At 56.3% G+C, this 51,205-nt stretch overlaps 3 protein-coding genes across 13 annotated transcripts; 1 reads left to right on the forward strand and 2 right to left on the reverse strand.

Moving 5' to 3' along the window:
• Window positions 1–371: 371 nt before the first annotated feature.
• Window positions 372–17,034, forward strand: CDK11B (cyclin dependent kinase 11B). 5 transcript variants are annotated; one of them, XM_061185142.1, is made up of 20 exons: window positions 372–467; window positions 4,439–4,562; window positions 5,369–5,484; window positions 6,467–6,594; window positions 7,384–7,522; window positions 11,255–11,391; window positions 11,783–11,905; window positions 12,219–12,314; window positions 12,393–12,557; window positions 12,791–12,856; window positions 13,489–13,664; window positions 14,427–14,517; window positions 14,971–15,092; window positions 15,281–15,386; window positions 15,601–15,722; window positions 15,802–15,909; window positions 15,984–16,100; window positions 16,189–16,337; window positions 16,419–16,608; window positions 16,693–17,034. In XM_061185142.1, the coding sequence occupies exons 2-20, from the start codon at window positions 4,452–4,454 to the stop codon at window positions 16,783–16,785; spliced, it is 2,355 nt and encodes a 784-aa protein (XP_061041125.1). In that variant the 5' UTR covers window positions 372–467; window positions 4,439–4,451; the 3' UTR covers window positions 16,786–17,034. The 5 variants fall into 5 exon arrangements, with proteins under 5 accessions (XP_061041125.1, XP_061041123.1, XP_061041124.1 ...); XM_061185140.1 differs by lacking the exon at window positions 372–467 and adding an exon at window positions 681–829 and having other exon boundaries at window positions 13,495–13,664; XM_061185141.1 differs by lacking the exon at window positions 372–467 and adding an exon at window positions 681–829 and having other exon boundaries at window positions 6,467–6,564.
• An 842-nt stretch (window positions 17,035–17,876) lies between these two features.
• MMP23B (matrix metallopeptidase 23B) lies at window positions 17,877–20,279 on the reverse strand. Its single transcript, XM_061187182.1, has 8 exons — window positions 20,082–20,279; window positions 19,589–19,725; window positions 19,378–19,517; window positions 19,146–19,313; window positions 18,596–18,760; window positions 18,388–18,498; window positions 18,177–18,303; window positions 17,877–18,099 (listed from the first exon to the last, which is right to left on the reverse strand). Exons 1-8 carry the CDS (start codon window positions 20,238–20,240, stop codon window positions 17,925–17,927), a joined length of 1,182 nt encoding a protein of 393 aa, XP_061043165.1. The 5' UTR covers window positions 20,241–20,279; the 3' UTR covers window positions 17,877–17,924.
• Window positions 20,280–21,911: 1,632 nt separating this feature from the next.
• On the reverse strand, window positions 21,912–34,654 carry MIB2 (MIB E3 ubiquitin protein ligase 2). 7 transcript variants are annotated; one of them, XM_061185145.1, is made up of 20 exons: window positions 34,329–34,654; window positions 32,748–32,903; window positions 28,758–29,014; window positions 28,491–28,662; window positions 27,211–27,317; window positions 26,913–27,140; window positions 26,611–26,753; window positions 26,400–26,495; window positions 25,277–25,381; window positions 25,029–25,191; window positions 24,813–24,946; window positions 24,558–24,706; window positions 24,317–24,473; window positions 24,064–24,224; window positions 23,835–23,961; window positions 23,508–23,741; window positions 22,907–23,085; window positions 22,623–22,810; window positions 22,412–22,477; window positions 21,912–22,237 (listed from the first exon to the last, which is right to left on the reverse strand). In XM_061185145.1, the coding sequence occupies exons 3-20, from the start codon at window positions 29,002–29,004 to the stop codon at window positions 21,999–22,001; spliced, it is 2,895 nt and encodes a 964-aa protein (XP_061041128.1). In that variant the 5' UTR covers window positions 29,005–29,014; window positions 32,748–32,903; window positions 34,329–34,654; the 3' UTR covers window positions 21,912–21,998. The 7 variants fall into 7 exon arrangements, with proteins under 7 accessions (XP_061041128.1, XP_061041131.1, XP_061041130.1 ...); XM_061185148.1 differs by having other exon boundaries at window positions 26,913–27,107; window positions 34,329–34,653; XM_061185147.1 differs by having other exon boundaries at window positions 26,400–26,507; window positions 26,913–27,107; window positions 34,329–34,653.
• Window positions 34,655–51,205: the final 16,551 nt, after the last annotated feature.

Genomic DNA, 51,205 nt, shown 5'->3' on the forward strand with positions numbered 1-51,205 from the left:
GCTTAGGCAACCCCGTGGCAACCGCTCTCCCCGCCCCGGTCTGGCGGGAGGTCTTCCGTAGGCAAGATTCGGAGTCCACCGCGCCACCGCCGGGGTCGGGGTCACGGGGACGGGGAGAAAGGGCGCAGCACCGGGCACCCGACCAGGCCAGGCCCGGACTTTCCCCGAACCCGAGCTGCCCGCAGGGACTCGCCCCGCCCCGGCACCCCAGGCGTCGTCAGCAGTCGGCGCCGAGGCCCGTAATGACGCGCTAGCGCGCCCGGCACTCTGCGCAGGTCTGGTGTCGGCGGCGGGGGAGCGGGGGAGCGGGGGGGCGAGGGGGCGGGGGGGTGTGGGACCCGCCCTCGGTCGTCATCAGCCCGCGCCGACGCAGGAAGTGACGACGCTCCTGGCGCGCGCCGGGCGGTTTCTTCTCAGGCTCCGGGTCCGGCGGCGGCGGCGGCGGCGGCGGCGGCGTAGGCGTAGGGGTGAGTGGTGGCGGGCCGGGCCGGGCGGGGCGGGGCGGGGCGGGGCGGGGTGGGGCGCGGCCGGCTCACCTAAACTCTCGGATCCCGGCGGGCCTCGGGCGCGTGGACCGGGGCGGGCGACACTCCCCGCCTCCTCGGCCATCTCGCCCGGCGCGGAACTCGGAGTGGAGGAGGCGGCGGGCCCAGGAGCTCCCCGAGCCAACTTCTGCCGGGCCGAACCCCGGGCTAGCGCGACTGAACCCCAAGAACCGGGAACCCGCGGCCTGGTCTGCGAGCGCGCTCTCGGAGCAACCACCCAGGCCTCCCCGTATCCCATGCTGGGGCTGCAGCCGTCCGATGGGCCAGTGGCCCACGCAGCCCAGGTCGTCTTTCTTTTTTTTTTTTTTAATTTATTTTATTTATTTATTAATTTATTTTTGTCTGTGTTGGGCCTTCGTTGCTGCGTGCGGGCTTTTCTCTAGTTGCGGCGAGCGGGGCTACTCATCTTTGCGGTGCGCTGGCTTCTCACTGCGGTGGCTTCTCTTGTTGCGGAGCAGGGTCTCTAGGCGCGCGGGCTTCAGTAGTTACAGCACACGGGCTCAGTAGTTGTGGCTCGCAGCCTCACTAGTTGTGGCGCACGGGCTTAGTTGCTCCACGGCATGTGGGATCTTCCCGGACCAGGGCTCGAACCCGTGTCCCCTGCATTGGCAGGCGGATTCTTAACCACTGCGCCATCAGGGAAGCCCCCAGGTCGGCTTTCTAATAGATCCTCCTGACGGCAAAAACAGTGCTTGGTGAGTGCCAGGTACTGAGCTACGAGCTTTACCTGGGTGATCTCGTTTAATCCCCATTGATGCTGTCATATAGGTGGTTTTCTTACCGTTTACGGAATGGTAAGCTGAGATGAAGTAACTAGCCCTGGACAGCACAGGAATGACAGCAAAGAGATTGGAATCCAAGTGGTCATGTTCCAGAGCCCATCACTCTTTTTTTTTTTTTAAATCTTTCTTTCTAGTTTTTCAGTTTTTCTAAAATCGAAGTATAGTTGATTTACAATGTTGTGGTAGTTTCTGCTGTACAGCAAAGTGGTTCAGTCATACATGTGTACACGTTCTTTTTTATCTTCTTTTCCGTTACGGGTTTATCACAGGAAATTGTATATAGTGCGCTGTGCTCTGCAGTAGGACCTTGTTGTTTATCCGTCCTGTGTAGAATAGTTTGCTTCTGCTGACCCCAAACTCCCAGTCCTTCCCTCCCCCTCCCACAACCACAAGTCTGTTTTCTATGTCTGTGACTCTGTTTCTGTTTTGTAGATACGTTCATTTGTGTCTTGTCTTTTTTTTTTTTTTTGGCCACACGTGGCTTCTGGGATCTTAGTTCCCTGACAAGGGATTGAACCCAGGCCCCAGCAGTGAAAGCGCCGAGTCCTAACCACTGGACTGCCAGGGAATTCCCATTTGTGTCATATTTTAGATGCCACATATAAGTGATATCACATGGTATTTGTCTTTCTCTTTCTGACTTAGTTTACTTAGTATGACAATCTCTACGTCCATCCAAGTTGCTGCAGATGACATTATTTCATTCTTTTCTTTTAATTTTAATAATACATTTTATTTAACCCAGTATTTCTAAAATATTATTTCACCATATAATAATCAGTATAAAATTACTAATGAGGTATTTTACATTTTTTACACAAAGTCTTTGAAATCCAGTGTGTATTTTATACTTACAGCACAGCTTAATTCAGACTGGCCACAGTTGAAGTGCTCAATAGCTACATGTGGCTAGTGGCTACCATTCTGGACAGCAGTTAATTTAAGGTGTGAATTCTATACACAGTTATAATCTCAGACAAGTAGAGGTCATTTCCAACTGTACCATGGACAAATTGATAGTGAATTCATGTTTGGAATATTAATTGTATAGCATTTGGACATGGAAAATTTATTCTTGAATTATGAATAAGTGGTTTAAGCGAACCCGATTATTGCATATTATTACATGCAGCTACTGAAATAGGCACTTCCACATATTACCACATTTAATCCTTTCAAAAAACACCTGGTAAAGGATCGTTATCGAGATTGAAACAGTAGACCTGTGCCCAATATCCACTTCACCCTTCTTCTAGTTTGCCTTTCTGAAAGGCAGAGAGTGGAACGCTGAATACTGTGTTTCCCAGACTCCCGTGAAACTAGGGTTCTCAATGTGATTTAGATTCAGCCAGTCAGATACAAATACCTGAGATTTGAAGGCTGGAAGTGAGGCAGAGACTGCATTTGTGGGGGGGGGCACATTTTTTGCCATTTCTACAGGCACATGAACTGATTTTTTGGCAGCAGAATTAAAGAGACATGCCATTGTCCAGTCTCTACCTGTGGATATTGAGAAGCAGGGTCCTGGGCATCCATGTTGCTGGGGCAGATCAGAGCAAATACAGCATGGCTCTGGAGTCAGTGGCAGTAGTGGCAGTGTCTTTCTAATTAAGTGGACTTTTGAAAGTTGTGGTTTCCCAAAGATAGCCATAAATTCTGTGCGTTCTAGAACATTCTGCATCCTAATGGGGTGCTCTGGTGGTCTTTGAGCAGTTGTCTTCCGGTTCCAGTCCCATCCTTCCAAACTCTGGGGTGTTGGAGCTGGGGCTGCTCACTGCGTCTCCGCTTCGCCATCTGGCGCCCGCATAGGTTCTACCAATAGGAGGTAATAGAGGCTTGTCTTGGGCGTCCACAAGATGAGTAGATCTCCACACCTGCCCACCAGGGTCTGGAAAGTGTATATAGAGGCCTTAACGGGGTTCATTCGCATATGTAGTCCAAATGGTCTCAGTAACACATTGCTCTCTCCGGGCAGCATCCTTGAAAATGTATTTCGTTCCTTTTTATGGCTGAGTAATAGTCCATTGTATATATGTACCATATCTTTATCCATTCATCTGTCGATGGATACTTAGGTTGCTTCCATATCTTGGCTATTGTAAATAGTGCTGCTATGAACATGGGGAGGGGGGGGTGTATCCTTTTTAATTATAGTTTTGCCTGGATATATGCCTAGGAGTGGGATTGCTGGATCATATGGTAGTTCTATTTTTAGTTTTCTGAGGAACTTCCATACTGTTCTGCGTAGTGGCTGAGCCAACTTACATTCCTACTAACAGTGTAGGAAGTTTCCCTTTCTTCCACACCCTCTCTAGAATTTGTTATTGATGGCCATTCTGACGGGTGTGAGGTGGTACCTTGTTGTAGTTTTGATTTGCATTTCTCTAATAATTATCGATGTTGAGCATCTTTACATGTACCTATTGGCCATTTGTTTTCTTCTTTGGAGAAATGTCTATTTAGGTCTTCTGTCCTTTTTTCAATTGGGTTGTTTGGTTTTTTGCTGTTGAGTTGTATGAGCTGTTTGTATATTTTGCAAATTAAGCCCTGTCAGTCACATCGTTTGCAAATGTTTTCAGCCAGTCCGTAGGTTGTCTTTTTGTTTTGTTTATGGTTTCCTTTGCTGTGTAAAAGCTTGTAAGTTTGATTAGGTTCTCTTTGTTTATTTTTGCTTTATTTCTGTTGCCTTGGGAGACTGACCTAAGAAAACACTGGTGCCATTTATGTCAGAGAATGTTTTGCCTGTGATCTCTTCTAGGAGTTTTAGAGTGTCATGTCTTCTGTTTAAGTCTTTAAGCCATTTTGAGTTTATTTTTGTGTGTGGTGTGAGGGAGTGTTCTAACGTCATTGATTTACATGCGGCTGCCCAGCTTTCCCAGCACCGCTTGCGGAAGAGACTGTCTTTTTCCCATTGTATATTCTTGCCTCTTTTGTCGAAGATTAATTGACCATAGGTGTGTGGGTTTATTTCTGGCAGAGCCCTTCCCTCTTAACAAAGATTTGTACTGAAACGCTCAAAAGCGGCAAGGCAAAAGTGTTCAGAAACAGCATAGCATCAAACCACAGTTTGCTGTGTCCTGACACAGTTTGAATTCTTTGTCTTTTTTGCAGTGTTTTAACTCAAATGGGTGATGAAAAGGACTCTTGGAAAGTGAAAACTTTAGATGAAATTCTTCAGGAAAAGAAACGACGGAAGGAACAAGAGGAGAAAGCAGAGATAAAACGCTTAAAAAACGTAAGCCATGTTTTTTAAGTAAGTGTTTTTTTTAAAGGAGATTTAATTTCTTTGCCCTCATTTTTCCATTAGAACAACGCTTCTTCGGTGAAGTTCTTTTGTACTTCCAAATGTCGCAGGTGAGCCCAAAATCTATTCTAAAAATTAACAAAAACATTCAAATACTCAGTTTACATTGACAGCAGATCGATAACATACTAAAGCTGCATATAGATGACCACAGCTACATGGAAAATAAAGTATTTTGGACCTAAAAGCACTAGTGCGGTTGGACTTGTTTTTCTCATTTCATCATTATATTCATGACACCATTTCCAAGTATTTTTAGTGTAGTAGGAAGCTTCCTTGAAATTAGTATTATTGTTTTACACCTTTCTTGGTTTGCCTAATAACATAGGAAAACTTTAGTAATTGGATAAGGGGCATTGAAAGAAATGCCTCTTCTGATAAGTTTAGCAGCAGACCTTTCTTACGTATTTATGAGTGCTTTTTGAGATACTGTAAAGTATTTGGTGTATAAAATATGCTTTAAGGCTCAGTTCTGGTTAATATAAACAGCTAACATACTTGTCAGAGAGTTTAATGTCCCTTGTCATATACGCTGGTGTTAAATTTCTCAGGTTCTGGGTTACAGAGAGTTATATGAAATTCTAATGTCACGGGATTTGAATGAAAGTTTTTTATATTTTATAACATTGGTCCACTCAAAGTGTGTATGAAAGTTTGTTTTCGGATATTGGTAAGGTTTGAGTATTATTAAAAATAGGCTTATCTGTAAGGAAAATTACTTTCTCCTTGCTTCCTAGTCTGATGACCGGGATTCCAAGCGGGATTCCCTTGAGGAGGGGGAGCTGAGGGACCACCGCATGGAGATAACGATAAGGAACTCGCCGTATAGAAGAGAGGACTCCATGGAAGACAGGTGAGAGAGTGTGGCCCTGGAGGAGCCCACTGGCTGCAGGTACACTCACCTGAGGAGACAGGCTGAGCCCCGTGATAGGGCCGTGGTCCTGGCTGGCCCTTCTCAGTGTTATTTTGAAGGTTTGAGGTCATGACCTGAGGTTTACCTCTAGATTGAAATGACTCTTGTGTGGTGTCAGTTACCAGCTCTCCCCTCTTCTTAGGAAAAGCCTGAGCGTGTGTTCCTTTCTTTGTGATCATTCTGCAGTGAAGTGAACACCATTCACATGGTACATTTAAAGAATTCTGCTGTATGTTTGTGATGATTTGTATAATTACTGTCTAAAATTATCTACAAATAAACCAAAGTAGCTGATGAAAGATACTTGGAGCAAGGCCTTGAAGCAGAAACGGTCCTGCCGAGGTCTGTATGTTCTGACATTTCTTCCCGTGCTGTGCTTTGTCCTCACTTGTTTTCTTCTCATGTCCATCATCAAGCAGTTAAAAACAACATAAGCAGAAATTAAGGCAAAAAGGCATAGGGTGTGAATTCTCCCAAGATTTTGGTTATATAATCAGTTGAAAATATTGTTAAGTGACCTTTTGAGATCATTAAGTTTGATTAAAATTGTGGGACCTTTTTTAACTTTATTATGGTGTAAATGACAAACTGCACAGATTTCAGGTGTGCGGTTTGATACGTTGTTATATACCTGTAAACTATCCCCACGACCAAGATCATGAATACCCTAAGTGTTCCTCAGAGAGGCCTTTTTGTTCCATGTTTCACACTGATTCCCCACTTAACACTTTCCATCTGAATCTGTATTTAATACACAGTTTGGGCTTAGGTTTCATAATGAACATCATCCTTTAGCTGATGGTTGAGATTCACCTGTCTGTTCTGACCTTCATCTCTCTGGGTTGAAGACACTCCACGATACCCCGGTGCTCCTCACATTACTTTCTCGGGCGTGATGTAATGCTGTGGTGTCTTATTTCAGAGGAGAGGAAGATGATTCTTTGGCTATCAAACCACCCCAGCAAATGTCTCGGAAAGAAAAAGCTCATCACAGGAAAGACGAAAAGAGAAAAGAGAAACGTAGGCATCGTAGTCATTCCACAGAAGGGGGTACAGAGCATTTGTTTTCTTTTGTATTGTGTTCAGATGCGGTCTCGTTCCTATTTCATGATCTACTGTCTTCTCCAGAGCACAGTTGAAAGCGAAGAGAATCAAATTTTAGCTAAAAACATAAATTCATTGTAGATCATGCTGAATAGATACTTTGTTTTCCTTCTATGTTTTCTTCTGTGTGTTTCCCCCTCATTGCATTGTTCTGGGGTAGTTTGTCTACCTACAAGACTGTCTTAATTCAACAAGGGAAAACACAGTCTTCAATGCTAAACTGCTTTAACTAAGGAACAGATGCTTGATAAAACTGAAACAATGGGTTTGATCTCATACCAGTATTAAGAGCTTCTTAGGGGTGTTGGGAAAACTGGGCCTGGGGCCTGATATAAATCTCATTGTTAAACTCAGTTGGCTAACATGATGTATAATGTGATGTAGAAACTAAAAGGAGATAAGCTTTGTCCTATATCCTTTACAAATGGTGATTTCTTTTTAAGTCGTGAAACTAATACAGTCTAATCAGTTTATTTAATACAGAAAATTAGAAAGAAAGATGGAGATCACAGTTCTATTCAGTGATAATCACATTATTTTTGTTTTTTTCTTAACTGGAGGCTTACGGCATAGAGTTTTACATTTTCATCCTTTTTTTTTTTTTTTTTTAACAGAAAGTCATGATTGTTTCTCCAAGTCAATGATGAGATATTTTTTCTTTTCTTCACTGGGTATTTTTAAGTTGAGTTTCTGGAAGTTAAGTTTCTTCGTACGACATGTGCTGTTTCCCACTAGGGAAGCATGCCAGAGTGAAGGAGAAGGAGCGAGAGCACGAGCGTCGGAAGCGGCACCGAGAGGAGCAGGACAAGGCCCGCCGCGAGTGGGAGCGACAGAAGAGGAGGGAGCTGGCGCGGGAGCACTCCCGGAGGGAGCGGTGAGGCCGGCAGCCCGAGCGAGCGGGGTCCTGACTGCTGGCGGTGCCCCCGCCTCAGCCTGTGAGACGGGCCTGCAGGGAGGGATGCGGCTGGACGGAGCTGGGGGTCCAAGAGGAATCGAGAGGCGAGGAGCGAAGGTTTGGGCTGGACATAGAGCAGTGGGGGAAGGAGAGAGAGTAGGGAGGGGTGGCGGGTGGCTGGAGGAGGGGAGCGGCTGTCCACACCCGAGCCCGGCGCCCCCGGGGAGGAGGGCGAGGGCTGCTGTCCAGGCCCGGGTGGAGCCATTCTGGGGGCAGCCAGTCCCCGCACATGAGTCCTGAGGCAGAGTCAGTGCGGGGAGGCCAGGGGTGTGGGCGATTCCCCGTCTGCTCACTCGGCAGGTGTGTGCTGAGCGCCTGCTCTGCACCAGCTCTGTTCCAGGGGGCTTGTCCAGGAAGGACCAACGAGATGTGTTGCTTAGGGTTGTCTGGGGTCGCAGCAGAAATAGACTCTGGTTCTTCCCAACAAGAAACAAAACGAGAAGTAACAAAGGCAAAATCCCAAAGGCCTTGAAATGGCCCGGGAGCTGGGACACCAGACTCCTGGGCCTTTGTCTCCAGGTGCCTCTGTGTGGGCTTAGAGTTCCAGGAGAGAGCGTCTGTTCACCCCAGATCTGTTCTGTGTGGCCCAGGTGTGAATCCTAGGGCCACCTCTGGGTCCTGCGGTCATTTCCAGAGAGAGCTTGAGAGCTGGGCTGCTCCACGGAAGGGAAGTAGCAGGCTGGAAGGTGCTGACACTCCCAGCAGCCGGGGCCGAACAGAGGGCAGGTACAGCAGGTGTGAGGAGAGCCTTCGTTCTCAGGACTCAGGGAGTGTGAGAGATGCAGCTGGGAGGTTGGGGTCTAAGGCCACTGTGAGGCCAGCAGAGCCTTCAATGTCCTGGCTGCTGGCACATGACACACCCACGTTTGCTAAGCCCTGTGCTCTGTCCAGTGTGGTCCAGTCACACAGCTGTGCAGACAAAGTGGTGACCCCAAGGAAGCCAAGCTTGAAAATAAAGAGCACGTGGAAAAATGCAGCAGTGGCCACATTGTACAAGGGAGACAAGAGTTCACAGGGTTATTAGCCCAGCGGCTTACTAAACAGCAACAACTGGGAGGAAAAATTCAAGTGCAGGGTTGCTGCAAGATGTTACCTGGAATGTCCAGTTTTCAACAAGAAGTTTTGAGACATACAAAGACATAAGAAGGTTTGACCCCGTATTAAGGAAGAAAGACATAATAGACAGCGTTTCCAGATTTGGCGAAGACTTGGAAGCAAGGAACTTGAAGATGGAGCAACAGACTTCATGCCTTCTGAAGACAGAGAGGAAAGGATCTTCAATCTCAAGATCTGTGGGACAGCATCCAGTGTACCAGCGCGCGTGTGGCGTGTGGGAGGGAAGGGGGGCACAGAGGTGGCTTTTAAATAATGACTTGAGTACTTCCCAAATTTGGCGGAAACCGTTTTATCTTCCGAGAAACTCAGTGAGCCCCAGGTAGGATAAGTACAAAGCCACAGTCACACTGGGGAAGCTAGTGAGAAATTCATGAAGGGCAGCAGCGAGCGGGGTGCTTCTCATCAGAAGCAGGGGGGCCGCAGGCAGGAACCCGGGCAGCCCGGAATTCTGTATCCAGCACAGCCAGCCTCAGAAGTGAGGGGCAAATAAAGGCCTTCCCAGGTGAACAGAGGCTGGGGGACAGGTGGACACAGCACTGCAGCCACAACCGCGGGACATGCGTCGCCCCAAGAGCTCCTGGGATGAGTTTTCAACAGAGACCGTGTGCCAGGCCGTGGAACAAGTCTCAAATTTAAAAGAATTGAGGCCATACAAGGTATGCCCGCTTATCACAGAAGAATTCAATTATAAGTCAGCAACAGGGCTTCCCTGGTGGCACAGTGGTTAAGAATCCGCCTGCCAATGCAGGGGACACGGGTGCGAGCCCTGGTCCGGGAAGATCCCACATGCCGCGGAGCAACTAAGCCCGTGCACCACAGCTACTGAGCCTGCGCTCTAGAGCCCGTGAGCCACAACTACTGAGCCCGTGAGCCACAATTGCGGAAGCCTGCGCGCCTAGAGCCCGTGCTCCACAACAAGAGAAGCCACCGCAATGAGAAGCCCGCACACCGCGACAAAGAGCAGCCCCTGCGCGCCGCAACTAGAGAAAGCCCGTGTGCAGCAAAAGACCCAACACAGCCAAAAATAAATTTATATTAAAAAAAAAGCAACAGAACGAAACCTGGGGAAATCCTCAAATGTTGGGAATCTAACAACCCGTTTGTGAAAAACCCATGGCCTGAAGAAAAAATTATAAGGAAAAACAAAATATTTTGAACTTTTTTTTTTTTTTGGTCGCGATGCAAAGCTTGTAGGATCTTAGTTCCCTGACCAGGGATCAGACCCAGGCCCCAGCAGTGGAAGCGCCAAGTCCTAACCACTGGACCACCAGGGAATTCCCTGAAAATATTTTGAACAAGAGAGCAAAGACAATGTGTCAAAACCTAGGGATGCAGCTCCAGCTGTGCTTAGAGTGAAGTGTTTCAGCTGTAAGCAGCTAAACCAGAAAGCAGAAAAGGAAGATGTCCAATCAATAACCTAACCTCCTACCCAAGGAAACCAGAAAAAAAGCAAACTCATCCCAAAGCAAAAGCAGAGGAAACGGTGGGAGATGCAGAGCAGGCAGAAAGAAGCAGGCGCCGGAGGCGGGGGCGGGGCGCGGCCGCGGGCGGTACGGTCAGGGGGTGCTGGGAGTGTCCTGAAGCCGGCGTGTGATGGTTGCCCGATTCCGGGGATGTGTTCAGAGAAACTGAGCTCGCTGGTTGAATTCTATATGTAAGTTATACCTCCACTTTTTGTTTGTTTGTTTTGCCATACTGCGCGGCATGAAACCGAAACCGCACCCCCTGCACTGGAAGTGCGGAGGCCTAACCACTGGGCCGCCAGGGAGGTCTCCTTCCGCTTTCATTTGGGGATAGTTTGGATTCAGTGGCATTTATAAAATAGTGTGTGGAGCCCAGTAGCCTTGGTCCGGCCCCTCCAGTGGTGACGTCTGTGCGGGCAGCACTGGCGGCCCTGGTTGCGCGCTCACCGTTTTTTGCTTGTGCTCCTTTCTGTGTGTATAACGCTGCCTTTTTTGTTTAACGTGTTCGCTTTTCAAGTGGTATTTGGACTTAACCCTGTAGGGACCTGAGAGTTAACAGACTGATGGGTTTCCACTCTTTGGCGTCCGGTGCCGCCGACGCCACGTGTTTCGGTCACTGGTCACTGATATTTCCTGACCCCCGCATGACAGCTGTTCCCAGGAGCCGCAGGGCGCCCGGCCCAGGTCTGTGGCTCCCCCGCGCTTCCTCCGATGGGCTCTCCCACCCCTTGGAGGCCCAGGAAGACTTGGCTCCTGGTAGAGGTGGATTTACATGGTGTGCACGGAGGGAAATCCTCTTGGCGAGTCTCGGTAGAGCTGCCGAGCAGAAGGTTCTGGAGCCAGTGGGGTCTCTGCCCCAGGCAGCTGTTACCTCCTTGTACCAGCACTTTCTGCCGTGGGACTCTTTAGGAACGAGGTTCCCAGGACGCGCATGCGTGTGTGTTCTGCTTTTAAAAAGCTCTTTGAGGGTTGAACAGCCCAGAGAAGTCGTTTATCAACGCGAGCAAAAGCACTGGGGGCAAAAAGGAGAACTTCCTGTGTCGGGGGTAAATTTGGCGTGTGCTGGTTCCAGGGACCGCCTGGAACAGCTAGAAAGGAAGCGGGAGCGGGAGCGCAAGATGCGGGAGCAGCAGAAGGAGCAGCGGGAGCAGAAGGAGCGGGAGCGGCGGGCCGAGGAGCGACGCAAGGAGCGCGAGGCCCGGCGGGAAGGTGGGGCGGGGCGGGGCGAGGGGCGGGGCCCGGCGGGAGGGGGGCGGGGCGAGGGGCGGGGCCCGGCGGGAGTGGGGTGGGGCGGGGCGGGGCCCGGCGGGGAGGTGGGGTGGGGCGGGGCCCGGCGGGGAGGTGGGGCCGGGCGACCCTGCAGCTGCTGGGGTGTGGGCTGTCGGGCCCAGACAGCTGTGTCTGGGATCCACACACTGGGGGTCAGGCCCAGGCTGGAGAGGTGGGTTCTGGCCCCTGCCTTCTGACCAATAGAGAGCAGTCTAGAAAGCCCACCTGGGTTCTCTGGTCGCTTCCTGTGCTCCATTCCGGTGCTGTAGGCGAGTGTGCGCCATGGGGAAGGGGGCTTCCGGCACCAGCTCCTTTCTGTTCTCGTGCGCAGTGTCTGCACATCACCGGACAGCGAGAGAGGACTATGGCGACAAGGTGAAAGCCAGCCACTGGAGTCGGAGCCCACTCCGGCCGCCTCGAGAGAGGTTTGAGCTGGGGGACAGCCGGAAGCCAGGTGAGGCTGCACAGCGCTAGCTGGGCCAGCGTGTGGTGGTCTTTGCGAGGGGCGTCTGAGCACAGAAAGTGGCTGCTGCTTCACATCACGATGCGCTAAACGCTTCCGTGGTGTGTGAGAGGGACTGTGCATGAAATAAGTTTACCAGCTGAAACGCTCGTTGCTGGTCTTTGGAAGCGTTGTCTTCCTCCCAGGCATCTGGGTGAGCGGTTCCTCGTACAAACCGAAGTTAGTCTTCGTATGACAAGCGCCATCGAATCTTGCTAGTTTAAAGCATTTCCCCACGTTCATCTTCGATGGTTTGTTCCCTAAGTAAAAGAAGAGAAAGTGGAGGAGAGAGACCTGCTGTCCGACCTGCAGGACATCAGCGACAGCGAGAGGAAGACCAGCTCAGCCGAGTCCTCGTCAGGTAGCCGCTCGCCCGGCCCCGCCCAAGTCCGTGGCCACACGGGGGCGAAGCTCACTGCTGGCCGTTTCCTTCCTACAGCGGAATCAGGGTCAGGTTCCGAGGAGGAGGAGGAGGAGGAGGAGGAGGAGGAGGAGGAAGAGGGGAGCAGCAGCGAAGAGTCAGAGGGCGAGGAGGAAGAGGAGGAGGAGGAGGAGGAGGAGGAGACCGGGAGCAACTCCGAGGACGCGTCCGCACAGTCAGCCGGTGAGCACACGCGCCCGCCCGCCCGCGGTTTAACTCCGTAAGAGCGCAGAAGCTACAGGTGGGTAGTTTGAAATCTCAGTAGAAATGTATCCAGATTGAAAACGCCTGGCTGGCTGGGACTTTCAAAAGGCTCCCGAGTCGACGACATAGGGCGCTCCTTGCTTCCTTGTCGGCTAAAGCGGACCGCGCTTCTGCTTGTGGAGGGTCCGAGCTGACACCTGTTTCCTTTACAGAGGAAGTGAGTGAAGAAGAAATGAGTGAAGAGGAGGAGCGAGAGAATGAAAACCACGTCCTGGTTGGTGAGAGGCCCCCCGAGTGGTGGTTCACCTCTTCCTCATCTGCCCCTCACCTGGGTGCTGACCCACGTTTGAGTCGTGAGCGGGGCAGCGACCTAAGAAATAACCTTTCTCAGCGGCACGTCGTGCCCCGGGAGCTACAGGGAGCGCCTGGCTGGTGCGTCCCAGGACCCAGCTGGCTCACGGGGAGCTGCTTCCCCCAGCACCCCGCACTTGGCCGCTTGGGCCCGTGGGGGCTGACGTCCCTTAGAAGGGACAGTGCTGAATGAGCGCTATCCTGAGGGTGCTGGGCTCGGACACCAGGGGAGGCTGGGAAACGCCAGCTCAACTCCGACCACAGGGCCGTTGCTGACCAGGGGCTGCATGGCCTCCGCAGGCAGCCAGGCCAAGCCCTCTGGCCGGTGGTCGCAAATTCTGGGCGGGCCTCGGAGCTCACGACCGGTCAGTGGCTCACAGTGGTCCCAGCCCGGCCAGTGGCCCCAAGACACGGTGCCCTCTGTCCAGGGCGCAGCCCGTGCCTGGCTCCCCGGGGCTCTCAATATGGTTTCTTCTTGCACTCGCTGTCCGCCCCCCAGAACGGGTGGGGTAGCCACACTTGCTCGTTCTTGGTTCGTAATTGGGTTGAACTTTTGAAGTTCCAGAGTCACGATTTGACCGCGATTCTGGAGAGAGCGAAGAGGGGGAAGAGGAGGTGGGCGAGGGCACCCCCCAGAGCAGCGCCCTCACCGAGGGGGACTTCGTGCCCGACTCCCCAGCCCTGTCACCCATCGAGCTCAAACAGGAGCTGCCCAAGTACCTGCCAGCCCTGCAGGTCAGGTGCCCTCCCCGCCCCAGGCCTGGCTCTGCTTTGCTGCTTGTGGACGGGGCCGGTTGCTGAGAGCAGAAGCCGGGTCCCCGCTGTGGGTGTCTGTCACTGGGCGGGCCCGGCCACCAGCCTCTCACGTGTCCCCGATCATGGTCCGGCCTCTTGTCCAGCAGTCTTGGGGGGAGGACAGTTCCTGCGTCCGCAGCCAGGACGCCCGCCAGGGGCCCCATGTGGAGGGGGCGGGCAGCCTGGCGGGCGGTCAGCTCTGCGGTCACTTCTGCCTCGGCCTGGGCTGAGTGGGCACCTGCCCCCCTCGCCCGGTCGCTGTGCAGGGGTCGGAGGGCAGTGCTATGAGTCAGCCCACATTTTCTGTTGGGAAAAGTCAGTAACAACGATGCTAGAGAGAGGGGGTTGGAGAGGGCAGGTCTCCAGAGGGTGAGCAGCCTCAGGTGCTCCGGGCGCCCCAAGGCCAGTGGCCCAGCCCCAAGTGCCGCCCCAGCTCCTGGGGGTTTCCTGCGCCAGCTGGGGGTGCAGTGCACAGGGCCACCCCTGTCCCAGCCTCATCTTAGGATGAGGTGGCTGGAGGTGGCGGCGTGGGGGGTTGCCCAGGGCCGGCTTCCGGATGAAGGGGCACGCGCTCACTGAGGCGAGGAGAGCGTCCGGGGCTGCTGCCCACGCGCCCTGTGGGCCCTCCTGACACGTCCGGGCGGGGCTTCCCTTGGGGGTGTGGCCCCGCTGCCGCGCCCTCATGCTGGCGCTTCCTCCCAGGGCTGTCGGAGTGTGGAGGAATTCCAGTGCCTGAACAGGATCGAAGAAGGCACTTACGGGGTGGTGTACAGAGCTAAGGACAAGAAAACAGGTGGGGCGAGTCCCAGGATGGTCCCTCAAAGGGAAGGGGTGGTGTGGCGCATGGACCGGGTGGCCCAGAGTGCCAGCCAGCACCACGGGGCGCCGGCACCTTCAGCGTCAGGGTCACTGGGTATAGTTCCCTACTATCCTGGTTGTCGCCCCTCCCCTGGTGCTGGGCCTCAGCCTTGCCGTATCTGACTGGCGCACACCTGAGCAGCTGGCCCCTTGGCGCCTCCAGAGGCCAGACGTCGGCCTGACCACGAGGCTCTGTGCTGCTTGCTTGCAGCCTCGGGCAGGTATGCACCCTTGGCGGGGCCTCGGAGAAGCAGTCGAGGCCCTGAGCACCGGGGGGAGGCCGGCTGGCCAGGTCCCGTGATCGTGGGGGAGCAGCGAGGACGCAGAAAGAACGTGTGGGTGGAAGAATATTTGCTCGATGTTGGTCTTCACGTCGCTTTCTTTTCAGATGAAATCGTGGCTCTGAAGCGGCTAAAGATGGAGAAGGAGAAGGAGGGCTTCCCGATCACATCGCTGAGGGAGATCAACACCATCCTCAAGGCGCAGCACCCCAACATCGTCACCGTCAGGGTGAGGCCGCCGGCCCACGTGCCTCTGCCCCGCGGGGCCCCCAAGTGCCACACCCCAGTGGCCGTCGCACTTAGAAGGTCCCTGCTGTCACCCAATGTCTGGGCCCCGGGATTTCAGGTCTCTTGGGAGAGCCGGCAGTGGCAGGGCTGGCCTGGGACCCCCAGGCCATGGGACCTGCTGTTTCCTAGGAAATCGTCGTGGGCAGCAACATGGACAAGATCTACATCGTGATGAACTACGTGGAGCATGACCTCAAGAGCCTCATGGAAACCATGAAGCAGCCTTTCCTGCCGGGTAGGGCCCGACTCCGCCCACTGCTGTGGCCCTAGACCCAGATCCCCCGAGGGACGGCCTACGCGCAGGTCGCCTGGGGGCGGGAGTGCTGACCTTGAACTCTGACCCTGTCGCACTGGGTGTGTGTGAGTGCCCGGGTGCCGGGAAGCTTGGTGGCTGCTGAGGCAGCCGATGACCCGGGGGACCAGCCGCGTGCTGACCTGTCGCCATCCAGGGGAGGTGAAGACCCTGATGATCCAGCTGCTGCGTGGAGTGAAGCACCTGCACGACAACTGGATCCTGCACCGAGACCTCAAGACGTCCAACCTGCTGCTGAGCCACGCTGGCATCCTCAAGGTGAGCCCTGTGGGCGGCTCGGGGGAGGGGCCGGCTCCCAGGCATGGAGTCGTCCACAGCCCGCCCTCTGTCCTCGCAGGTGGGGGACTTCGGGCTGGCGCGGGAGTATGGGTCCCCTCTGAAGGCCTACACCCCGGTGGTCGTGACCTTGTGGTACCGTGCCCCCGAGCTGCTGCTCGGCGCCAAGGTGAGTGTGGGTGTGCAGGAGCCTGCCCTGGGCGCGCTGACCCGCCAGCCCCCTGAGTGCTTCCTGACCCCTAGGAGTACTCCACGGCTGTGGACATGTGGTCGGTGGGCTGCATCTTTGGGGAGCTGCTGACTCAGAAGCCGCTGTTCCCTGGGAAGTCGGAAATCGATCAAATCAACAAAGTGTTCAAGGTGGGTGCCCCTGGGGACGTGTGCAGGCGCCCGGGCCAGGTGCCTCTTCCCTGCAGGCCCGGCTATTTGAGACGCCGCCCTGTTTTAGGACCTGGGGACCCCCAGTGAGAAAATCTGGCCCGGCTACAACGACCTCCCCGCCGTCAAGAAGATGACCTTCACCGAGTACCCGTATAACAACCTCCGCAAGCGCTTCGGGGCTCTGCTCTCAGACCAGGGCTTCGACCTCATGAACAAGTGCGTCCCTCCCTGCGCCCCGCCCTCAGCCCGCCTCCTCCCCGCCCAGCCCCGCCCCTGCCAAGTGCCTTGTTCTCCCAGGTTTCTGACCTACTTCCCTGGACGGAGGGTCAGCGCAGAGGACGGCCTCAAGCACGAGTATTTCCGCGAGACCCCCCTCCCCATCGACCCCTCCATGTTCCCCACATGGCCCGCCAAGAGCGAACAGCAGAGGGTGAAGCGGGGCACCAGCCCCCGGCCACCAGAGGGAGGCCTGGGCTACAGCCAGCTGGTGAGGGGCGGGGTGGCGAGGGGAGCGGGGTCCCCGAGGCGGGGTTGGCCCGGCCAGGGCCCCACGAAGCCGCTGTGTCCACAGGGTGACGACGACCTGAAGGAGACGGGCTTCCACCTCACAACCACGAACCAGGGGGCCTCGGCCGCGGGCCCAGGCTTCAGCCTCAAGTTCTGAGGCTCAGAGCTGACCCCGGACCCACCTTGGGGAGCGCCGACCGCTGAGGCCCAGCTGGGACAGCGGCAGATGCTGGAGGCGGCGTCTGGGTCCAGACCCCCGTCCTGCCCTGACCAGGTGCCGCCACTGCCACGGGCTGCCGTGGACGCGACCTCAAGTCTAGGACTGGCTGCTGGCCTTGTGGGGTTTTCCATGTTTTCATTTTATCTTGGCTTGTAAATTTGTAGAATTAAATCACGTTTTCCTTGCCGTGGGAGGAAAGGCTGTGTTTTTTCAGATGTATCGGACTTGCCCTGCGAGGAGAGGGTGGGCATCCATACACCCACACACACACACTCAGCCACGGTGACCACCGGCGGCCACGCCAGTCGGGTGCTGGCCGTGACTGGGAACAGAGCTGCGGGGGGTTTGGTACTTTTTAATCTTCAGGCTGCTGCTCCAGCACCTTCCTGCCTCACCCAGGGCCCCAGAGCCAGGCGTGCGAGCTCGCAGCCACAGCGGGTTTTTGTACAAGGTGGTTACGTGTTTTAAGATGTAGTAAAATATTCTTGGAGGAAGGGTCTGGCATTTCCTTCTTTAAGCGGCTGGTCCTGTGCTGGGTCCTGGGCCTCCTGGGTGGGGAGCCCCAGCCCCTACACTCAAGGAGGGAGGGATGAAAGGCAGTCTCCGTGGGCTCAGCTCTTCGCAGCCCGCAAGTCCTCCAGCTGCTGGTCTGGCTGGACAGGGTGTTGCTTGGGCAGAAGGGGACTTGTCACTGCCCGGGGCCCCCAGCTGCACCGAGCTAGTTCCTCCTGCGGGCACCCCCAGCCTCCCCCCCCCTCCCTTCAGGGAGGCCTTGCAGCCACAGGGCCCACTCCCTTCCCAGCCCTGAGCCCACGCGAGACCCCCGGCCCCACTGGCTCAGCGCGCTGGCCCTGGTGATGCTGCTGGCGCCTGGGCCTCGGGTTACCCACGGTTCCAGGCCCGGCCTGGAGAAGCCCCTCTCGGCCTGTCTCTGTGGACGGCATCCTCCCTGCAAGGAACTGGCTGCAGGCTCCCCACCCCGTGGGCCAAGACTGGCCGCCCACCCTCCCAAGAAAGGGCCAGGAGACTTGAGAGAGAAAGTGCTTTATCAGCATCCTCAGCCCTGCGGGCGGCGCTCAGCTCCGCAGGCGGACGCGCCAGGAGTAGGTGCTGAGCACGTGCTGCCGCCGGCGCACCACGCACGTGTAGGTGCCCTCGTTGATGGCGTTGGCGATGATGCTCAGGTGCGCGTCGCCCAGCGCCAGGTAGCCGGGGTAGGAGAACTCCAGGGGCTCCTGGTCCTTGTACCAGCTGCGGGGAAGGCGGAGGGCTGGGCAGGGTCCCGAGTCCCCCCGCCCACCCTCGGGCGCCCAGGCAGGGTCACTCACTACACTTTGCCTTTCTTGTGGAGGATCTTCTGGCCGCAGCGGAAGGTCACATTCCTGCCCTCGGGCACCAGCCGGGTTTTGGTCCTGGGGGGCGGCGCGGTGGCAGCCACGGTGGGGAAGGGGAACTCTGCTCGTACGGGGTGGGGGGGGCGGAGGCCACATCAGTACCCGGCGCCCTGGCCAGACGCAGGCCGGAGAGGCCCAAGCTCACCGTAGCAGAAGTCGCAGCTGCTGGGACACAGCCTCTTCATGAGCCTCTGGCGGGCGTCGCAGAAACCCCTCCGCGCCCAGGACGCGCACACGAACAGCCGGTCCAGGCAGCCTGCAGGGGGGGCAGCCTGGCCTCAGGGCCCGCCCGCCCCGGTCCCTGGCCCCGCCCACCCCGGCCCCTGACCCCGCCCGCCCGACCCCGCACTCACCGTAGAGCCGGTGCAGCCCCCACAGCTCGTCCTGCGACAGCGCCTTCCAGCCACGCAGCGTGGCGTTGAGGTGCATGAGCGCCCGGCCGTGCTGGGAGTGCATCAGGCCCAGCGCGTGGCCGATCTCGTGGGCCGCCACGTGCACCAGGTCGGTGAGCCACACGCCTGCGGGCCCCGCCGGTCAGCGCCGGGGACCCGGCCCAGCCCTCCGCCGCCCCCCACCCCCCCGCCCGCCCGCCCGCCGGCCTTGCCCCCGAGGCCCGAACAGCTGCTGCAGCGCCGGGAGCCTCCCTCGGGCAGCCGTGGGAAGATAAGAGTGTTCCAGGCTGGCGAGGCGGTGAGCTGGCCCCCAGGAATGCAGCTCCAGCTCCGGCTCCAGCGGTGTGGGGGGAGGGGGCTTCAGGGCTCCCGGAACCCAGGCTTACGACCTCCTCCCAGCCTGCCCCTGCCCGCCTCCCTGATCCCAAATCCCAGCCATGACCCCCCCCAAAGCCCTCCCGCTGCGCCCGCCGTGGTGCGAGGGCCCCACGGGAGGCCAGGCCGGCGTCACCTTTCTTCCAGCTGTAGCGTGTGGGGCCCAGGACCCAGTACTCGCTGTCGTCAAAGTGGATGCCGCCGTGCGGGGGGAAGAAGGCGTGGGCCAGCTCGCCCGTGGGGCCGTCGAAGCAGTGGTGCGTCGGGGAGACCAGGCAGTCCGTGTGGTTGACCGGGTAGAAGCCTGCAGGAGCACGGGGCTGAAAGGGGGCCTTGGGGCGGGGCGGGGGCGGGGGCACGGCGCCCACCTATGCGGAGGTCGCTGGGCTGCTCAGGGGCCACCTCGCGGAAGCTGAAGGGGGACACGTCACTCCACATGCGGAAGGCGGCGGCCAGGCCCCGCCGGGTCTCGCTGGGGCTGAGCAGGTTCCTCGGGAAAGAGAGGACCCTGGGGTGGGAGTCATGGTCAGGGGTGGCAGCCAGGCAGCACCGGCCCCCACTCCAGGGCCAGGGTCGCACCTGTATGTGAGGTTGAAGTGGTCCCAGCGCAGCCGGGTCGGGGTCAGCGTGTAGCGGCGTCTGCGGGGCGCCGGGGGGTGCGGCGGGCCAAGGCTTGGGGTGGCGAGCACACCCGCGGTCGCGGGCACAGCGTCTCCCTTCGAGGGAAGCAAGTGCCCCGTGGGGAGGCAGCAGGGACTGTCCCCAAGCCCCAAGCCGCGAGGAAAAGGGCCTCGAAGGATGGGAGGGCGCGCGCTCCAGGGAGCGCTGACGCTCCCTCCAGGGAGGAACTCTCTTTTTGTCTTTCGGCATTTTCTGGTTTTCCACCCCGAGCCAGGGTTACTTAACAGCCAGAAAGAAAAACGTTACTAAAAACAGGCCAGGTCGGAGTGGGCGGAGCTGCCGGCAGATGCTGCCCCCCGCCCCCCCATCAACGGACACGGACTCGCCGACTCAGGCCCGGACGCGCAGCCGGGGCCGACCCGCCCGCTCCCGCGCCCGCGCCCGCTCTCACCTGCGCTGCGCTCGCCACGGGCCGGTTCCCCAGGGCCCCCGACCGGGCCAGCAGCACGAGCGTAGGGAGGAGGCACAGCGCGCCCAGCACGGCTCCGAGCAGGCGGGCCCGGTCGTGGGCCCCCGACGCCGCTGATGGGACGCAGGCCCCGCGGCCCATGGCGCCTGCGGACTCGCTGTCGGGGCTCAGGCGGCGGGGCAGCGCGGCGGCGGCGGCTCGGGTTACAGCCCTGAGGGGGAGGGCGCGCGGCTGCCCCGAAGGGAACCAGCTGGCCGCCTGCTGTCGGGAGCACCCCCGATACCTCCAGCCTGGGGTGCGGGGACCCGGGCCTGTGGGTCGGTGGCGGTGGCCTGGGCAGGGCCGACTGGGCGGGGTCACTTGGCGGGGGTGGGGGTGGGGGTTGCGAGGAGGGCCCCGGACGCCAGGGAAGGGACGGACACCGGGGGCTCTGGCTTAGGCAGGAGTGGTCAGCCGGGTCCCCAAACTCGCTGGGAGTTGACTGACTTGGCAGCTTTTCTCCCAAACGGAGTCCCCCAGGACACCGGATGAGACCCGGCAGTGGGACCTCCATCCTGGCCAGCTCGGGACACGTCCCCTGCAGGCGTTGGCTGACAGGGACCCCGCGAGAGGGGAGGGATGCGACGGGAGGGGACGTGGCAAGTGAGTATCGGGCTGAGGAAGAGGGAGAAGGAGGCGCCTGCGGAGCAAGGCTTGGGGTGCCAGGAGGGAGGGGGACCTGCAGGGGCCAGCTGAAGGACCCATGGAGGGCGATAGGGACAGCGCACAAGGTGCGGGGGGGGGGGGGCGGGGGAGGCGCCGCAGGAATCCCCACCAGGCGCTGCCTGCCGAGCGCGCGCAGGGCCGAAGTCTGAACGGTCCTGGGTTGGGGCTGGGGGACCGGGTGTCCTGGGGGCGGAAGACTCGACGGGACGGCTTTCAGGTCATGCCTGGCAGAGGAGCTGAGCCAGGCGGGATGTAGGCGAGGGCGCCTCTGGGCTTGGGGAACCGGGATCCAGGGCGGGGCGGGCCTCCCGCCGGTGCGGAGCGGCCGGGGGGGGGGGGGGGGGAGGGGAGACGGGGTGGGGGCTGGGCCGAGTCAGAGGAGGCGCGGGGGGCGGGGTGGAGGGGAGGGTGGGGGGCTGGCCCTCCCCGTTCTCCACCCAGGCCTTGAGCCCAGAGTGACAGTGACGCGCCGGGCCAGCGGGGTCAGCGCCAAGTGGCTGGCTGGCAGCCTTGAGGCTCCGGGGGAGCATTTCGGTGGTTCTTGGAAAGCGCCCGGCCGCGGGGCCCAGACCAGGGCAGTGCCCGCCGCCCCCATGGCTAAACGTTTGCGCCGACAAACCGACTTTCTCCGTCCTGTGCTCTGCCCTACTCCCCCAGGTCCGTGTTCCACCTCCCACACTCAGTGGTCCTGAAACCCTGCCGGGGCTTCTGGCTTGAATCAGAGGCCTCGCCCAACTCCCCGCTTAGCCAGGACCGCACAGCCCGCCACGAGACCGGGTTCTGCTTTGGCCAAAGTCTGTCGTCTCCACAGCCCGCCCCAGGCGCAGGGAGGAGGCGCTGCTGGGGTTTCGGTCCAACCAGTGCTCTTGGACGACACCGCGAGCCCTGGCCCCCATCCTTTCTGGCCCAGAGACCGGGATCCTGGCAGGACTCTGGACCCGTGAGTCCTGGGAAGAAGAGCAGGACACGCAGGTCGGGAGGGGCCAGGCGGGGCCTCTGGCCGAAGCGCAGAGCCCAGCGCTGGGCCAACGGCGGAAGGGGGCCAGGTCGGGATGGTCCGGGGTGGGGGACCCACGGCCCCGCCCCAGGCAGGCAACCAGGCGCAAAGTCCGTTAATCTTTTTATAAAATACAGAATAAGGGCTTGCGAGGGAGGTCGCGGGGCGTGGCCCCGGAACGAGGCAGGGGACGCGATCTACACGAAGATCTGGATGCGGTCGCGGATGGGCTGGCGGCAGATGGGGCAGGCGCTGAGCGCAGCGCCGCAGGGCGCGCAGGCGCCGTGACCGCACTGGAACACGAGGCGGATGTGGCTGTCGATGCAGATGGGGCAGGTGATACGCTCCTCCATCTGCCGGTAGCGGCTCTGCAGCTCCTCCACCAGCTGCCGCGGTGGGCCGGGGGCGGGGGCGGCGCTGACCACCTCCGTGCCGTCTGCGGGAAGGGGTCCCGGTCAGAGGCAGGGGCTGTGGAGACCCGGGGCTTGGGGGAGAACCGCGGGTAGGAGCGTGAGCCACGACAGGGGACGGAGCCGTGAACCGCGGGGCGAGGTGCAACGGCCCACACCGGGGGGGTGGGGTGGGGGGCGGGGTGGGCGCCGAGCCCCACCTGGGCGCAGCTTCTTGCCTATGATCGCCTGGCACCTGATGCACTTCTTCATCCTGCGGGCGCACTCTGCGGGGGAGCGCACGGCTGAGCGAGGCCCCCCAACCCGGTCTCCGCGCCCCCGCCCCGCCCCTGCCCCTGCCCCGCACCTGCCCCCGCCCCTGCCCCTGCCCCGCCCCTGCCCCCGCCCCCTGCCCCTGCCCCCTGCACTCACCCTCACACACCGTGCGGTGCTGGCAAGGCGAGAACAGAACCAACAGCGCCAGCTCCGAGCACACCAGGCACTCGGCGGCCTCGGGCCCGGACGGCGCGGCGACGTGCAGGTTGGTCACAGTGTTGGGGGCACTGAGCGCCAGCCTTGGGCCCTGGGCCGCGCCCCCGCCACCGCCAGCCTGCCGCTCCCTGCGTGGGCAGAGAGGGCTTGAAAGGGCCCAGGGCTGCGGGCGGGGGCGGGGGCGGGGGCGGGCCCTCACCCGGCCCCCGGCCCCGCCCGCTCACCGGAAGCGCTGGGCACAGCCCTGCAGGGCTTTGAGCAGGCGGCCCTCAGCTGCCAGGTCCAGCGGGCTCCGGCCGCGGTGGTTGGCGTAGCTCAGGTCGGCGCCCTCCAGCGCCAAGAAGCAGGCGACTGCCGCGCCAGCCGTCAGCTCCGCGCTGCCCGGAAGGCCCGAGGCCTGTAGCTGGGTGGCAGGACAGACGCCGTGAGGGCAGGCGCCTGGGAACGCTGGCCTGGAGGAAGCCTGTCTGGCACCGGGCTTCAGAGGCCTGGGCCCCACCCGAGACCCCCGGAGCCGCCGGAGGCAGGCGGGTAAAGGCCCCGGCCGGCAGAGGGGCCGGGTCCTGACACACGACCCCCGCCCACACGGCGCCCCGCCCCCTTTCCCAGGCTGGTCTGAAGCACAGACTCTCAGGAACACTGACCACACAGCGGTGACTGGGGTCGCAGAAGACACCTCCTGCAAACCACTGCAGCCCGGGCTGTCCCACCCTGAGAGGGCCTGGTCAGGGCTGTCCCCGAAGGTGGAGATGGGCAGAGGACACAGGGGTCTGCAGCCAGGTGCCACGGCCCACCTCTCAAGCACCCAGAGTCACGCTTCCTCACCCTTGACAGCAGCTGCAAGGCCCCTGGGTCCCCCCCGGCCCCATCAGTCGCCAGGGGCAGCAGCTGGTGACGCTGCAGTGCCACATGCAGAGCTGTGTCCCCCTCTTCGTCCTCGGCGTTGACGCTGCAGCCAGCGTCCACCAGCAGCGGCACCAGCCCCACGTGGGCCTGCCGCACAGCCAGGTGCAGCGGGGACTGGAGCTTGCGGGTGCGAACGTTCACGTCACAATGGCCCTGGGGGGCGGGGGTGGCACAGGCTCAGCCCAGGGACCCCGGTGGGCCCTGATACCCCGGACCCCGGGCCCGCCCAGGACCCTGCGTCCACACCTCTCGGATGAGAACCTGGGCCACCTCCCTGTGGTCGTTCAGGGCGGCCAGGTGCAGCGCTGTGAACCCATCCTCCTTCTTGGCGTCCACCAGCTGCCGGGCCCGCGCCAGAATCCTTCTGACGGCTCTGGGGGAGCAGGGAGACGCGTCTGGGGTCAGGGGCGACCCCAGAGTGGCCCAGCAGCACAGCAGGAGCTGGCTGCTGGCTATGCGTCCACCCCAAACTCACAGTGTGTGGCCTTTGAGGGATGCATGGTGCAGCAGGGTGAAGCCTTGGCTGTTGGTGGCAGTGACGTCGATGCCCGGCACCTCGGTGAGGACCTCCACGATGCCGCTGGCGCCAGTGCCCGCCGAGATGGCACAGTGCAGGGGCGTGTCAGCATGGGCGTCCTGCCGGTGGTGGGCCAGTGGTCACCTGCCAAACAGGTCTTGGCCACTGCCTCCTTGACCCCAGGGATAAGGCCAGGGGACCCAGCACTCACGGGCAGGTTGACGTCACAGCCGCACTCACAGAGGACCCTCACCACCTCCAGGAAGCCCCTCTGCACGGCCACGTGCAGCGCCGAGCTCCGGGTGCCGTTAAGAGTGTTGGCCCCGCAACCCGAGCTCAGGAGCACCCGGGCAGCCTCGGGCTGGTTCCTGGCGGGAGAGGAAGCAGGAGGGGCGCTGTGCCCACTGGCTGGACCTGCGGGCCCGGCCCCCCGCGCCCCAGCCAGGCCTCACCCCAGCGCTGCGTAGTGCAGCGCCGTGCTGCCCTCGTCGTCCGGCAGGTCCACGCCCGCCCGAGCCTGCAGCAGCAGCCGCACCAGCTCCACCTGGCCTAGGTAGGCAGCCACCTGCAGGGCGGTCCTGCCATGGTTCTTGGTGTCCACCTGCCAGGAGGGCAGAGGGTTAGCCCCCGGCCCAGGCCCCTCCCGCTGGGGCTGGTGGGGCCGGGGCAGGGGTGGGGGGTGGCGGGGGCTGGTCTCAGGAGCTCGCCTGCTCCGGGTGCCGCCGCAGTAGGTCCAGAGCCCGGGCCACGTTGCCCAGGGCCACCTCCACCACCAGCCTCCCCGGGTGCTCCAGGTCACTCTTCTGGGCTCGAAGCTTGTCCAGGACGACACCCAGGGAGCCTGGGGAGGGCAGGGCTGAGGTTCGGTGGTGGCCAGGGGCGGCCCCGCCCCCCCCCCAGCCGCCCGCGCTGGACGCCCTCACTTTTGTTCTCCCGGGCGCGCTCGGCCACGTCCAGGTTGGCGTCCTCCTCAGGCCGGTAGGCCACCAGGCAGGAGGGGCTGAAGGTCCACAGCTTACCGTTGACCAGCACACCCAGGTTCCCATCTCCGAAAACCTTCAGTACTCTCCCGATGTGGCCCAGAGCCTGGGTGGGGAGAGGGGGGGGGTCTCAGGTGGGCCTCCCAGGGGCGAGGGAGCTGGGGGTGGGGGGGTAGGGGTGAGGGACTCACGGGGGCCATGTCATCTGTCCACTCGCCATGCCCGGCCTGCAGCCGCTTCACCGTGTCGAGGTCGTCAATGACCCGCACAACTTCACCCACCGAGCAGGAGTTGTGCTGAGTGACAGAGAAGCATGTGAGGGGCCCCGGGCAGGTGTGGCTGCCTGGGGTCGTAGAGCAGGAAGCCGCCCCCATCCAGCTCCAGAGGACAGGCTGGCCGGGACAGGACCCCAGCCCCTGCCCGAAAGCACAACCAGAGGATCTGGCCCGATAAAGGCGACAGGTGACCAGGGCAGCCCTTGGTGGCCTAGCCTCAGAGCCATGCGGGTGACAGCCAGAGAGGCAGCGGACATCAGCATCCAGACGGGACAGAAGCCAGCTGGGGGGGTGTGCAGGCCAGGGTGGGCCTGTCCCTGCACACTGACGGGAGAGCGGACAGCACAGCCAAGACCAGACTAGCCTGGCTCGGGGGAGGGGGGCCCACAGGATGACCGGGGGCCAGGCTGGAACAGCACGGAGGGGATCAGGGCTGCTCCTCCCCCACCCCCAAACCTTTCCTAGCAGCTCCCTCCTCGCCCTTGCCCTCGTGGGTACAGACAGAGCTCACTCTACAAGCCACCTGTCCTATAACCCCACCATCCCCCACCCTTGAAGGCGGATGTGCCCCAGCAGTCCCAGAGCTGAGTGCTGGCGCTGCCCCAGCCCAGGTGCCATCACTGGATACGCCGCTGCCTCCCACCCCCTCCATCCCTCATCCGAGGGATACTGCTTCCCAGACAGCTCTCACCACGCCCACCCCGCCCCCAGCCCCGGCCAAGGTCCACCCCGTCCCCCTGTCCTCCTAAGAAAGTACGCCCAACCCACCACCTCCTGCCTGTGAGGCTGCAGAGGCCCCTCTGGCCCTCAGAACAGATGTTCGCGCCTGGCCTGCCGCCCCAGCTTCCAACAGCTCCCCACGGCCCCCACCCCCGTGCCTCACACCAGGGTCCCCTCTCCCTGGACCTAGTCCCCTCTGGACCCCACCGTGCCCTCCTCTCTTCCTTCAGGGCCCGAGGGAGGCACTCCCAGGGCCAAGCCAGCACGTTAAAGGGGGCACGGAAGTGAGCAGAGGGGCTGAGCCCGGCCCCCCGTGCACCTTGGTGAGCGCCCCAGGGTGGAAGGTCCAGCGGGTCTTGTGGCTGAACTGCACACGCACGTCCCCACGGTCCGTGATGCGGTGTACGGTGCCCATCTGTCCGATACACTGCGGCGGGTCACGGAGGCTGTGGCCAGGTGGAGCAGGAGGGCGGGGATCCAGAGGATGTGGGGAAGGGCGGCACGGGGACTCGGCAGGTGGGGCGGCTCACCTTGGCCATCCGGGGGTTCCATCCGCCGTGGCCTTCCTGCATGTCCCTCAGGATGTCCGCATCCAGCAGACACTTGACCTTGTCCCCATGCTGGAAGGGCTGGCCATCAGCACTCACCCTGCGCTGCAGCTCTGCGGGCTTGCCTGGGGGCGAGGTGGCAGGCCCAGCTCACGCGGGTCCCTCCGCCCCCACGCCTCCCCTCCCCTCAGTGACTTCACAGGTCACCCCTGGCCCAGGGCTGCTGCTGAGGCTCAGCCAGGACAGAGAGCAACTGGGTGGGTGTCAGTGGGGCCCGCCCGTACCGAGCCTCGGGAGATGCTCCCTGTAGTAGAAGCCACCGGCTGCCTCGCCCACACACTTGAGGTCCACCTTGCCCTTGTGGCCCACGCGGTACACGTTGGTAGTGCCATCGGCCCAGGTCACGCTGGCCACGCTCCGGCCCGTCTCCACATCCCAGCCACGGATGTCCACCACTCGGCCTGGCTTCCCTTCCCCTCCTGGGAGACAGCGGCCCCACCAGCAGACTAAGCCTGTGCCAGAGGATGAGCCACAGCCGGTGGCAGCCCAGCCCCCACCTTCCCACCCTGGCCCCCCACTCACCATCCTGCGAACCCCACTCCCAGTCGGGGCCCCGAACCACCTTCGCTCCCTGGAAGATGCCCCTTAACGGGATCCTTGGGAGGCCCTGGCGGGGACTCAGCGTGACCCTACGAGAGAGAGAGTGGGTCCCAGGCCATGAGGGACACCCACGCGATGGAGCAGGCCCCCTGCTCTGCCGGCCTTGCTCCTCCACCCCCACCCCTGGAATCTAAAGGATGGGGCGCCGCCAGCTCCCAGGCCCACAGGTCAGTGCCCTCCACACTCTGGGCCTAGAGTGGGGCTGCGGCCCAGGTCCCTCCAGGAGACTGTTCTTATTTCTTTTTTTTTTTTTTTTTTTCCAATTTGGCCACGCCAGGCAGCTTGTGGGATCTTAGTTCCCCGACCAGGGATTGAACTTGCACCCTCGGCAGTGAGAGTGCAGAGTCCTAACCACCGGACCGCCAGGAAAGTCCCTGGGGGACCTTTCATGATGTCAGGCGAGAAGGGCGCCCCAGGCCCACCCTCACCACACTCCCTCTACATACGGTCACACCAAACCTGCTGCCTCCCGTTAGAGCTGACCCCAGAGCTCAGCGCACGGCCTGGCCCAGGGGAGCTCAGCACGTGGGAAGCAGAGGAGTGAGCAAGGCAGGCTTGGCCAGAGGCGCCCAGACAGCGGATCCTGGCTGCCACGCTGGCCGGGGGCGGCTGGGACGAGGAGCCCCTCCCCTCCGTGTGTGGGGGGTGTCAAGGAGGCGAGGGCAACAGTGCAGGGGACAGGGGTGCACCTCTGGGCACCCACCCAGCCCAGTGGACTCCTCCCCAGCCTGGTCCCCCTCCGACCACAGCAAAGGAGCCTGCCAGCCAGGCCAACAGCACCTCCACAGGTGCGGACGCCGGCAGCACGCCCCAGGCAGGCCACCCTCAGCGCCCCGGCCACGGCGGCACTTGGGGACCACTGGAGAGCCTGGCTCTAGGAGGGGACCAGGACACCGGAGAAGGCCCCAGCCACAGCACCCACCTCCGCAGACCTGCTCAGTGGACACGGTTGCCTTCTCCAAGGGATAGGGACTGGTGGCAAAGCCCAGGCCCCACGGCGTGACCACGACCCTGGCCACTCCTCGAGGAAATGGCTCAGGAAGGACTCGACCTGTACCCTGGGGAGTGGCCAGCAGGAGGCAGCTCCAGTCCTCCGGGACCAAGGCTGCTCGGGTGTCACAGGTGCGCTTGCGAGGCCCTGGACACGAGCGGGGAGGACGCAGGGGGGCCGCGCCCACACCCGGCGCGGCGGGGGGACTCACGGGCGCGAGTGGGCCGTCTCGTAGCGCTCGAAGGCGTGGCCCAGGTCGTGCTTGCTCTGCATGTAGCACTGCGTGCAGAGATCGTAGTCGAAGCAGACGCGGCACTTCCAGCGCATGCCCCGCAGCCCGTGCTTCTTGCAGCAGTCGCAGATAATGTTGGGGTGGCGGACGCCTGCGTGCGGGCAGCGTCAGGGGGCGCCGCGCGGCCCCGCCCCTCTGCCCGGCCCCGCCCCCTCCAGCCCCGCCCGCGGGGCCCCACGCGCGCACCGATCTGGGCGTTGTCGTAGAGCAGCAGGTCATGCGCGCCCTGGTAGCCCGCGCGGTAGTTGGTGCGGGTGCCGTGGTCCCACTGCACGACCACCGTGCGGTCGGGGGTCGAAGGGCTGCCGTGGCGGCCGAGCTCCACCACCGTGCCCACGCCGCCCTCGCCGCCGTCCTGCTGGCCCCACTTCCAGTCCACGCCGCGCACCACGCGCATGCCCACCTGCACGCCCGCCTGGGGGTCTGGCTCCATAGTGCGAGACCTGCGGGCAGAGGGCACCCTCAGGCCACATTGAGGAGGCCACACGGGCTTGCACCAGTTCTGAGAAGGCTGCCAGGGAGAGATGGATGGGAACGGGGGTGGGGTGGAACACGGGGAAGGCCCTGGGGCTGGAGGGGGGCCTGTGCAGTAGGGACCAAAGGGGGCCCACGTGGCCACCCGCCAGCAGCACGGGAGACCAGCTGCAAAAGCAGAGGTGGGCCCGTCCTGGAGGGAGGGTGGGACACCTCTTTGGAAAGGGCCTGCCAGCCGCTGTGGGGAGCTGGAGCAGAAGTGTGGGGGCCATCCTGGTGACAGGACTGCAGGTCCCCAGGGAACCAGGGGACAAGACCCGGCTGGGAGGAGGGTCTGCCCGCACTAGCAGATCCGGTTCTGAGTGGCTGGCGTACAGGGGGCCACCAGGATTGCACACATCAACATGAAAGGTAAGACAATAAAACTTTCCGAAGAAAGCAGACTTTCTTTGTGTAGCCAACTGAGAAGCTGGACGGCACTTAAGCCTGGAGAGGCAGCAACACATACGCCACAAAGGCCCTGTACCTGGAGTGTGGAAGGAGGGCCTGCAGATCTCATGCACAAAGCAGACAACCCAAGAGAATACAGGAAAACGCTGGAACAGGTGCCCCCAGCAGCTAACACACACAGGGTCTGATGCCACCCACGGCCCAGTGGGCAGTGCTGCGTGGTCCTTCTCCAGAGAAGCGTGGCCCGGCCACCCCAGGCAGGCCCGGACGGAGGTGGCGTTGTTCACAGCAGCGCCCGCCCCGAGTGCTCAAGGGTGAACTGGGTCGTGACACGTGATTTACCCCCAAGCGAGCACAAACCACTGCACTACACACAGCAAAGCTCACAAACGCATGTTGAAGGAAAGAAGCCACGTGCCTGATTCCACCAATAGAAAGTTCACAAACGGGACAGACAAATCCAGGGCACTAGAGTCAGGGAGACAGCGGCGGAAGCGGTCACGGGGGGCTTGGGCCCGGAGGGAACATGCTACTTCCTGATCTGGGTGCCAATTATACGCGTGTTCACTTTGCTAACTTGGATCACTTATGACCTGGGCCTCCCCGTATATGTGATTCCTCAATAAATTTTTTTTATGACATGAATGGATTTGGACAACGCCTAAGATGTTAAATCAACAGGACTTGATGTGGGAGAGGGCTCAGGGCTCCAGGGCTGGAGGGGGCAGTCGCCGCTCCATCTCTGGAGACTGAGCCTCTGCAGTGGAGCGGGCTCTCAGGTAGCGTCGGGACCCCGAGGCTGGGGAGACGCTAGCCTGGGGCACCCAGCAGTCTCACTGCAGAGCTCCTGGAATGCCAGAGAGAGACCCTGAGGCTGGCTGGGGTGCACCTGGCTCCTGTTAGCGCCCAGTGGCCCAGTGAAGCCACAGGCCACCAGGCCAGCCCAGAGCTTAGCCAGCAACAAGGAAGGAAAACCACACGGCACCCCTCCACCTGGACCCCGCCCCCACCAGCCCAAAACTCAGAATCCCAGGCCTGAGCCCACAGGTCATCTGATGGCCACCCTCTGCCCAGCCCCACCTCGAGGTGTGCGCCAGCACAGGGTGTGCAGGGGAGGGGCGCTACCCACAGGACGAGGCTCCTGGTCTATGCCCAGCCCAGGGTCCGAGTGAAGGACCCTCAGATCCTCAGCAGCATGGACTGCTCAGCCAGCTCGGCTTCTGCAAGTGCCCCCGCCTCCCGGGCACGCGCCTGTGACTGCTCCTGCCTCACCCCTCCCAGGACCGCCAGGGCTTCCAGACGCAGGTGGACGATCTAAAAGGACGTGCCTTCCCGACCCGACGGCCAATCTCCTCAGGGAAACCACTCGCTGCTCGTTCACCTGGCCGGCTGCTCCCCCCGGGGCCACACCGCCTCCATCTCCTGCCGCCCTCCAGCCACCCTCCCCGCTGTGGTCTCTGGCCCCTGCGAAGATGGGGCACCAGGGCTTCTCCGTCCTTCCTGCCACAGCAAGAAGGCCACACGAGAATGCCTGTGGCTCTTCACTGCCAGCGAGCCCCAGACGAGGGCTGAGGGCCTGTGGGCCACCACCTCGCAGGGCAGGCCGTTCACGTGTGGCCTCGGCCTCCTGCTTGGTGTCTCTCCGTCAGCAGCTGCCACGCATGTCTGACTCAGGCAGAGCAGCGCAGCCTGAGCCAGTGGCCCGGTGGCTTAGTGGTGGCGCTGCCCCTTAGGGCACAGGCCCTGTCACGCCAGGCTGCCAACCTCAGCCAGATCGCACATGCCCTCCTCCCCGCCGGGAGCCTCCAGAGTTGGTCGTGGCCCGTGGGCAGTGTCGAGCTGCCTCTTGCCCTTCCCAGGCGCTCCTGTAGAGCCAGTCAGACTGGACCTCGTTCCAGGCAAGCACAGACCCAAACAAGTGTGGGGAGACAGGCCCAACGAGAGACCCCTGCTAGCAAGGGGCACGCCATCTGCAGGGCCAGAAACTGGCCCTACGCTGAGAGAAAGGGGCAGGAAAGGACGCCAGTCCCACGAGCTGGCACTGTGGTCCTTCTGCAGCCACAGTGGCACGCCCTGTGCCTGTGAGCCCAGCCCCTCAGCCTGCCTGGCCAGCTGTCACACCCACCCTCCTGGCGGCCTACAGACCCACTGGCCACAGGCTGCAGAACCATCTCCACCAAGACAGGGGGCGGGGAGTGGACACCCTGAGCAGCATAGCAGGCGTGCCCCGTGCCTGGCTCTGCCCTCAGGGGAATGGGCAGAGAACGAACAGGGGGTGGAGGATGCCCAGCAGGGCCTGTGGGAAAACAGGACCAATTCCCAGCCAGCAGTGGCTCCACCAGGGCACCAGGGAAGTCCAGCCTGTCACGAGAAGCGCCTCTGACCAGCACCTGCTGCCTTCACACCCCTATTTTGAGCACAGCCAGACAGTTCTCCAGTGCTGGCCAGCAACCTCCCTGCTCCCCAAGGATGTCCCTCCCGGGAGCCCACTGGCCCACAGGGAACAGAGCCAAATGAACACGCTGAGCCTCGGGGTTCCTCCCACGCAGACCAGTGGCCCTTGAGGAGGACAGTGAGAAGAGAGGAGCATCCCGCCCTGTGGCGCCCACAGCCTGGGGAGCCTCTCTTCACCTCCCCTCCACACTCCATCCCTGGGGGGCCCGGGGCCGGCCCTCGGCCGCAGCACCTGCGCCCAGCCTGGCGTCGCCCGACCTGGGGCCTGAGCAGGGCCCCCAGAGACGCCTCCCTGCTTGCCCTCCTGGCTACCGGACCTCAGCGCTTGGGCACAGCATAGTAGGACCCTGGTGAAGCAGGCCAGGTGGCTTTCCAGGCCTCTCTGCCACTTTCCTCCCCCCACGTGCCTGGTATTTGTCGCTGTTGTCACCAGGACCCAGCAGATGGCCGCTCGTGCTCCATGTGACCTCAGGTCCCCAGCCTGCCCAGTGTCAGGGGTCACCACCTCACCACCCAGGTGTGAGGGGAGGGGGTGGCCAGCAGGGAATGGACCGGGGTCAGGAGCAGGGGGGCAGCGAAGAAACCCTGAGGGGCTAGGGAGGAAGGGGACCCCCGTTTCAGTGCGAAATTCACCTAAAGAGTTCTTCCTTTTTCTTCCTTTGCCAGAAATGCCGTATTCTAACGTCTTCCTCAGAGCTCACAGGCCACCCCTGGCTGCCACCGGAACCCCCCGAGGCCGTCACTATGAGGGTTTACGATGACCCTGAAGCGCTCCAGGTGCGAGCAGTCGGCACTTACCTTACAGCACACACCAGCCTCTCGTCAACATCCCGGATGCTTAGCTGCTCTTTCCCGGGTCACAGGTTTGCTCAGACACCAAGATTTCCTGTTGGAAACTAGAAGCGATTGCCGACGCAGAACACAGCAAACCAAACAGGTAGCCAGCCAGCAAGTCTGGGGAAACATGGTTTTTAAAAAGCAGTTTTACACTTTTAGCATTTACCATCTCAACCAAACAGGTGGACACCTGGATCTGCTCTGTTGGTTTACTAGTTTCTCTTTTCACAAGAAACTTCCAGCTCTTGGAATGCAGAACTATTTCTAAAGCACATGTTGGGACAGTATAGAAATAAGGTGTTTGCCCTATTTGGACAATTTCATTGGAAAAACTTCAACAAGCTGCAAAGATGAAATCCCATTTAGTTAGGAAGTTGGCAAACTGCCTTTATTGAGAAGAATAAAGTTGCGTGCTGACTGCTCGCGACCAGAGGCTGCCACTCCTTCCCTGGCACCTCCGGCTGGGCTGATGATGCTGTTTAAACCCACACCATGTGTGGCACAGTCAACTGGCAAGACTTGGTGAATCACAGTCTCCGGTCATGCGGCAGCTCTGGCTAAGGCAGAGGTGGCCATCCTGGGTGCCCAGGGAGTCTGGCCCCTCAGAGGCCAGGTGAAGCCCTGAGACCCGACTTGGCCCAGTACAAACACACCAGCTGGGGGAAGGCCCGCAGGAAGTAGAGGGAGGTCATCACCCAAATCTTGGCCACCCAGATGGAAGCCCTCAGGCACCCTGCAGACCGCGGCGTCATGACCCAGCCACTGCACAGGGCCAACCTTGGGCGGGGGCACAACCTTCAGATACTTGTTGCACCTGCAGCAACAGGCCAGAGTGAGAAGGCAAGACGAGGGCACCTGCCAGGAAGGACCAGCTTTGCCAGGGCTCCCACTCTCACGCTGCCTCATCCCCAGCCCCGTTGGGCCCCCCAGGACCCTGTCTGGCACCTTTGCTTATTGCCTCTATTGGTTCTGAGCTCAGAGGGAGAGGCAGGATTATTTACCACCCCACCACCCCAGAGACACACTCAAAAACAAGCAAAGCCCCTCTGACGTAGCATCAGACAGAATCCGAGCCCCTCAATAGCTCACCTGTCTAGCTGTTCCGACGCCCCCCGCCCCCCCCCCCCCCCCCCCCGCCCAGAGACTGGTGGGCTGCAGCCCTGATGTCTGGAGACCTGCGGGCTGGCCTCGAGCCTTGCTGAGCTTCAGCGCAAGCCCTGTGCCATCCGACCCTGCGGCGGCGGGGAGATGCCAAGACGCACAATCTACACGCCCGCTGTCTACAGGCTCATTCCCGGGCCCACGACCACGACCCCAGAGCTGCCCCAGGGGCCTGGCTCCTGCCCTGCAGGGCTCCCTGGGGTCTGGGGCCGCCGGGGATGGGGTCGGAGGGCTGGTGAACGGCAAGGCCCTGCGCTGAGCCTTGGACTCGAGCAGCTGGCCTGCGGGGAGGCGGGGCTGGACAGGCTGGGCAGGGCGCCCGCCCCGAAACTGACCCCCCCCTCACTCCCTGGGGTCCGCCCCGCCCCTGTCATTCGTCACCTTCCTCGGGAAGCCGCCCCGGGCCCCCGCCGCTGCCAGTCCCCGGCCCTGGTGCCCTTGTCTACCCCTCCACTTGCCCCGAAGTTTGCGTCCCGCCTGCTTCGCGCGGGGGCTCCGGGGGCCTAAGGAGAGCCGAGTCTGTCAGCCGGCCGACTGCGGCCTCAGTGTGTGCGGCGGCCGGCCCGCAAGCTAGGATACTCAGAGCCAGCCAACCAGCCAGGCCGCCCCGCCGCGCCGCACAGCGCAGCACCAGAGCCCACCGGCCAAGGCCGCTCTAAGCCCCCGGCGCTCGGGGCTCTGGGGCCGCCGCGAGGCCTGCCGGGACTTGTAGTCCGCAGCCCGCTGAGACCGTGGCCGGGGGCGGGCCCGAACCACAACTCCCAGGAGGCCCGGCAGCGCCGTGACGTAACGGGGGTGAGGGCGTGAGCTACGGCTCCAGTCCCGCCCCGATTGGGAGGGTGGGGGTCTCCAGCTCTGCTTTCCTGGGAAGGGTTCGGGTCGGCTGTGCGTCGCCTGACTGGGGATGGGCTCGTGTCTGACAACGTGTGCGCACGTCGTCAGAGGGATGCGGACTGCAGGCTGTGGCGACGCTAGGGCCTCTCACCACCCGGGGCCGCGGCCCGGAGGGCGCGGGTACACTGCCACCCCGAGCCGCCCGGGCTACCGAAGACTGCGCACGCGCGGGCCCGGGATGCGCGAACCAGGCGGCCTTGCCTCCGCTGTGGAGGGGCGGGGCCTGAGGCGGAAGTGCGTCACCCTTGCCCTGCGCTACGTGGCGCCGCTGGGTTCGGAGACGCGTTCGGTTGCCGTGGAGACCCGCTAGGCCGGGCCTCCAGGGCGTAGAAATGAGAAGTTGTCACAGCCAACTCCTTTTGACTTGAGTTATCTTAAAATCAAAGTCACATAATTCAAAAAGACACATGCACCCCAATGTTCATTGCAGCACTATTTACAATAGCCAGGTCATGGAAGCTACCTAAATGCCCATGGACAGACGAATGGATAAAGAAGATGTGGCACATATATACAATGGAATATTACTCAGCCATAAAAAGGAGCGAGGTTGGGTCATTTGTAGGGACGTGGATGGATCTAGAGACTGTCATACAGAGTGAAGTACGTCAGAAAGAGAAAAACAAATATCGTATATTAACGCATATATGTGGAACCTAGAAAAATGGTACAGATGAACCGGTTTGCAGGGCAGAAATAGAGACACAGATGTAGAGAACAAACGTATGGACACCAAGGGGGGGAAAGTGGCGGGGGTGGTGGTGGGATGAATTGGGAGATGGGGATTGACATGTATATACTAATATGTATAAAATGGATAACTAATAACAACCTGCTGTATAAAAAAATAAATTTAAAAAAATTTTAAAAAATAAAATCAAAGTCACGCCAGTGCATGGTTTTTTATTCACGCAGAACTGAAGACATAGTGAACAACAGCGGTCCCGTGCCAGTCTCCCCAGAGGCAAATACTTCCAACCCTTGTAGCTTTTCCTCTGGCAGAAACCTCCACGTTTCTCAACCAGAGACTGCTAGTTTTTGATGTATTAAATATAGACATTTCTATGGACTTCCCGAAGTAAGGGAGGAAGCAGGCTCTCCAAGCAACTCCCCGCCCGCCCCACCCCCACATTTTCACGACTGTTCACGGTGATGGTGTAAAAGCACGCCTCCATCTTGTACCACCTTTTTTTTCCTTCATATTTACCTAGTATTTCTCTTGTGCCTAGATTTTTACGTGGCTAGTTTTCTTTGCCACTTGCCTATCAATAACATTTTCCAAAGGCTCAAACACCTTAGAGCTGTTTAATTCCTGGAGGCCCCTCTCCCAGAGCCCCCTGGCCTGTGTTCCCTCCAGACTGATGGCTTTCTCAACCCACCGCACAGCTCTGCTGTCTTGACCTTTCCTCTGCTGTCATCCCTGTGATTTGTTGCCTTTTTCCTGTGTTGGTTCCCTGTTTCCTGGAACCCCTTTGTGGTTTACTCTCTTATTTTGCTGAAGTCAGTCCACTAGTAGCTTCCTGGGAAGGGTGTGTGTCTGAAATGTGTTTATTCTACTCTCGTCTCTGATGGTAGGATATATATAGAATTCTAGATTGGAAATACTTTTCCTTCAAAACTTTTCAAGTCATAGTTTTTAGCTCCCAGCTTCCAGGGCTGCTGTTAAAAAGTCCAAAGCCGTTCTGATTCCTGTCCATTTGTGTGTGATCTGTTTGTTCTCTCTGAAAGCTTTTAGGATCTTCTCTTTATCCTTGGTGTTCTCAACTGACACAACTGTTCTCTTGATGAAATTCCTATTACTCACATTCTGATTGGACCTCTAATTTTCTTTTCTCACCTAGTGTTAACCTCTTTTTCTGGTAGATATTCTTAAATTTACCTTCCATCCCTTCTTTTCATTAGTTAAGCTCTTTGATATTGTTATTTATAATAAGAAATAGACCTTTGGTCTTTGTCCCTAGCTTCTGGCACAGAGCTCCTAAAACCCTTGAATTTGCTAAGTCAGAAGAGTCATAAAGGAGACGCAAGAGGGAGGAGATATGGGGATATATGTACACATATAGCTGATTCACTTTGTTATACAGCAAAAATGAACACACCATTGTAAAGCATTATACTCCAATAAAGATGTTAAAAAAAAAAAGAGAGAGAGACATGGGACACAGTCGTAAGTAGATCACTTTCACTGAATTTCCTTGTCCAAGATTCACTTAGGAAGGCAAAGTGTGTTATTTTGAGGGGCATTTGAAGAAAATGGTAACTTTAACATTACCATGGAAGACTGTGTGTAAATACTACAAATAATAATTCTGTCTATTAAAGTAAAAAAAAAAGTCATAAAGGTGCATTTTGATATTCATATCAAGCCTCTTTCAATCACACTTGAGTTCATGTTAACAAGGTGGTCTTTGGAAAGCTCCTAGGAGTGGGGGCTGGTTGCCAAGGGAACCAACCAAGTGATTAGAGGGTTGGGACTCAACCTCACCCTCTCACCTCTGGGGAGGGGGGAGGGGCTGGATATTGAGCTCAATCACCACTGGCCAATAATTTAACCAGTCATGCCCATAAAAACCCAAAAGGATGGGGTTGGGAGCACTTCTGGGTTGGTGAACATGCAGGAAGAGTGTTGTGCCCCGAGAGAGCATGGAAGCTCCATGCCCTTTGCCACACACCTTGCCCTGCACAGCTCTTCCATCTGGTCATCCCTGAGTTATATCCTTTTATAATAAAGTGGTGAACTACTAAGTAAACTGTTTTCCTGTGTTCTGCGTGCTGCTCTAGCAAATCCATCAAACCCGAGGAGGGGGCTGTAGGAAGCTCCGATATATAGTCTGTGGGTTGGGAACACAGGTGACAACCTGGATTGTCGGTTACCAAAGAGGTGAATGAATTCATCCATACAGAGCAAAATCCTTGATCTGACAGAAACAAGAGAAGCAGGCTGTGATGAGGTTAAAGAAAAGAACCCTAAATGAAACAACATCAGCTTTAGAACCAAAAAAAAGAAGAACATAAAGAAAAAGAAACAGGGATTACCTGGTGGCGCAGTGGTTGAGAATCCGCCTGCCAATGCAGGGAACACGGTTCGAGCCCTGGTCCAGGAAGCTCCCACATGCCGCGGGGCAATTAAGCCCGTGCGCCACAACTACTGATCCTGCGCTCTAGAGCCCACCAGCCACAACTACTGAGCCCACGTGCCACAACTACTGAAGCCCGCGCACCTAGAGCCCATGCTCCGCAACAAGAGAGAAGCCACCACAATGAGAAGCCCACGCACCACAACGAAGAGTAGCCCCCGCTCGCTGCAACTAGGGAAAGCCCATGTGCAGCAACGAAGACCCAACGCAGCCAAAAATAAATAAATAAATGAATAAATTTAAAGAAAAGAAAGAGAGAAAAAGAAACAGACAAGGAGTAGGTGAGGCAGTCCTGGGGCGGTGGTTCCCGCAGGACCAGCTGGGCACCCCCAGTTCTGCGCGCGGTTCTAATGCCGGCAGCCGCCACACTGTGTCATCTCCTAAGAGGAAAATGAGGCAGAATAGGAGAAGATCCCCAACCACTAAAGCTGGACACAGTAGGAGGAGAAGTTACTCTCACAGAATGAAAATCGAGAGTGATGCCGAAAGCTCGGCCTCTGTGCATCGGTGCCAAATGGAATCTCGGAGACAGAGTTTCGGGTGAAGTAGAAAAAGAATAGCTTTATTGCTTTGCCAGGCACAGGGGAACACTTGAAAATCTATGTGTCCCTACCCGGGAGGATTTGATGAGGAGGTACTCATCAATACTCAATACTTCACGGAAGGGGTTGCTGACAAGATCAGGATGTGTGCAAGGCTTGTACTCATCTCATCTCAGGTGGTCGGTCTCCGAATCTTTTTTTTTTTTTTTTTTTTTTTTTTTTAAAAACATCTTTATTGAATCCGAATCTTGATGAGCTTCTCAGGTCCCTTTAATTTCGCCTCAGGTGGTTTCCTGGCTGCTCCGCCCTTGATTAGCAACTGTTCGAATCCACCCTTTGGAACTCAGGGAAGGTCATGGACTGGAGTCTTGCCTACAAGAAACGGGGACAAAAAAACGGCTTCTGTGCTCTGGAGCCTACACGGACCGCCCCCTCCCGGTTTCAAGAGCAAATTGCCTACTTTTTTACATTTTCAAAAATTGCAGTGTAGTTGATTTCCAATGCTTTGTTAATTTCTGCTGTACAGCAAAGTGATTCAGTTTTATATCTATATATGCATTCTTTTTTCAATATTCTTTTCCATTATGCTTTATCACAGGATAGTGAATATAGTTCCCTGTGCTCTACAGTAGGACCTTGTGATTTATCCACCCTGTATATAATAGGTTTCATCTGCTAATCCCAACGTCCCACTCCACCCCTCCCCCAACCCCCTCCCCTTTGGCAACCACAGGTCTGTTCTCTGTGTCTGTGGGTCTGTTTCTGTTTCATAGATAAGTTCATTTGTGCCATATTTTAGAATCCACATATAAGTGATATCATATGCTATTTGTTTTTCCTCTGACTTACTTTGCTTAGTATGATAATCTCTAGGTCTATCCATGTTGCTGCAAACGGCATTATTTCATTCTTTTTTGTGGTTGAGTAATATTCCGTTGTACGTATGTACCATGTCTTCTTTATCCGTTCATTTGTTGATGGACATTAGGCTGTTTTCATGTCTCGGCTATTGTGAATAGTACTGCTATGAACATAGGGGTGCATGTATGTTTTTGGATTAGAGTTTTCTCTGGATAGATGTCCAGGAGTGGGATTGTTGGTAGCTCTTATTTTTAGTTTTCCGAGGAACCTCCATACTGTTTTCCACAGTGGTCGCACCAACTTACATTCCCAGCAACAGCGTAAGAGGGTCCCTTTCCTCCACACCCTCTCCAACATTTATTATTTGTACAGTGAGAGCAAGCTGTCTGGAGCAAGGGTCAGAGGTTTGAGGAGGTCTAAGGGAAGCGGCCTTGAAAGAGAAAAAGCAGGAAATCACAGGTTTCCCTGAGGCACACAGAGCGGGACAGATGCTGGAGGGACAAATCGACCAATGGTCCAGCGCAGAAGGAGTCCGGATGGGAGCGAATTGACGAGCTGTGTGGAAACCTTGATGGGATCAGTCCTGTGCACGATGATCAACCCTCCCCATGGAAAATGCTGAGAAATGACGAGGTGAGAATGCCACGATGTTTACAAAATCCCATGAGCTCTAAGGGCTTGTCTCATTATGGAGGCACATTGTGACTATGTAGGTAAAACCATATTTTTAAAAAATCTGTAAATAGGTGTACTTTTTCCAAATGCTGCTCCAAGTTACTTAATAGGATTTCTTTGTATTACTTTCTATTTTTTTTCCCAAAAAAATAGTGCATGACAAGACGGTAAACATGCCATTCTCTTTCAGCTGTAATGCTCTTAAAATTATTCTCGAATATACTGTGATGTCAATAAAGCCTTTTAGTTCATTTGGTTTTAAAAAACTGAGTTAAATTGTAGGACACGGGTCAGTGTCCACACAGACGTGGAGAATTGCTGGGTTATTTACCTTTCTGAGTTCGTGTTGTTTTTTTTCTGATTCTCCTCATAGATAGTACTCTTTCCTAAGTGCAGCTTTTTTCTCATTTTAGTTCAATTACAGATTTCTAAAGGCCTGTCTTCTGCTTTCTGCACTGACCCCTTTCATCCAGGTCCCTCTCCTCTGTCTGCGTTGGTCTCCCCACTCCCTGCTGTCTCTGGAGCCTTCGTCAGGGGGCCGCTGTACCGGCTGGGATCCAGCTCAACTGAGAGTGTCGGGACACCTCCAAATAAAAGTGGCTTGAAAAGGCAGAGGACGGGGGACTTCCCTGGTGGCGCAGTGGATAAGACTCCATACTCCCAATGCAGGGGGCCTGGGTTCGATCCCTGAAGAGGGAACTAGATCCCACATGCATGCCACAACTAAGAGTTCTCATGCTGCAACTAAGGAGCCTGCCTGCCGAAACTAAGACCTGATGCAACCAAATAAATAAATAAATATTTTTTAAAAAAGGGCAGAGGACGGTTCCCCCTTTAGTAGAGGTGGTCTAGGGCTGGGTGCGGGGTCCCCAGGACTCAGGGACCCCGCCTGACTCTCCTTGGCGGCTCCGGCTTCCTCGATGGGGGCTCCTGCCCAGGCTCAGGTCCCACCTGTGAGCCCAGGAGGGAGAGGGAGGAGGGCCGCCCCGCCGGCTGGCGTCCCCTTGGCCAGAACTTGTTGGTCCAGCTGCTGGGGAGGACCCAGGTCAGCCCGAGGTGGAGTTACTCAGAGATCAGGGAGAACTAGCGTCTCCGCCCTCGGAAGCTGTTGGAAGCCCTGCGTACCTGGGCTGGGCTCATCACCCTGGACCCCTCCAGAGGCCTCCCAGGGGAGCTGGAGAATCCTCCACCTTCCAGAGCTGACCATCTTTTCTGTTTCTTCTGGGACTGTTCCATTTCTCCCCTTGAGTGAAGCCTGGGCCTCTTCCTTCCAGGAACAGAAGGGGGGGAGCGGGGGCGAACCCTGCCTACCAGGGAGGGGCAGGCACCCTGGAGTGTGAGGCACCACTTGTGACCTGCTCAGGCCACGGTCCCCAGATGAGGGCACTGCTCTCTGTCCCGAGCCTTGTGGGGCTCCCCGGCTAGCCCTCCCATCTTCTCTCCTGGTCCTCTCTCAGGGGCCCCTGCGTGTCCGCCCTCGGGTCAGAGAGAAGCCCACCTGCCAAGATCTCTGCTCCCCCAGCGGTGTTGCCTTTGAGGCTTGCTCCCGACCAACCTTCAGCCATCCAGCCAGAGACACAGCCCTGCCGACGTTTACTACTGTGCACAATACATAAAACAGCATATGTGAGAAACACCACATGTAATAAACAATTACACAACATAGTATAACACCTGCTGTTACTGTTTTTAAAATATTTATTTATTTATTTATTTTGGCTGCACCAGGTCTCAGTTGCAGCATGCATGATCTTTTAGTTGCGACATGCGGACTTCTTAGTTGTGGCATGAGAACTCTTAGTTGTGGCATGCATGCGGAATCTAGTTCCCCGACCAGGGATCGAACCTGGGCCCCCTGCATTGGGAGTCTTACCCACTGGACTTCCAGGGAAGTCCCCTAACAACTGTTGTTACTTTAACATAAAAAATAAGAAACAGGACTTTTTGAAACTATATGTTCTTCTGTGTTATTTACTTTTCTGTTACATAAATGCTATTTTTAAACAAAATAACAATGACTAACATGGCATTACTAATAACAGTAGGACTAATTAAACAAACAATATGTGCGCTAAACATATAACAATATTTTTATGATGTTTCTTTTTGTTTTGTGATACAGTGATTTATCTTGTCTCTTAACTCTTTATATCAAAAATAATAATATTTTGTACTCTTAATATACATAAATGTAAGACTTTTTTTTTTTAAACATACAACTTTTTTTTAAAATTATTTAATTATTTATTTATTTATTATTATGGCTGTGTTGGGTCTTCGTTTCTGTGCGAGGGCTTTCTCTAGTTGCGGCAAGCGGGGGCCACTCTTCATCGCGGTGCGCGGGCCTCTCACTATCGCGGCCTCTCTTGTTGTGGAGCACAGGCTCCAGACGCGCAGGCTCAGTAATTGTGGCTCACGGGTCCAGTTGCTCCGCGACATGTGGGATCTTCCCAGACCAGGGCTCGAACCCGTGTCCCCTGCATTGGCAGGCAGACTCTCAACCACTGCGCCACCAGGGAAGCCCCCATAAATGTAAGACTTTTACAAAAGAGGACATAAATAAAATAGGGACAGAGAGAAATGTGTCATTGTAATTTTTATTAAACAGATGTTTATAGATTTAATAAAAATCACAACGACACGTTTCTCTCTGTCCCATGATAGAGTAATTTTTGCTTTCTCTGTCTCTTTTCCAATAATTTTCCAACTTTTCTGAACAGCCAGTGGCCTTTCAGATGTCCTTTCCTTGTTCTTTGTAGTAAAACTTAAAACATGAATACAGACAGGTAAACTGTACTTTCACCACTTCTATTCTACATTGTACTGGAAATTCTAGCCAAAGCAGTTAGAAAAAAAAGAAAGAAAGAAAGGGCATCTAAATTGGAAAGGCAGACGTAAAACTACCCGTATTCACAGGTGACTTGATCTTATATATAGAAAATCCTAAATAATTCTCCCATAATGACCACAGCTAATAAGCATATTTAACAAATTGCAGGATACAAGATCGACACAGAAAAATTGGTTATAGGGGCTTCCCTGGTGGTGCAGTGGTTAAGAATCCGCCTGTCAATGCAGGGGACACGGGTTCGAGCCCTGATCCGGGAAGATCCCACGTGCCGCGGAGCAACTAAGCCTGTGCGCCACAACTACTGAGCCTGCGCTCTGGAGCCCACAAGCCACAACTACTGAAGCCCGCACGCCTAGAGCCCGTGCTCTGCAACAAAAGAAGCCGCCACAATGAGAAGCCCACGCACCACAACGAAGAGTAGCCCCCACTTGCCGCAACTAGAGAAAGCCCGCACACAGCAACGAAGACCCAACACAGCCAAAAATAAAAAATAAATTAAAAATAAAAAGAGAGAGAGAAAAACAACAACAAAAAAAGTGTGGTTACAGCATAGAACAGACATAGAGATCAATGGGGTAGGACCAAGAGTCTGCACAAATATGATACCAAAAGAATGATCAATAAAAGAAAAAAACTGGTAAATTGGACTTCATCAAAATTAAAAGCTTTTGTGCATTTGGAAATTCCCTGGCGGTCCAGTGGTTAGGACTCCGAGCTTCCACTGCAGGGGTCTTGGGTTCGATCCCTGGTCAGGGAACTAAAATCCCACATGCCAGGCAGTGACGCCAAAAAAATAAATTAATTAAATTAAATTTTTAAAAAAAAGCTTTTGTGCATTAAAGGATATTATCCAAAAAGTGAAGAGACAACCCACAGAATGGGAGGAAATATTTACAAATCATATATCTGATAAAGGTCTACTAATCAGAATATATACAGAACTCTTACCTAACAGAAAGACAAACAACCCAACTAAAAAATGCACAGAGGACTAGACCGGGTGAATAGACATTTTTCCAAAGAACACATACAGATGACCAACAGCACATGAAACGATGCTCAACATCATTAGTAATTACAGAAATGCAAATCAGGTGGGAATGTAAATTGATACAGCCACTATGGAGAACAGTACGGAGGTTCCTTAAAAAACTACAAATAGAACTACCATACGACCCAGCAATCCCACTACTGGGCATATACCCTGAGAAAACCATAATTCAGAAAGAGTCATGTACCAAAATGTTCATTGCAGCTCTATTTACAATAGCCAGGACATGGAAGCAACCTAAGTGTCCATCATCGGATGAATGGATAAAGAAGATGTGGCACATATATACAATGGAATATTACTCAGCCATAAAAAGAAACGAAATGGAGTTATTTGTAGTGCGGTGGATGGAGTTAGAGTCTGTCATACAGAGTGAAGTAAGTCAGAAAGAGAAAAACAAATATAGTATGCTAACACATATATATGGAATCTAAGGAAAAAAAAAAAAGGTCATGAAGAACCTAGTGGCAAGACGGGAATAAAGGCACAGACCTACTAGAGAATGGACTTGAGGATAATGGGAAGGGGGAAGGGTAAGCTGTGACAAAGTGAGAGAGTGGCATGGACATATATACACTTCCAAACGTAAAATAGATAGCTAGTGGGAAGCAACCGCATAGCACAGGGAGATTAGCTCGGTGCTTTGTGACCACCTAGAGGGGTGGGATAGGGAGGGTGGGAGGGAGGGAGATGCAAGAGGGAAGAGATATGGGAACATATGTATATGTATAACTGATTCACTTTGTTGTAGAGACTAACACACCATTGTAAAGCAATTATACTCCAATAAAGATGTTAAAAAAAAAAAAAGAAATGCAAATCAAAACCACAAGGAGGCACCAGTTCACACCTACTAGGATAACTATACAGTACTTTTTAAAAACTAATAATAACAAGTATTGGTGAGGATTTGCAGAAATTGGTACCCTCATCCATTGCTGGTGGGAATGTAACATGGTGCAGTTGATGTGGCAAACAGTTTGGCTCTTCCTCAAATAGTTAAACATAGAATGACCAGCAATTCCACTCTTAGGGAAATACTCAGTTGAAAACAGGCACTCAAACAAATACTTGTGCACACATGTTCGCGGCCGCACTACTCACCAGAGCCGAAAGGTGGAAGCGACCCAAATGCCCATCAGCAGATGCAGGATAATCAAAGTGTGGTCCATCTATCCAGTGGAGTATTATTCAGCCACATAGGGATGCAGCCCTGACACAGGCCACACCAAGGAGGAAACTCTAACACATTAGTCTGAGTGAAAGAGCCAGACACAAAATATTACATATTGATGATTCCATTTATATGAAATGAAATATCTAGAACAGATAAATCCAGGGGCCTAGGGGGAGAGCAACTGGAAACTGCTAATGGGTGTGGGGTCTCCTTTTGGGGAGATGACATTTGTGAACTAGTTACTGGTGGCATTGGACATCATTGTGAATGTGCGAAACACCACTGAATCATACACATTAAAATGGTTAATTTTATGTCCTGTGAATTTCACCTAAATTAACAATAAATAATGGAGGTATTTTTAAAAATAAATTTATTTATTTTATTTATTTTATTTTTGGCCGCGTTGGGTCTTCATTGCTGTGCATGGGCTTTCTCTAGTTGCGGCGAGCGGGGGCTACTCTTCGTTGCGGTGCGCGGGCTTCTCATTGCGGTGGCTTCTCTTGTTGTGGAGCATGGGCTCTAGGCGCACTGGCTTCAGTAGTTGTGGCTTGTGGGCTCAGTGGTTGTGGCTCGCGGGCTCTAGAACACAGGCTCAGTAGTTGTGGTGCACGGGCTTAGTTGCTCCGCGGCATGTGGGATCTTCCCGGACCAGGGCTCGAACCCGTGTCCCCTGCATTGGCAGGTGGATTCTTAACCACTGCGCCACCAGGGAAGCCCCAATGGAGGTATGTTAAAAGGACACAGGGGCTGATTGAAATAGCTCCCAAAGGCCGAGCTTGGACAATTTGAGCAAGAAAATAAATAATGATAATATAGGACTATAAGTCATAGAATAAGTTAAATATCTAAGATTCTATACTGATATAAATAATTGAATAAATAAGTAAATGGGGGAGAAGGCACAGCTCTGCCTTAACTGAAAAACTCTAACTAATAAATATGGAAGGAATGAGAGAAATTGAAAACACCATTAGACAGACACCACAGTGATCACTGTAGGCGAGACCCATGGGTAGATGCTGAAATTAGTGTTGAGGGCGTGTGATGAGAAAGAGGATGCTTTCAGAATCTCTCAGCATCTCCCCACTAGATATTTACTGATGACTAAGAGAAAAACAGTGACTTTACCATGGAGAAATCCACCTTATCCTGGCATCAAGGTTAACGTCACTGGCCATGAGACAGATGGACGCCGTGTTGTCCCCGTTACGATGCCGGAGGACACATCGCTTCTTGCCAAAATGTATGACCTCATTCTCATCCAGAGAAAACATCAGACACGTCCAAATTAAGGGGCATTCAACAAAAGAGCTGACCGGTGCCCTGCAAAAGTGTCAAGGTCACAGTAAACAGGCAAACACTGAAGACCCAGAACTGACGGGAGTGGACAAAGGAGCCATGACAACCAAACGCAACGTGGGTCCGGGGGCAAAGGGCATAGTGGGAAAGTGGCCAACATCTGAATAAGTCCTATAGTTACTAGTGTTGTGTCAAAGGTAGCTGCCTGCTTTTCAGAATTGTTCTAAGGCTGTGTTAGTTGTGAACATTAGGAGGACCTGGATGGAGGGTATATGGGAACTCTCTGTACTCATTTTTCAACTTTTCTGAAATCCTAAAGTATTTCAAAATAAAATGTTGCACACACACAATGGGATATCACTACCCACTCACTAGCTTTAAAAAGACCGAAAATACCTAGTGTTGGCCAGGATGTGGAGCAACTAGAGGTTTCACACCTTGCTGGTAGAAATATAAAATATATAAACTATAAAACAGCCACTGAGGAAAATGACCTGGCAGACGTGACAGCGTCAATCATATTCCTTACCCCATGTCCCCTAAATTCCACCGGACCCAAGTCTTCACCTAAGATAAAGATACAGAGCCACACAAACCTGAACATGCATGTTGGTAGCAAGCAGCTCTTCCAAGATTGGCCAACCCTGCCAGGCGTGCAGCAGGAGGGGATGACTCACAAGCTGTGCGGCGGGATGCTGCCTGGTGACACAAGGCAGTGAACAGCTGAAGGGTCTGGACATCCTTACGCTGAGTGAACAAGCCCGACACAGAGGAGGACGGACAGTGCGATTCCATTCACATGAAGTCCAAGAACAGGCAAGGCTCCAGTGAGTGGAGTGGGCAGGGAGGGCTTGCCAGGGCTTTGTGGGAGGTGGGTGGTGCAGCTGCCCATTTGTCGAGATTCATCCAACTGTACTCTAAAAATGGAGGCACTTTACTTAAAAAACCATACCTCAATAGCATTTTTCTTAAGGTAGGTAAAGTTCATACATTAAAAGAGCAAGAACAGGGCTTCCCTGGTGGTCCAGTGGTTAAGACTCTGAGCTTCCTCTGCAGGGGGCGTGGGTTCGATCACTGGACTGGGAACTAAGATCCCGCAGGCATGCCAAACGGTGTGGCCAAAAAGAAAAAAAAAAAAAATAACACAACATTGTCAATAAACTGTACTTGAATAAAATAAATTTTAAAAACAAGCAAGAACACCCAGAAGACTTCTGGAAAATGAAAGTCCTGAAGGGGTACTCGCCTTGCCGGCGGGTAGAGTGTATTCAGACCCGGATAATTAGAACGGGGTGGGGCAGTCTGAGAGCGGAACAGAGCAGGACACGCTGTGGAACTCTCGTGCACAGAGCGGCTAAGTCCCCGGGGAAAGGGGACCATGTGAGGAATGCGGCTGAATCCCGAGCAAGTCCCAGTTTGACCAAAATTAGACACAGAATAAACAGAACCACGGAAGGACTGCGGGAACCAAAGGAGAATCCCTCCTTAACCTCAGGCCTGGGAAGATTTTTGTCAACATGACCCCAGAGCCAGAGCTGATAAATAAAGGGTGCTAGCTTTTCCACGTAAAAATCAAGCATTTTTGCCTCACAAGCAAGGCCAGAAGGCCCCAAACTGGGAGAGCTATGCCCAACTTACATTATAGACGAAAGGCTGAGCAACACACACTGGGAAGACGGAGAGAACATGGGCCCAGGACACAAAGGGACAGAAAAAGAGGAGGTTAAAAAGGTGACAGTCCGTGTACTTCTTTAGGCCAGGACCCCGACACCTCCCGGACGCTGGGAGCGCGGGGGCCGCGGGGCCGCAGTTCACCGCGCGGCCGGCAGGGGGCGGTGCCGCCGGGCCCGCCGGGCCGCGGCCGCGCGCCCCCTGCCGGACGCGCCCGGAGGCACCGGGCCGGGGCGCGGGGCCGGGGCTCCTGCAGGTGCCGGAGGGAGGCGCCCCTCCCCGGCGATGCCTGCGGTTGCTGAAGACGCTAGACGCCGAACCCAAGGCTGATTCTCCATCCACGGGCGCTGCCACACAACTTCCACGTGCACCCCTCAGGCCAGAGGGGGAGCATTTACTAGGCTGCAACTGTGAACGCGGGGGGCGGGTACACCCCCATCTCCCGGGGCGCGAAGATGACTGTGCAGAGAACCAGCGGCGCGGTCCACGGCGGGGCCTGGGGCTGGGGCAGGAGGGAGCCGGTTCACCCAGCACACTGTTATAGCGAGTTATAGCCAGGTCGGCCCCTGATAAAAATAAATCAACGATTAGGAAGGAAGAGCCTCATTTTCAGCAACGAGGTGTTTTCGATCACTCGAAAGGCCTTCTCAATGAAACGATGGAAAGTCGTTTGGATTTTGGAATGGAAAACGATGTAAAATACAGAAAGCGTCATTTTGAATGCATGACCGAGCTCAGAGAAAGGTCAGGAGGGAAACAGCAACCCCAAATGCAGAAAAACCGGGAGCATAAGAGGGGGCTGAGCCCCAGGACGTGCCGCGTGGAGGGGAGGTGGGCAGGGGCGGGGGGCAGGCAGGGAGGAGTGGGCCGTCGGAGGGGGCGTGGTCAGCTGCCGGTGGGGGAGGGGTGCAGCTGAGGACACTGCTGGGCTTAGCATGGCTGCGGGGGCGCGGGGCATTCTGTATTCCTTCCCATTTCTCCCAGCCCAGCGGGCCCAACACGTTAAAATAACTACGTCACAAGTGAGTGGATTCTGCCTGTGTAGCCGGCGTGGCTGCAGGTTTACAGAAGAAGGAGCTGGGGACACAGAGTGAACAGAACAGACAGCCCGAGCCAACATAGAAGTGTGTCCTGGGAGAGTAATGTTAACGATAATGATTTCAAGAAAAAAACAGCACATTAGTGTGAAAGGAAATTGACTTTCGACTCCAAGTGAGGCAACCAACAAAATTATGAGATTTAGCATAACTTTTTGCACAAAGGGAGAAGGAATTCCAGAGCTTTCTTCTGGCTTCACAAAGAAATTTCACAGGTGCCCTTCTGAAAAGAGAGATGTTGACTTATTAGTTTTGTTCTGTTTTTTGATTTTTTAAAATCCCACAGCATTTGTTGTCATCTGACATAAGGGTGATCAAAACAATATGAATAAATGTTTCAAACCTAAGTGTCCATTGCCAGAGGAATGGATAAAGAAGATGTGGTATATATACACAATGGAATATTACTCAGCCATAAAAACGACTGAAATTCTGCCATTTGCAACAACATGGATGGACCTAGAGGTTATTATGCTTAGTGAAATAAGTCAGACAGGAAAAGACAAACACTGTATGTTATCACTTATATGTGGAATCATTTTTTTGGCCACACCACGCATCTTGCGGGATCTTAGTTCCCCCACCAGGGATCGAACCCAGGCCCTGGCAGTGAAAGTGGCAAGTCCTAACCACTGGACCGCCAGGGAATTCCCTATATGTGGAATCTTAAAAATAAAACAAACTAGTGAATATAACAAAATAGAATCAGACTCACATATACGAGAACAAACTAATGGTTACCAGTGGGGAGAGGAGAGGGAGAAGGACAAGATAGGGGTATGGGATTAACAGACGCAAACTCCTATGTATAAAATAGATAAGCAACAAGGATTTACTGTTTAGCACAGGGAAATATAGCCATTATTTGGTAATAACTTTACTTAATTTTTAAAAATATATTTATTTATTTACTTATTTGGCTGTGCCAGGTCTTAGTTGCGGCACGTGGGATCTTTAGTTGAAGCATGCGAACTCTTAGTTGCGGCATGTGGGATCTAGTTCCCTGACCAGAGATGAAACCCAGGCCCCCTGCATTGGGAGTGTGAAATGTGGAGTCTTACCCACTGGACCACCAGGGAAGTCCCAGTAATAACTTTAAGTGGAGTATAATCTATAAAAACGTCGAATCGTTATGTTGTACACCTGAAACTAATATAATATTGCAAATCAACTATGCAACAATAAAATAAACAATATGAATCAATGTTTCAGACACCTAAAAAAACTGTGTGGCCTTCCCAACAATTTCTCACTTCGCTGATAAATTCTGGTTGGAGACACTTTGGAGCAGAGTGATATTATCTGCTTCTAGCATGATCCACCCTGTTGTTTCATTGACTTTGTTTTCGAATGAATTTCATCTGCATCATGTAATACGAGGTTCATACACTCATCAAAACCAACAGGTCAGGGGCTTCCCTGGTGCTGCAGTGGTTAGCCTGTCAATGCAGGGGTCACGGGTTCGAGCCCTGGTCCGGGAAGATCCCACATGCCGCGGAGCAACTAAGCCCGTGTGCCACAACTACTGAGCCTGTGCTCTAGAGCCCACGAGCCACAACTACTGAGCCCACGTGCCACAACTACTGAAGCCCGCGTGCCTAGAGCCCGTGCTCTGCAACAAGAGAAGCCACCGCAATGAGAAGCCCACGCACCGCAACAAAGAGTAGCCCCCGCTGGCCACAATTTGAGAAAGCCCATGTGCAGCAATGAAGACCCAATGCAGCCAAAAATAAATAAATAAATAAATAAATAAACAGGTCAGGGACTTCCCTGGTGGTGCAGTGGTTAAGAATCTGCCTGCCAGTGCAAGGGACGCGGGTTCGAGCCCTCGTCTGGGAAGCTCCCATATGCCGCGGAGCAACTAAGCCCATGCGCCACGACTACTGAGGCCCATGTGCCTAGAGCCTGTGCTCCGCAACAAGAGAAGCCACCGCAATGAGAAGCCCGCGCACCGCAACGAAGAGTAGCCCCCACTCACCACAACTAGAGAAAGCCCGCGT

The sequence above is a fragment of the Eubalaena glacialis genome, chromosome 3 (assembly GCF_028564815.1).
Source record: "Eubalaena glacialis isolate mEubGla1 chromosome 3, mEubGla1.1.hap2.+ XY, whole genome shotgun sequence".
Classification (NCBI taxonomy): Eukaryota; Metazoa; Chordata; class Mammalia; order Artiodactyla; family Balaenidae; genus Eubalaena; species Eubalaena glacialis.

Coding starts and splice junctions, on each gene's coding strand:
- CDK11B (XM_061185139.1), top strand. CDS start 804: ATGGGCCAGTGGCCCACGCAGCCCAG. Junction 14,518..14,970: donor AGCTAAGGACAAGAAAACAG/GTGGGGCGAGTC, acceptor CTTTCTTTTCAG/ATGAAATCGTGGCTCTGAAG. Junction 15,910..15,983: donor AGCTGCTGCTCGGCGCCAAG/GTGAGTGTGGGT, acceptor CCTGACCCCTAG/GAGTACTCCACGGCTGTGGA.
- MMP23B (XM_061187182.1), bottom strand. CDS start 20,240: ATGGGCCGCGGGGCCTGCGTCCCATCAGCGGCGTCGGGGGCCCACGAC. Junction 19,314..19,377: donor GCCCAGCGACCTCCGCATAG/GTGGGCGCCGTG, acceptor GTGCTCCTGCAG/GCTTCTACCCGGTCAACCAC. Junction 18,761..19,145: donor ACGCTACAGCTGGAAGAAAG/GTGACGCCGGCC, acceptor CGGGGCCCGCAG/GCGTGTGGCTCACCGACCTG.
- MIB2 (XM_061185144.1), bottom strand. CDS start 29,004: ATGGAGCCAGACCCCCAGGCGGGCGTGCAGGTGGGCATGCGCGTGGTG. Junction 26,508..26,610: donor GGAACCCCCGGATGGCCAAG/GTGAGCCGCCCC, acceptor GACCCGCCGCAG/TGTATCGGACAGATGGGCAC. Junction 24,947..25,028: donor GCGCGCCCGGGAGAACAAAA/GTGAGGGCGTCC, acceptor TGCCCTCCCCAG/GCTCCCTGGGTGTCGTCCTG.